At 41.4% G+C, this 72089-nt stretch overlaps 2 protein-coding genes across 3 annotated transcripts in view; both read left to right on the top strand.

The window, feature by feature from the left end:
• Positions 1-33425: 33425 nt before the first annotated feature.
• On the top strand, positions 33426-56769 carry IFNGR1 (interferon gamma receptor 1). Of its 2 annotated transcripts, XM_065931287.1 has the most exons (8): positions 33426-33600; positions 45296-45410; positions 46066-46229; positions 47651-47823; positions 49323-49509; positions 52958-53029; positions 53774-53901; positions 55695-56769. In XM_065931287.1, exons 1-8 carry the CDS (start codon positions 33516-33518, stop codon positions 56241-56243), a joined length of 1473 nt encoding a protein of 490 aa, XP_065787359.1. In that variant the 5' UTR covers positions 33426-33515; the 3' UTR covers positions 56244-56769. The 2 variants fall into 2 exon arrangements, with proteins under 2 accessions (XP_065787359.1, XP_065787360.1); XM_065931288.1 differs by lacking the exon at positions 52958-53029 and having other exon boundaries at positions 33434-33600.
• Positions 56770-65499: 8730 nt separating this feature from the next.
• IL22RA2 (interleukin 22 receptor subunit alpha 2) overlaps positions 65500-72089 on the top strand; it is a 15724-nt gene continuing 9134 nt past the window's right edge. The window contains exons 1-2 of the mRNA XM_065927767.1: positions 65500-65560; positions 69714-69849. Of these exons, the coding sequence (XP_065783839.1) occupies positions 65500-65560; positions 69714-69849 (197 nt within the window). The remainder of the gene's footprint in view (positions 65561-69713; positions 69850-72089) is intronic.

A 72089-nucleotide genomic window follows, 5' to 3' on the forward strand; every position in this document is an offset into this window, starting at 1 on the left:
ACCACCTGATGCGAAGAGTTGACTCATTGGAAAAGACCCTGATGCTGGGAAGGATTGGGGGCAGGAGCAGAAGGGGATGACAGAGGAAGAGATGACTGGATGGCATCACCGACTCGATGGGCATGAGTTTGAGTAAACTCCAGGAGTTGATGATGGACAGAGAGGCCTGGCGTGCTGCAATTCAGGGGGTCACAAAGAGTCGGACACGACTGAGTGACTAAAATGAACTGAACTGAACTGAACTGAACTGAAGGGAATCACATTAATCAGTACCACCCCCTATCAAAGAAGTGGAAAACGTAGGGTTGGAGGGTGAATCCTATTACATCCCCACTTAATTCACTTTTCTAGCTTGTTAAGGAGACACATTTCTTGAGAATGACTGTTAATTATCATAAATGTAATTGCAAATGGGACAAGTTCCATTAGGCTCGTTGCTGCTGTTGTTTTTACTAGTCCAGTCTCTTTCCTGAAGCAAATCAACCAACTCAATCTCAGCAAGTCATTGGGGGAAGGGACTGTCTGCCAGGATTTTCATATTAAGTGATCAATTTCATGAAAGACCAGAATAACTCAATAGGGATAGGACCAGTAAGGGCTCAGACCTTTCAGGAATGAAGATTTCAAAAACTTAACCAAGTAAAAAATATCCAGCATTGTAAAGGATTCCAACTAGCTAAGCTGTTGACTAGGGGCTTCCCTGGTGGCTCAGTGGTAAAGAATCCACTTGCAATGCAGGAGCTGCAGGAGACGTGGATTCCATCCCTGGGTTGGGAAGATCCCCTGGTGGAGGGCATGGCAACACACTCCAGTATTCTTGCCTGGAGAATCCCATAGACTGAAGAGCTTGGCGGGTCACAAAGAGTCAGACATAACTGAAGCTATTAGCACACATGCGTGCAAGCTGCTGGCTAAGGGGAAAGAGAACATGAATAGGTAAAAGATAAAGTGAAGCATAAATATGATAATTTACAGTAAGAAGTTCTAGACTAATCAGCTTGTACTAGTGACATAGTTGTATAACTCACATGTCATCTCCGAGCATCAGTTTTCTGATCTATTGCTCTATCCTGAGCTGAGGATCTATTATGCAATGTTTCAGTTCAGTACAGTTGCACAGTCGAGTCCAACTCTTTAGGATCCCATGGACTTCAGCATGCCAGGCTTCCCTGTCCATCAACAACACCCAGGGCTTACTCAAACTCATATCTATCAAGTCAGTGATGCAGCCAACCATCTCATCTGTCATCCCCTTCTCCTCCCACATTCAATCTTTCCCAGCATCAGGGTCTTTTCCAATGAGACAGTTCTTCACATCAGGTGGCCAAAGTATTGGAGTTTCAGCTTCAGCATCAGTCCTTCCAATGAATATTCAGGACTTTTTTCCTTTAGGATTGACTGGTTGGATCTCCTTGCAGTCCAAGGGACTCTCAAGAGTCGTTTCCAACACCACAGTTCAAAAGCATCAATTTTTTGGCACTCAACTTTCTTTATACTCCAGCTCTCACATCCATACATGACTACTGCTTAGACTGGATGGACCTTCATTGGCAAAGTAATGCCTCTGTTTTATTACACTGTCTAGTTTGATCATTCAATATCATGGTAATCCAAGTCTATGCCCTGACCAGTAATGCTGAAGAGGCTGAAGTTGAATGGTTCTATGAAGACCTACAGGACCATCTAGAACTAACACCCAAAAAAGATGTCCTTTTCGTAATAAAGGACTGGAATGCAAAAGCAGGAAGTCAAGAAACACCTGCAGTAACAGGCAAATTTGGCCTTGGAGTATGAAATGAAGCAGGGCAAGGGCTCATAGAGTTTTGCCAAGAGAACGCACTGGTCATAGCAAACACTCTCTTCCAACAACACAAGAGAAGACGACACATGGACATCACCAGATGGTCAATACTGAAATCAGATTGATTATATTCTTTGCAGCCAAAGATGGAGAAGCTCTAGACAGTCAGCAAATACAAGACCAGGAGCTGACTGTGGCTCAGATCATGAACTTATTGCCAAATTCAGACTTAAATTGGATACAGTAGGGAAAACCACTAGACCATTCAGGTATGACCTAAATCAAATCCCTAACAATTCTACAGTGGAAGTGAGAAAAAAATTGAAGGGACTAGATCTGATAGACAGAGAGCCTAATGAAAACAGAGGTTCATGACATTGTACAGGAGACGGGAGCAAGACCATTCCCAAGAAAAAGAAAAGCAAAAAGGTAAAATGGCTGTTTGAGGAGGCCTTACAAATAGCTCTGAAAAGAAGAGAAGCAAAAAACAAAAGAGAAAAGGAAAGATATACTCACTTGAAAGCAGAGTTCCAAAGAAGAGCAAGGAGAGATAAGAAAGCCTTCCTCAGTGATCAGTGCAAGAAATAGAGGAAAACAATAGAATGGTAAAGACTAGAGATCTCTTCAAGAAAATGAGAGATATCAAGGGAACATTTCATGCAAAGATGGGCTCAATAAAGGACAGAAATGGTATGGACCTAACAGAAGCAGAAGATATTAAGAAGAGGTGGTAAGAATACACAGAAGAACTGTACAAAAAAAGATCTTCACGACCCAGATAATCATGATGGTCATGATCTGACTCACCTAGAGCCAGACATCCTGGAATGTGAAGTCAAGTGGGCCTTAGGAAGCATCACTATGAGCAAAGCCAGTAGAGGTGATGGAATTCCAGTTGAACTATTTCAAATCCTAAAAGATGATGCTTTGAAAGTGCTGCACTCAGTATGCCAGCAAATTTGGAAAGCACAGCAGTGGCCACGGGACTGGAAAAGGGCAGTTTTCATTCCAATCCCAAAGAAAGGCAATGCCAAAGAATGCTCAGACTATCACACAGTTGCACTCATCTCACACGCTAGTAAAGTAATGCTCAAAATTCTCCAAGCCAGGTTTCGACAATACATGAACTGTGAACTTCCAGATGTTCAAGCTGGTTTTAGAAAAGGCAGAGGAACCAGAGATCAAATTGCCAACATCTGCTGGATCATTGAAAAGGCAAGAGAGTTCCAGAAAAATATCTATTTCTACTTTATTGACTATGCCAAAGCCTTTGACTGTGTGGATCACAATACTGTGGAATATTCTTCAAGAGATGGGAATATCAGACCACCTCACCTGCCACTTGAGAAATGCAGGTCAGGAAGCAACAGTTAGGTCTGGACATGGAACAACAGACTGGTTCCAAATAGGAAAAGGAGTATGTCAAAGCTGTATATTGTCACCCTGCTTATTTAACTTATATGCAGAGTACATTGTGAGAAACCCTGGGCTGGATGAAACACAAGCTGGAATCAAGATTTCTGGGAGAAATATCAATAACCTCAGATATGCAGATGACACCACTCTTATGGTAGAAAGCAAAGAAGAACTAAAGAGCCTCTTGATGAAAGTGAAAGAAGAGAGTGAAAAACTTGGCTTAAAACTCAACATTCAGAAAACTAAGATCATGCATCCAGTCCTATAGTACTTCATGGCAAATAGATGCAGAAACAGATGAAACAGTGGCTGACTTTATTTCTTTGGGCTCCAAAATCACTGCAGATGGTGACTGCAGCCATGAAATTAAAAGACGCTTACTCTTTGGAAGAAAAGTTATGACCCACCTAGACAGCATATTAAAAAGCAGAGACATTCCTTTGCCAACAAAGGTCCATCTAGTCAAGGCTATGGTTTTTCCAGTAGTCATGTATGTATGTGAGAGTTGGACTATACAGAGGGCTGAGCGCAGAAGAATTAATGCTTTTGAACTGTGGTGTTGGAGAAGACTTTTGAGAGTCCCTTGGACTGCAATGAGATCCAACCAGTCAATCCGAAAGGAAATCAGTCCTAAATATTCTTTAGAAGGATTGATGTTGAAGCTGAAACTCCAATACTTTGACCACCTGCTGTGAAGAGCTGACTCATTTGAAAAGACTTGATGCTGGGAAAGATTGAAGGTAGAAGGAGAAGGGGACGACAGAGGATGAGATGGTTGGATGGCATCACCGACTCAATGGGCATGATTTTGAGTAATCCCCGGGAGTTGGTGATGGACAGGGATGCCTGGGGTGCTGCAGTCCATGGGGTTGCAAAGAGTGGGACACAACTGAGCAACTAAACTGAAGTGACCTGAGGTTGATCATAGCTTTTCTTCCAAGAAGCCATTGTCTTTTAATTTTATGGCTGCAGTCACCATCTGCAGTGATTTTGGAGCCCAAGAAAATAAAGTCTGTCACTGTTTCCATTGTTTCCCCATCTATTTCCATGAAGTGATGGGACCAGATGCCATGATCTTAGTTTTCTGAATGTTGAGTTTTAAGCCAAGTTTTTCACTCTCCTCTTTCATTTTCATCAAGAGGCTCTTTAGTTCTTCTTTGCTTTCTACCATAAGGGTGGTGTTATCTGCATATCTGAGGTTATTGATATTTCTCCCAGAAATCTTGATTCCTGCTTGTGTTTCATCCAGCCTAGCATTTCTCACAATGTATTCTGCATAGAAGTTAAATAAGCAGGGTGACAATATACAGCCTTGACATACTCCTTTTCCTATTTGGGACCAGTCTGTTGTTCCATGTCCTGATCTAACTGTTGCTTCCTGACCTGCATACAGATTTCTCAGGAGGCCAGTCAGGTGGTCTGGTATCCCCTTGTCTTTAAGAATTTCAGGATTATAATCACTATCTAAGCATTTGACACTTAGCATGTGTTCAGGACATTATGTTCATTTTTCAGAGAGACAATAGGATCTAGTGTAAGGTGGATAAAAGCAGAGATTTGGGGATCAAAGTAGAGGTTGGTATCCCAAATGCTTATAGACCTTGGGCATAAGGGTTAAGTTCTCAAAAATCATAAAGTTCCTCTTCTGCAAAATGGACTTAGGTATACGTATTTAGTGGTCTTCTTTAGAAACATTCAATTAGGTAGATTATGACACTTGAAGGTACTAAAAATTAGTAGCAATCATTTCTATGAGATAGAGCCCAAATCTTAAATCTGGTGGGGAAACACAAAGAAGTGGACATGCTCAGTGTAGCATCACAGTGTGGAGAAACGTGTGTGCTTGATGAGCATGGAGCAGTGAAAACAACCCCGTGAGATCGTGGAGATATTTCATCCAGTATGGCAGGCACAGCAGAATGAAGTCCAGAAAAGTGAACTTGCTCACAGTCCCAGGCATAATTAAGGAGAGAATTGAGACCAGAATATAGAACTTCTAACCCTTGCACCAATTCCTTTTATGTGTCAAAATGTTACATTCGTATGAGATATCAAATAAATATACCTGGCTCAATTTTCCTATGCAGAATTCTCAAAAGATGTGTCTATCATATAACTATATGTTTTTATGACTTACAACCAAAATATCTGGGTCTCTTGTTTGAAACTTCTCACCTCTCATTCAAACCCCTCTTTTCAATATAATACAACATAGTAAGACCCTTAATATCTATAGGAACCACACAGGAATGAAAAGATACTAGCTTATATATGCAACAAATATTATTTTTTTATGTGCCAGGCACTATTCTAGGTGCTAAGGGTTCAGAAGTTAATCAAAACAGACAGAACAGAGAGGGAAGGGGGGAAGAGAGAGAAAACAATAAATACATAAGTTAAATATGTGTGTGTGCCATGGGACCTATGATAAAATAAGCCGGTGTATGGATATCACTTATATATGTTTTCAAAACTTGCTGTTTAAGAAGAACCATTCAAATACACTTTTTAAAGTTAGAACTTGTTAGAACTGTTTTTTGTAGCTCCAACATCTGAGAGGGATGACTGTGAAGAGACTCTTTAATATATACTAGAAAAAAATAGAGCCGGAGTTGAGGTTGAGAGAAGAGAGGAAGTTATTTCCTAATTAAACAGTAACTATAGGGCTCATCCAGTTGACCGTAAAGCCCATCATAGGAAAATGCAATCTCTCATCTTTCTTCCCTATGAAAGGAAGGAAAAAAAGAAATTCAGTGAAAGAAAATGAAAACCTCTGAGTATTACCTTGAGGAGAGATTGGAAAAATTGCCAAGAATTTTAGTACTCAGCAGTCAGGAAGGTGAAAGAAGAATGCTAGGTATTTTGACCCACATATAAGGTCAAACTCTCAAAGCTCTGAAGTTTGCATAACTTGAGAGAGTTTGTGGCATGAAGACTGAGGTTTGGAGAGAAACCAAAGAATTTTTTTTTCAATGAAGAATGAATGAAGAACCAGCATTTATGAAACAGAAAAGAGAATGTTAATTATATTTAAGCATCTATATTTCTTTGTTCTTTGTTCCAATTATATTTTTCCCAAAAAATCAGAAAAATAATCATGTGGGACTATCCTGGTGGTCCAGTGATTAGTGGGTCCACTCTCAAGGGCCCAGGTTCAAGCCCTTCGAAAAAGTTAATAAATAAAAAATAAGAAAGAAAGGAAAACAATGATGTTCAAGCTTTAAGCTTTATAATTACATAATAGGAAAAAATAAGGTTCATATCTGAATTTTAGCTCTAAACATGATGACCCCTCATTTGGACCGTGAACAAAGGCTCAGTTGATTCTGGCACATCCTCATTTTAATATATGTGTATTCCCAGCACTGATTCCAACTGGTACAATTCTTGCAAACACACAGTAATAGCAATTGTCACAGCCAGTCAAGACAATCCACAAGCAAAAAGAGCTTCTGAGAAAACAGCACAGCTTTATGGTTTGTTCCCTCAAATATTTGACTACCACAAATTAGATGCTGTAGGAGGGAACACAATGGAACATTGTTTCCAGCTAGATACATATCTCTTTCGCCACCAGTTAGCTTCCCTTCCGGGGCGTGTGTGTCTCACATCCTGGTCACCCTCTTCTAATAGAGGGTCAGTTTTCATAAGAAGAACTGAGAGAAAGTTGGGTTAGAGAACATTGTGTGTGTGTGTGTGTGTGTGTGTGTGTGTGTGTTGTTTGTTTTAAATCATAACCAGAAAAACAACCTATATCCAAGGGATAAGGAGTCAGTAATGAAGACTTTATTAGTGGCCAACAGAAAGTTTATAAGGGATATCTTTCCAAAATCTAAACCTCTCATCTTCTGGAATGAGAAGATTAAGAGAGTTTGAATAAGAGCGTGCATAGCTTCCCTTTCTCAGTAACTATGGTTAATTAAAAAAAAAAAAGTTAGTTGCTCAGTCACATACGACTCTTGGTGACTCCACAGCCTGTAGCCCACCAGGCTCCCCTATCCACGGGATTCTCCAGGCCAGAACACTGGAATGGGTAGCCATTCTCTCCTCCGGGGGATCTTCCCAACTCAGGGATTGACCCATGTCTTCCTGTGTTGAGGGCAGATTCTTTACCAACTGAACTACCAAAGTCTTCCCTAAATAAGTTTCTTTATTGAGTAATAGATAATAAAGCCATCTGCCAGTTTTTAATGAAGGAACATCTAGTGCAAGGGCTAGAAATCTGACTAGAGGCAAAATAAAGGAGACAAGAAATATCACCTGTCCCCTTGTCTACAATCAGAACAGGCTGCCCACCGAGAGCATTTCCTGTTCTTCTCTAAACAGAAGGAACAGCTGAGCAACAATTCAGAAACATGAGGACTCTTCTCAGTAACCCCCAAATTCCCATTTTTAAGCCATGCTTTAGGTTATTCAGAACTATGCAATTCCTTGTAACAACACAGAAACTTTTTTAAGTGGTCAGCATAAATAAGTGCATTGTGCAACTTCCCTCAACCAAACCACAAACTGTCACAGTGTAAATAGTCATATCCTTAAAAGAGAGCAACTGAAAATTGTTGATCCAAAGTGGGGGCCAGGGAAAAGAAATAATTTTTTTTTCGTATACCTTTATATGTTTTCTGATATGGAATACCTCTTTCTGTAAGTTATAGAAATAATGTGCATGCTAAGTCGTTTCAGTCATGTCCAACTCTTTGTGACCCTATGGACTATAGCCCGCCAGGCTCCTCCGTCCAAGAGATTCTCCAGGCAAGAACACTGGAGTGGGTTACCATGCCCTCCTCCAGAGGATCTTCCCAACCCAGGGATCAAAACTGCATCTTTTACATCTCTTGCATTGAGCAGGCCAATGCAAATTCTTTACCACTGGTGCCACCTGGGAAACCTCTATACAAATAATAAATAGCAATTATTTAGTGCTTACTGTATGTAAGATGCTGTCCTACTTTCCATGAGTTACCTCATTTATTCTTTGCACAGTTCTATAAAGAAGACATCGTTATTATTATTATTATAAAGGTGGGAAACATAGGCTCAAAGGGTAGGTGACTTGGCCCAGGAGGGTAGTAAGTAGAGGCTGACAGAAAAGGTCAGATGCTAGGCATGTTTTGAAAGTAAAGCCAAGAGCAAATGCTGATAGAAATGATGAAGGTGTGAGAGAAAGAGAAGTCAAGGCTGATCTCTAGGTTTGGGTCCTGAGTGCTTAGAAGAGAGGAAGCCAGGGACAGAGGTTTGGGATTGTGGAGACCAGGAGTTTGGCCACGGAGGTGTTACATTTGAGATGCCTGTTAGACACCATGGCAGTGGTGTTGGGTCAGTAGCTAGATATGCAAATTGAGTTCAAGAGAAATGTTCCGGCTAGAGATATAAAGATTCAGAGGAGGAGGAGAGTGGGAGGAATGAGAACAGGGAGAATGAGAAAGAGCAGGCAGTATTGCCAAAGGGGACCCAAGAGTAACACATCAAAGTTAGGAGAAAAAAGAGGTGTCTGATGTGTCAGGTAACCTACATCAACATGCTGATAAGTCAAGTAAAACACAACTGGAGGATTGCCTGACCACTGGATTTAGCAAGATGGGGCCTTTGTAAAAATGCTCTTTCTCTTTAATAGTGGAATCCTTCTTATTCTCTAAATGAGAAACTTCATGCAAATCAACACCTTATTATTTAGCTCTTCTTTGAGACCACATGGACTTAGCCCACCAGGCTCCTCTGTCCATGGGATTCTCCAGGAAGACTACTCAAGTGGGTAGCCATTCCCTTTCCCAGGGAACGTTCCCAACCCTGGGATTGAACCTGGGTCTCCTGAATTGCACGCCTGTTCTTTACCATCTGAGCTACCAGGGAAGCCCTCAGCTTCATAGCGTAGTAGCACTAATATAGATTATACTAATTATACTAATATAGATTATACTAATATAGACTATCCTATCCGTCCTCTTTTTTTCTAAAATCCCATCCAGCCTTTACTAACAGTGCAATCTAATCTAAGCCCCTGTGAGCTCAGGGCAAGACTGGGTTCCCGAGTCCGTTTCTACAGTGCCTCCTGAGCTCTAGTCTTCTCACTAGCATTCCATCTTGATTAGTCATCCAGGAACAAAGCTTTTCTCAGGGATTCCCCAGGCTCATCAGAAACAAGGGGCTTTGCTCACCCACTTTCCCACACTGGTGCTGGTGCCTGAACACGTCATCCAGATTTCAGCAGAGCCCAGTTAACCTGTGAAAGGCAAAGGTCTGACTCGACCCCGTGGAAAAGAAGCCACAGTTCAAACTTCCAGTAGAATGATTGGGCCTCTCTGTTTGCCACAATTTGATAAACTCTCTCAATCTACCGGGAAGTGTGAGAAATTGAAAAATATCTAGCACCAAATAAACTGGGCAAAGGACTGATGCTTTCCAACAACAACAATAATAATAATAAAAGCTCACACACCTAGTAGAATGGTTAAAGCAAAATTAAAGCAAAAACAAAGAAAACCTTATAGCACCACATATTGGCAGGGACAGAAAGTAGTTGGGATTTTCATTCATTTCCTGTGGGAATGCAAAACCGTATGGCCACTTTGGAAAATATTTTGGCAGCTGTGAAAAAAAAATATTTTATAAAGTTGAAATAGGACCCATCAGTCCCACTCCTAGGCAATTTCCCAAAAGAAACTAAAACACATATTCACACACACAGAGACACAAATCCATAAGTGAATATTTATACCAATTTTATTCATAATCACCCCCAAATGGGAAACAACCCAAATGACCTTAAATGTTGAACAGATAAATTGCTTTGCATTCATAAAATGAATCCAACTCAGGAGTAAAAAGAACAAAATCCTAATGCCTGCAACAACGTGGATGAATGCCAAAGGCATTTTGCTAAGTAGAAAAAGCCAGACACAAAGGGGAACACATGGAACGATTCCATTTGTATGACACTCAGGAAAAGGTTTAACTAAAGAGGTAGAAAACAGATCCGTGTTTGCCAGGGGCTGGTGGTGGTTGCAGGTCTGACTACAAAGGAGACTGTAGGGACCTTCCTTCAGGAAAGGAAAAATTGCTGTAACTTGATTGTGGTGCTAGTTACCTGAGAGAATAGATTTGTCAGAAATCATACAACTATAAAACAAACAGACATAAAACAAAAAAGAAAACTCACAATATAGTACATTTTGTAAATTGGTTAGGAGTCTAAAAGAACATACAACAAATTAACCTTTACATATAACTGTAGAATTTTCTATTCAAATTACTTAAATTAGGAGTCAAGATTAGTTATTCAAAGGTAGATTTCTCTACACAGTCTCATCAAGTAAACATTATTGAATTCTAGGAGCCCTAAATCAAATCCCTAATGATTATACAGTGGAAGGGAGAAATAGACTTAAGGGACTAGATCTGATGGACAGAGTGCCTGATGAACTATGGACGGAGGTTCATGACATTGTACAGGAGACAGGGATCAAGACCATCCCCATGGAAAATAAATGCAAAAAAGCAAAATGGCTGTCTGAGAAGGCCTTACAAATAGTTCTGAAAAGAAGAGAAGCAAAAAGCAAAGGAGAAAAGAAAAGATATACCCATTTGAATGCAGAGTTCCAAAGAATAGCAAGGAGAGAGAACGCCTTCTTCAGTGATCAGTGAAAGAAATAGAGGAAAATAATAGAATGGGGAAGACTAGAGATCTCGTCAAGAAAATGAGAGATACCAAGGGAACATTTCATGCAAAGGTGGGCTCAATAAAGGACAGAAACGGTATGGACCTAAGAGAAGCAGAAGATATTAAGAAGAGAATACACAGGCAAGAATACACAGAAGAACTGTACAGAAAAGATCTTCATGACCCAGATAAACACAATGGTGTGATCACTCACCTAGAGCCAGACATCCTGGAATGTGAAGTCAAGTGGGCCTTAGGAAGCATCACTACAAACAAAGCTAGCGGAGGTGATGGAATTCCTGTTGAGCTATTTTAAATCCTGAAAGATGATGCTGTGAAAGTGCTGCACTCAATATACCAGCAAATTTGGAAAACTCAGCAGTGGCCATGGGACTGAAAAAGGTCAGTTTTCATTTCAATCCCAAAGAAACGCAATCCCAAAGAATCCTCAAACTACTGCACAATTGCACTCATCTCACACATAGGCAAAGTTATGCACAAAATTCTCTAATCCAGGCTTCAATACATGAACTGTGCAATTCCAGACGTTCAAGCTGGTTTTAGAAAAGGCAGAGGAGCCAGAGATAAAATTGCCAATATCCGCTGGATCAAAGAAAAACAAGAGAGTTCCAGAAAAACATCTATTTCTGCTTTATTGACTATGCCAAATCCTTTGACTGTGTGGATCACAATAAATTGTGGAAAATTCTGAAAGAGATGGGAATACCAGACCACCTGACCTGCCCCTTGAAAAATCTGTATGCAGGAGGAAGTAACAGAACTGGACACGACTGGTTCCAAATAGGAAAAGGAGTACATCAAGGCTGTATATTGTCACCGTGCTTATTTAACTTATATGCAGAGTACATCATGAGAAACGCTGGGCTGGATGAAACACAAGTTGGAATCAAGACTGCCGGGAGAAATATCAATAACCTCAGATAGGCAGATGACACCACCCTTATGGCAGAAAGCGAAGAAGAGCTAAAGAACCTCTTGGTGAAAGTGAAAGACGAGAGTGAAAAGTTGGCTTAACGTGCAACATTCAGAAAACCAAGAACATGGCATCTGGTCCCATCACTTCATAGCAAATAGATGGAAAAACAGGAGAATCAGTGGCAGACTTCATTTTTCTGGACTCCAAAATCACTGCAGATGGTGACTGCAGCCATGAAATAAAAAGACACTTACTCCTTGGAAGGAAAGTTATGACCAACCTAGACAGCATATTAAAAAGCAGAGACATTACTTTGCCAACCAAGGTCCGTCTAGTCAAGGGTATGGTTTTTCCAGTAGTTGTGTATGGATGTGAGAGTTGGACTATAAAGAAATTTGAGCACCAAAGAATTGATGCTTTTGAACTGTGGTGTTGGAGAAGGCTCTTGAGAGTTCCTTGAACTGCAAGGAGATCCAATCAGTACATCCTAAAGGAAATCAGTCCTGAATGTTAATTGGAAGAACTGATGTTGAAGCTGAAACTCTTAATACTTTGAACACCTGATGTGAAGAGCTGACCCATTTGAAAAGACCCTGATGCTGGGAAAGATTGAAGGCGAGAGGAGAAGGGGACGACAGAGGATGAGATGGTTGGATGGCATCACCGACTCAATGGACATGAGTTTGGGTAAACCCCGGGAGTTGGTGATGGACAGGGAGGCCTGGTGTTCTATAGGGTTGCCAAGCATCAGACAGGACTGAGCGACTGAGCTGAACTGAGGAGCCAGAAGTGAAATCTTAAAGAGATTAAAAGATCTCAGATTTAAAAGAGATTAAATATCTTAAATCTTTTCATTAATCAGTGTCCTATGTGTCAAACTTCTGCTATATTAAGTGCAAAAGAAAAGTTCCTGTGGTCCCAAGGTATAGTGTATGGAGGATGCTTCAATTAGTAGCAAGCTTAAAGATTAACAGTAGCCAAGTCTTCACAAAACTATACCCAAACATAACAGTGTCCAATTCATATGTTTTCTCAGCAGAGACTTCATTCATCTCAGTATAGCAATTAACCAAGTAAGAAAATAACAGTTCAGAACTTAATGCTAACTAGTCCTGCAGATTCTCAGAGAAAATACTAAATACACAAAAGAGCATTTAAAGGCTGCTAAGAAAATGTTTAGGGAGCATACACAGGCAGAAAAGAATTACACTGTTAACATGACTCATCTGTGTGTTTCTACCAGCGAGAAAGCACATTGCTCTTCCTTCCTGGCAAGGAGTAGGTCACCTTTCACAACACTTTCTTGCAAGTGGGTAAAATGCTAGAGGAGAATGAAAACAGCCAAGCAGAAATGGAAGAAAAGAATGTTGAACCTCGGGTTTATTTACTTAAGGCCACACCCTAGCACAAACAGGAAAGGATTCTTGAAAAACTACCGTGTGAAGCATATGTTTCAGCACCTATACAGAGGGAATCAGTTAAGAACATGGCAGAGAAAGCAAACTACAATGCAGGGAAATAAAACTCATTTTTAAGCAATGAGCATTTTTCTTTAACAAAAAGTTGTTAAAATTAGATATGGGGCAAGTTGTTGTGACTCAGTCGCTAAGTCATGTCTGACTCTTTGTGACCCCATGGACTACAGCACACCAGGCTCACCTGTCCTTCAGTGACTCCTGGAGTTTGCTCAGATTCATGTTCATTGAGTCTGTGAAGCTATCTAGCCATCTCATCCTCTGGTCATCCGCTTCCCCTCCTGCCCTCAATCTTTCCCAGCATCACCTTTTTTTCCAACGAGTTCATTCTTCACATCAAATGGCCAAAGTATTGGAGCTTCAGCTTTAGCATCAATCCTTACAATGAATATTCAGGACTGATTTCCTTTAGGATTGACTGGTTTGATCTCCTCTCCTTGCTGCCCAAGGGACTCTCAAGCGTCTTCTCCAGCACCACAATTGAAAAGCATCAATTCTTTGGTGATCAGTCTTCTTTATGGTCCAACTCTCACATCCAAACATGACTACTGGAAAAATCATAGCTTTGACTAGACAGACCTTTGTCAGTAAAATGATGTCTCTGCTTTTTAGTAGGCTGTCTAGGTTTGTCATAATTTTTCTTCCAAGGAGCAAGCATCTTTTGATTTCATGGCTGTAGTCACTGTCTATAGTGATTTGGGAGCCCAAGAAAATAAAACTTGTCACTGTTTCCACTTTTTCCCCTACTATTTGTCATGAAGTGATGGGAACAGTTGCCATGATCTACTTTTTTTTTAATGCTGAGTTTTAAGCCAGCTTTTTAACTCTCCTCTTTCACCCTCATCAAGAGACTCTTTAGTTCCCCCTCTCTTCTGCCATTAGAGTGGTATCATCTGTATATTTCTCCTGCAATCTTGATTTCTGCTTGTGATTCATCCAGCTCAGCATTTCACATGATGTACTCCTCAGCTGAGTTAAATAAGCAGAGTGACAACACACAGCCTTGTTATACACCTTTCCCAGTTTTCAACCAGTCAGTTGTTCCACGTCCAGGTCTAACTGTTGCTTCTTGACCTACACACATGTTTCTGTTATGGCAAAGGGGCTTGCATAACTCAGGGAAACTATGAGCCATGCCATGCAGGGTCGCCTGAAATGGACAGGTAATAGTGAAGTGTTCTGACAAAATACGGTCTCCTGGAGGAGGGAATGGTAAACCACTCCAGTTTTCTTGCCACAAGAACTCCATGAACAGTGATGTGTGAAGTAGGAAATGCACTAGGAGAGGGTAGGACAAATTGAGAAAGAAACATTAACATATACACTATCATGTGTAAAGCAGATAGCTAGTGGGAAGCTGCTATACCACACAGGGAACCTAACTTGTCACTCTGAGACAAACTAGAGGGGTGGGATGGGAGGGGGAGGGACGCTAAAGAGAAAAGGTATATACAATTATGAGTGATTTGTGTTGTTGTACAACAGAAAGCAACATGTACATTTTAAAGCAGTTAGTCTTCAATTAAAAATTTTTTAAAGCTTAAAAGAAAAGAAATGTAATAGGGAGAGTGCTCATGAAAAGAGGGAAGGGAAAATAAAAACTCAGAAGCTGTTTTTCTCTTCTCTCTGCTTATTTGTTTTTAACATCAAGAAACTCTCATCATCCTCCTGAAAATTCCCAAGATACAAATCTCTACTTCCTTAGTCTTGGACCATGACTCATCTATTCAGCACAGCGCATGCTTTCTTCTTATAATCCAAATAATAGAAAGCAGACCAAGCTACTTGACGAACTTTAAAGATGAGCTTTCTTTCAGAGGTCAGGGCCAAAGGGGCTTCTTGAAGAAATTCAGCAGCAGGAAGTGTGCAAGAGTGGAAGGAGTCCTGGTTGGTAGTCAAGAGCCCAATCTGTGGGATGAAGCAGTGAGGCATCTGACTTGGGACCTTGCAAAGTCAGTTGGTTGATCTGCATCTCTGTGACCACGTCTACAAAATAACGATAAACAATATTGGTGCTACCTACAGTTGTGGGAATCTGATGACATAATGACTCTTTAAAAAGAATACAAGGTACGTTTCTTACACTGCAAAGCAAAGAGTGGTAAGTTCCTGTTACTATTGTTATATGAGTCCGTCAGTATTGAGAGATGCGCCATATATTCAGGCCAACTGCAGTGAGGAAGGTTTGAAGAAGTTTTAGCTAGAGTTACCAGACCATGGCTCCAAGGTAGACATCTCCACTTTAGAATCAGACAGGTGTCAGTTGACCAGTGACAGGTGCATTTTCTGCCTGTAGCTGAACCAGACTCATGGATAAACATCAGAAGCCATTAACCAGCCTCCGTAACCACCTTCAGAGGAGCAAAAAACCATTGAAACGACTCCCCCAAGTAGCCCACCTGGCTCTCATCCCTGCTTCTTTTCCCAAGGCTCAGTCTTTGGAGTCCTCTCTCCACTTCCACCGAGATGCCCCATCATCCTCCCCAAAAATTTTACTTGGGGAACTAAAATATTTGTTGCCCACTCCGAGATGCTCCAGTATCTTTTCCACAAATTCTATCTGGGGGACCAAAATGAGGTACAATTTCCTCAGAAGCCTCAGAGTGATGCCAAGGAAGTTCAGGCAGAAAGAAGACTCAGTCTTAAGCACAAGGATGACATGCTGACTGAGGAAGATTTTACCAGCAAGAAGGGGTGACGGAGTGAGGAGGAAGTGACATGGTGGCAGACGGCAGGCTGTTGTACTAACCAAGCAAGAGAGCCTGAGACCAAAATGGTAACCAGAGATATGTACAGAAAATGGCAGAAACAAAGCACAAAATTTTCAGTTCAGCTGATGTTCATGCAAGCCATATTTGTGATTTAAAATTCTCTAATAGCCACATTGGTGGTATTTAGTGGCTAAGTTGTGTCTGCCTCTTTTGCAAACCCATGGACTGTATAGCCTGCCAAGGTCCTCTGCCCATGGAATTTTCCAGGCAAGAATACTGGAATGGGTTAATATTTCCTTCTCCAGGGGATCTTCCCAACCCAGGGATCAAACCCTGGTCTCCTGCATTGCAGGCAGATTCTTTACCTCTGAACCCCAGTAGCCACATTAAATAGGCATAAGAAAGTATAAAGAAAGAGATGAAATTAGTTTTGATAATAAATTTATTTAACCCAATGCTTCTCCAATGGCTCAGCAGATAAAGAATCTACCTGCAATGCAGGAGACGCAGCCGATGTGGGTTTGGGCCCTGGGTTGGGAAAATCTCCTGGAGGAAGAAATGGCAACCCACTCCAATATTCTTACCCGAAAAATCCCATGGACAGAGAGGAGCCTGGTGGGCTACAGTCCAAAGGGTCGCAGAGTCAGCCACAACTGAGTGACTGAGCATAGCATATCACATTCAAAATATGTTCAACATATAATCAATATTAAAAGAATATTAATAATATGCCTTACTTTGTTTTAAGTCTCCCAAATCCAGTAAGCATTCTGTACATCTCTCTTGGAGGAGCCACATTAAAGAAGCTCTGCAGCCACATTAACTAGTGTCAAGTCTAGGCTCTTCAAACATCTTTAGATGTTTTTCTCATTTCCTAACCTCCAAACCACACTGGGTTTACAGGTTTTCAAATCCAAACCTTCACCTTTTACATTGTATGTCCAGTCTATTTTTTTGTTGTTGTTGTTCCAGAATCTTCCATGTAAAAAAGAAGTCTTCATTCACAGAAATTTCAACTAAAGCAATGTGAACAGTGAGTGGTCTAGTTAAAAACTACTGTTGTGGAGCTCAACCAAGTCCCCAGTTCTCTACTGCTGACACATTAACACATACATTTGCAACCACACAGATGAAAAACACAAATCTTTTGAAGTGATAATGAAGTAATGATTAGAATTTAACACCTTCTAAAAAGGAAACTTCACTAGAGCTACATAAACTTCTAGGCTCTAATTTTTTTTTTTCAACAGAGAAAATGACAAGTTTTTGCCATCAAATATGATTATTTCTCTAGTTTCAATTTTCTACTAAAAAAAATATAATGTAGTCATCATTACAATAATCATTTTATAAAGAAACTATTACATCGCTGAAATTTTTAAGAAACGAGGGTTTTATCTTCATCCCCACCCAGTCAGAAATGGGGCCCAGGTCCTACAAGGCAACATCAGTATACCATTCACCTCCCTAATTTTGCCTTCATCTCAGATTTCCAATTTTCCTGAGGGACTATGCCCAGCACATATGTGAAAGCTGTACTGGACACTAATTGTATTCTTTCTGAAGCAGATTCTACTAATTTGCCTTTTTCTGGATGCTTTACTTCTCAGGGGTAATTAGGTCCAAGATTAACTGTGTAGCTAGGAAGGTAAGCCTTTTCTTACTCTCCCAGGCCTGCTTCTGGGGATTTGGTGTTCTGCCAGTCCCTATTCCCTCCCTCAGCCCTCTCAGAGACAAGTACCCCCCAATCTGCAACAGGAATACCAAGTTCTGTCCACATCACAAACTAATACCTGAGCAAGTGGGAAAACCTAGAAGCCAGTGATCCTGAGAAAGTGCTCAGCGCCTAACTCTGCTTTGAGTCTCTATGGTTAATTTCATGTGTGAACTTCGTTGGGCCATGGCGCTGAGATAGTTAATCAAACATTATTTTGGATGTTTCTGAGAGAGTGCTTCTGGATGAGATTTACATTTAAGTTGGTGGACCCTGAGAAAGCCAATGGCCCTACATAACAGATGTGGGCCTAGAATGCAGAGTGAGGGCAACTCAACTCACAACCCATGATTGCTATGTAGCAGGGGCTGTTGGGCTGGGGATTGTAAGGGCAGCCCTAATGTTCAGAGCAGAGCCCCACAGTCTCTGAGACTTGAGCAGAAAGAGCTAGCAGCATAGTCTGTAAATAACCAGATCAACTTGTGAAATGCTAAGCACGATTGCCTAACTCAAGAGAGATTTATTTTAAGGAATTGGCTCATGTATTTATGGAGGCTGGCAAATCCACAATCTGCAAGGTGTAACTGCAAGGCTGGAGATTCAGGAGCTAAGGTTGCAGTTCAAGTCTGAAGGCTGTCTGCTGGCAGAATTCCTTCTTAGAGGAGGAGGTCAGTCACTGATTTATTAAGATGTTCATCTGATTAAATGAGGCCCTCACTAATGGAGGGCCCTGTGGCCTATCATGGGTCCCCCTGCCAGCCTTCTCTCTCATGATTTTCTCTCAGAGCCCTGCTCTCCACCTCGGTCCTTCATATCAGGGTCTATGTCCCTAAGTCCCAAATTCAGGCAGGGTTCAAGGTCATTGGAAGGAAAGCTATGACCAACCTAGACAGCATATCAAAAAGCAGAGACATTACTTTACCAACAAAGGTCTGTATAGTCAAAGCTATAGTTTTTCCAGTAGTCATGTATGGATGTTGAGAGTTGGACCATAAAGAAGGTTGAGCACCAAAGAATTGATGCTTTCAAACTGTGATACTGGAGAAGACTCCTGAGAGTTCCTTGGACAGCAAGAAGATCCAACCAGTCCATCCTAAAGGAAATCAGTCCTGAATATTCATTGGAAGGACTGATGCTGAAGCTAAAGCTCCAAAATTTTGGCCACCTGATGTGAAGAGCCAACTCAATAGAAAAAACCATGATGCTGGGAAAGATTGAAGGCAGGAGGAGAAGGGGACGACAGAGGATGAGATGGCTGGATAATATCACCAACTCAATGAACATGAGTTTGAGCAAGCTTCAGGAGATGGTAAAGGACAGGGAAGCCTGACATGCTGCAGTCCATGAGGTCACAGAGAGTTGGACATGACTGAGAAAGTGAACAACAAAAACAAGGTCATCTCAAGAGAGTCCCAGATGATGTGGCCTGTTGTTGTTATTGTTTAGTTGTTCAGTCATGTTCAGCTCTTTCGAGACCCAGTTGACTGTACTGGAGTCAGTTGCTATTTCCTTCTCCAGGGGATCTTCCTGACTCAAGGATCTAACCCAGGTCTCCTGTTTGGCAGGTGGATTCTTTACCACTGAGCCACCTGGGAAGTCTGGATGTGGCCTAGCAGCTGTTTCAGGCTCATGAACATTTCATGACAGTCGACAAGTCCTCGACAATCTGTGATAAACCTCAATTTGTTTGTTCCTACAGTCTGAGGAGTTGTAGCAGGGTTTCACCTGTTGATAGAAATAATAAACAACCTATAATAGGAATAGAAAAGAGTTTTATTTTAATCAAACTGAGGACTATCTAACCTGGGAGACGTGGATTCAGGAAGCACAGGGAGAGTCTTCTAAAGGCAAAACCTGCAAAATTATGTAAGTTGTTTGTCAAGAATTATCACTGGAGCTGGCAAGAAATAAGGGTGCTTGTTATGCAAGGATTGGCTGGGATTTGAACTGGATTCCTAGTTCCCTTGAGACCATAAGGCTGCAGCTGGCAACTGCTAGCAGATACTATATTGAGGATGACTGGTAATGTCCTTAAATCTGATACACTTCAAACAACTCAAGTTCTCAGGAATGTAAGAACATGACTGAAACCACAGCCACAATGGCCCACCCAGCTCCACTCAAGCTAAATCATGTATAAGCCAGAAGGACTTCCACATACATTAAAAATTTGACAATTTCTTCCATCACACCTAACACCACTAGCCAGGTTCAGCTTCAGCCCCACTAAATAACCAAAGTTAATATCAGAAATGTCAAAATGGACCGGATTTGTGTTACAGAGTGTGCTGGCATTTGGGGCTGGAGGAAAGATGATGAAACTGACCAGATGATGCTGAGAAAAGAGAAATACTGGCTATGATTTCTCAAGCACTTTCTGTGTGCCAGGCATTGCGCTAACACTCTTGCCCCCATTCACTGAAGTCTTACATCTGCCCTACGGAGGTGAGTATGACTCTTCTTCAACATTTCAGAGACGAGAAAGGAGAGGCCTACAGAGTATAATAATGTACTCAAGTTACAGAGTTATTAAGTAATGCAGCTGGGATCTGAGCCCAGATAGTCTGGTTTACCACACTCTTAATTAACCATAGTATTCTCTGGCAAAGGGACTACACGCATGCATAATCCGGAAATGACATCTCTTTTTTCCGACACTGCTGGTGACACATTCCATGATTTTACCTACCTGAACTCTTCATTTTTTTCTGTGTTTCCATCAAAACCATTCCTCCTCTTTTGATGCGGTTTTGAAAAATCATGCTAAATATCTTCACTTAGGTCAGGATTAAATTGTTCCTCCCGCTTTTGGCCTAAGAGATAGTGTTAACTTCATTATATTTTGATCTTAATAAGCAAGTTTCTTCATAGATAGAGAACAAACTGAAAGGTTGCCAGAAGTGGAAGGTGGAGGTGGGGGAAATAGCTAAAGAGTGTCAAAAGAGATAAATTTACAGTTATAAAATAAATAAGTCATGAATATGTAACATACAGCATGGTGACTCTAGCTAAAAATACCATATTGCGTATTTGAAACCTGCTAAGAGTTCAGTTCAGTTCAGTTCAGTTCAGTTCAGTTCAGTTCAATCGCTCAGTTGTGTCTGACTCTTTGCGACCCCGTGAACCGCAGCACGCCAGAACTCCCTGTCCATCACCAACTCCCGGAGTGCACCCAAACCCATGTCCATTGAGTTGGTGATGCCATCCAGCCATCTCATCCTCTGTCGTCCCCTTCTCCTCCCACCCTCAATCTTTCCCAGCATCAGGGTCTTATCAAATGAGTCAGCTCTTTGCATCAGGTGGCCAAAGTATTGGAGTTTCAGCTTCAACATCAGTCCTTCCAATGAATATTCAGAACTGTTTCCTTTAGGATTGATTGGTTGGATCTCCTTGCAGTCCAAGGGACTCTCAAGAGCCTTCTCCAACACCACAGTTCAAAAGCATCAATTCTTCTGTCCTCAACTTTCTTTATAGTCCAACTCTCACATCCATACATGACTACTGGAAAAACCAGAGCCTTGACTATATGGACCTTTAATGGCAAAGTAATGTCTCTGCTTTTTAATATGCTGTCTAGGTTGGTCATAATTTTTCTTCCAAGGAGTAAGCGTCTTTTAATTTCATGGTTGCAGTCACCATCTACAGTGACTTTGGAGCCCCCCAAAATGAATTCTGTCACTGTTTCCACTGTTTCCCCATCTATTTGCCATGAAGTGATGGGACCAGATGCCATGGTCTTAGTTTTCTGAATGTTGAGTTTTAAGCCAACTTTTTCACTCTCCTCTTTCGCTTTCATCAAAAGGCTTTTCAGTTCTTATCCTCTTTCTGCCATAAGGGTGGTGTCATCTGCATATCTGAGGTTATTGATATTTCTCCCAGCAATCTTGTTTCCAGCTAGTGCTTCATCCAGTCCAGCTTTTCTCATGATGTACTCTGCATATAAGTTAAATAAGCAGGGTGACAATATACAGCCTTGACATACTCCTTTTCCTATTTGGAACCAGTCTGTTGTTCCATGTCCAGTTCTAACTGTTGCTTCTTGACCTACATACAGATTTTTCAAGAGGCAGGTCGAGTGTTTCCATCTCTTTCAGAATTTTCCATAGTTTATTGTGATCCACACAGTCAAAGGCTTTGGCATAATCAATAAAGCAGATATAGATGTTTTTCTGGAACTCTCTTGCTTTTTTGATGATCCAACAGATGCTGGCAATTAGATTTCTGGTTCCTCTGCGTTTTCTACATCCAGCTTGAACATTTGGAAGTTCACAGGTCTCGTACTATTGAAGCTTGTCTTGGAGAATTTTGAGCATTACTTTGCTATCGTGTGAGATGAGTGCAATTGTGTGATAGTTTGAGCATTCTTTGGCATTGCCTTTCTTTGGAAATAGCTCTTAAAAGTTCTGATCACAAGAAAAAATGTTGTAATTATATATGGTGATAGATATAACTAGATTTATCGTGGTGATCATTTCACAATGTATAAAATACCAAATCATGTTTTACATCTGAAACTAATAAAATTTTATATGTCACTTATACCTCAATAAGACAAAAAGACCAAGTTCTTATAGTCTTCTACCAGACTGCCAGTGTTCTTGAATCTGACATGAATGACTAAAGAATTGGGCATGGTAGAAGTATAGAGTCTGTGGGTCTGTAAGTTCAGGAGCTATAAAAGGCAAAAACAGGGGAAATGCAAGCAGAGAGTACTTGTATCATTGAAATCTATAGCAGTAAGTTTTTTTGTTTTTTTTGTTTTTGTCAAAGATAGTCATTTCTTAGTAGTCTACAGGAAAATACGTACTATTAAAAAATTTCTGTTTTATTTTCTCCACCAGTATTTGGTGGTTGCTAAGAGACCAAGAATGTAGAAAAAACTTGGTTTCAAGATTTGGTTCAAAGATCCCTGCATCTTGTAAAGAACTTCCTGATTATTTTTTCCACCACTTTGAATAAAACTGGCCACTCCCTGCTGTGTTCTCACTAGAATTGGCATAAACTTTTATTACAAGACAAATAAAGCTGTAATGTCCTTTTTAGTTGATAACTCCTCCCCCTCTCTTTCTCTCATAAAATAAGTTCCTTCAGAAAAGAAATGACAGTTTATTCTTATTTATATCACTGTAGTGAGGATATTGAGCAAATAATAACACACAGCTAATGTTTATCTACTTCCTTGTCAGGCCTGGGGCTAGGCCACAGGCACAACTATCTCGTTTAACCTTCACGGTGACCCTATGTGGTATTCATTATTCTATCTCCATTTACAGGTAATGAAACCAAGGAACAGAGAAGTTAAGTTATTCAGTGATGATGAACCCAGGCAGACCAACTTCAGAGGCTTCATGCTTAATCAGTGCACTGTACTGATGAAATGTCTGATGGTGGACTGACTGATTGACGAAAAGACTGTCTTGCTCACTCCCAAGCAGCAGCCAGGATTCTCTAACAAAATTAACACACTTCATATGACAAATTTCCATGCAAATAGAATTGTTTGCTGCATACTTTGGAGTCATATCTTAGCCTGTTCAGGCTGCTGTAGAACAATATCTTAGACTGAGTGACTTATAAGCAACAAAAATTTATTTCTTACAGTTTTGGAGGCTGGGATGTCCAAGACCAAAGTCCAAGGCCAATTCACCAAAGCAGAATTGGTGAAGACCCTATTCCTAGCTCACAGCCAGTCATCTTCTTGTTGGGTTCTCACATGAGGGAAGGGGCAAGTTCTCTGGGGTTTCTTTTTTTGTTTGTTTGTAAATTAATTTATTTATTTTAATTGGAGGCTAATTTCTTACAATATTGTAGTGGTTTTTGACATACATTGACATGAATCTGCCATGGGTGTACTGTGTCCCCCATCCTGACCCCACCTCCCACCTCCCTCCCCATCCCATCCCTCAAGGTCGTCCCAGTGCACCAGCCCTGAGCACTTGTCTCCTGCATCGACCTGGACTGGCAATCTGTTTCACACATGGTAATATACATGTTTCAATGCTATTCTCTTATAAGCCCAGTAATGCCACTCACGGGGGCTCTACCTGGTGACCTAATCACCCCCACAAAAGGCCCACCTCCCAACACATCACACTAGGAGTTAGGATTTAACATATGAATTGTGGGGTGGGAGAGACACAGACATTCCGTCTTTAGCAAATAGTAAGAGATTTTCTTCTCATTTTGGTTTTATTTCTAGTCCAAAAAATCATATTATAAATTCTTCTTTCACATAAAGTATTTCAATTCTCCTTTTAGAGGTCCAGATGGTAGCACATATACATGCTTTGATCAAAGTACTGACTGTGATAGCTTGGTGAAAAAGTTACATTAAAGGTTAATTTAAACCAAAGAATGAGGGATTTCCCTGGTGGTCTAGTGGCTAAGACCCTGCACTCCCAATGTAGGGGGCCCCGGTCATATTCCCAGTCAAGGAACTAGATCCCACATGCTGCAACTAAGAGTTTGTATGCTGCAACTAAAGATCCCAGCACAGCCAACTAAATGTTTTTTAAAATAAATTAATTAAAAGATGATATGAAATGGAGGTCCCAAACTCAAATTCCTGCAAGAACTCAGAAGGTAGAATAAATCAAGCAATGTGTGAAGTGATTTGAGACAGTGAGACTGTGGTTCAACTGGGATGGTAAACAGTAGAGAAAGTTTTCATGTTTAATATTTTTATGTTATGATTTTCTGAGCAAATTTTAAGGACCTTTGTAATCTGAGCTAAAAGAACAAGACTCGACGTGAATTTATGAGTGATTACTTATTGTGAATTCCAGAGAGATTTATTTAGAGCTGTTTTTTTTATTTTAATGTCAAAGAGCGATGCAATACCCTCCCCCCATCCCCATCATCCTCACCCCCATTCAGGACCACGCAGACATCTTCTGTGATGTGAAGATGGAATCTCTAGTCTTATCTTCTGTGTCAATAAATTTATTTACATCCCAAAGGGTAAAAATCCAGGATCCTGCTCCTTTGTTCCTCAAGGAGAATTTGTTTACAATATGAAGCAAAAGATTTTACTTTGCCTCTCAGAATGGGAGAGATAAATAAATGTATATGCTGATTCTGGGGAGTGAGTTGCTCACCTATAGTAGACACTATTATGAGTAGGATGACATCTGGTTCTCACTGCATGGCCCAGGGATAAGAATTGGGACAGAGAGAAGATGGGATGATCATTTGCTGTAAGTAAATAATATTCTGCTTTACTCTAGAAACCCAGTATTGGTGTACAGGGTAATATTAATAAATGTAGATATTAAAAACTTTAAAGGAATCTATACTCTACCTGGGCTTCCCCAATAGCAGGTAAAGAATCCACCTGCAATGCAGGAGTCAGAGGAGATGTGGGTTTGATTCCTGGGTTGGGAAGATCCCCTCTAGGAGGGTGTGGCAACCACTCCAGTATTCTTGCCTGGAGACTCTCAAGGACAGAGGAGCCTGGTAGGTCACAGTGCATAAGATCCCAAAGAGTCAGACACGATTAAAGTGACTTAGCACACATGCACGCATACTACTGCCAGCCCTGCTGACCAAACAAAACACGTCTATCGGCTGACTTTAGTTCATGAGCTGTGAGCTTACAGTAACTAGTATTAGGCGTGCCCTGTCTTTTGGAAAGTGGGTTGTCATAGCATAACTTTAAAGGTACCTAAACGATCCTTCTTTCAGAGCAAAGTATCTTACACTTCTTGTCAAGACTTTCAACATGACTGTTGTTACACTGTCACTGTAAATCCATTGTTTTGCTACTTAGAAACTGCATATAATGCTAAAATATCTAGCAGTGTTAACCCAAAAATGGCTATCAAAATGCTGATATCTATAAACTAATCTGTTTACCCATCTTTACTCACTGCCAGCAAAGAACATCTGCCTGCAGATTAAAGAACCACTTACTGTACCTAAACGTTTATCAAGATTAAGGTGGAGAGAAACCTTAAGCTGAAACCTTGTGAACCAAGGCAGTTCCAGTTTTTCTCAAAGCAGAAGGACTCTTGTCTGAAAAGCAGTGAGCGGGTACCGGGCATTGGTAAGACACAGGAAAGCACTTCAAGAGGAAGAAACTCTGAAAGAGGAAGTTCAAGGCACCCAAGACAAATTGCAAGCTTCTTTACATTGCTTGATTCTTGCTCTGCAACAGTTTACCCAGCCCAGTGTTCTGTGTGATACTGAGAAATGTTTTCTAAAGAACATGGTAGCTCTTCTTTATAGAACTGAGCACACACTGGCCAGAAATTATGATAGGTGGGCTGTTTTAGTTGCAAGAGACAGACTCTGATTACCTTAAGTGATAAGGAATTTTGGTGCAAATGTATGGGAAAGTCAAAAGAGGAAACAGTCACCATTGAGGGGGTCCTTAGAGACCATAGTGAGGGAGTACTGTCCAGGTACATAGCTACAAGGCCTTGGGCTACCGCTGCAGCTCCAAGGCTTGGGCCTCTTGTCTCCCTTCCACAAAGGTTCTTCTTTGCTTACTGTTCTAGTGGTCTATTTTCTGTCCCTGAGTTTCTTACATCTTCTTGTTTTCTTTTTCCCTCTTTCCCACCCCCTCTGTCCAGCCATCTTTCCTTCCACTATGGTTTACATCTCAGCTCTCTGAAAGAGCATTTATTTAGCTTGGTCTGACACTGAGTGAGAAAAAATAACAGAAAACTTAATTAACTTGATTAAAGCTTAATTAACAAAAAAACCCAACTGGCAGTGACTTAAATCCATAGGGTTTTATTTGTCCTCCTATAATAAGAACCCAGAGGTAGGTGGTACCAGATACTGGTTCATCTGCTCAATGCTAACACCCATATCTCAGTCTTTCTAATTTTTCTAGCCTTCCATTTTTAGCTGTTGGTTTTTCATCCTTAACTGTGAAAAACCAGCCTTATGATAGCTGCTGCAGATCCAGTCACCACGTGCCAACATTTAAGGCAAAAAGATTAGAGAAGGGTCAGAGCCAGCAAGCTCTCTGTTTGCATCTGTCTCACACACACACACAAGCATGCACATACACATGCTCAGAGACTTCTGCTTATGTCTCGTGAACCAGAACTATGTCATATGACTATGATGCTTCCATGAAGGTTCTGAAAGTGACTTCTGAGATTTTATAGCCTCTATAGTGGGAAGGAAACAAGAAGAAAGGTTATTAGCAATCAGTCGATGAACAATGCTTGCCACGGTCAGCATCTAGCATATGGCGTTGATCTTAGGCAGTGCTCTGAAACAAGCCATCTCCCAGAAGACTATAGGCTATGGATAGCTGCCTTGGAGTCAGGGATTGATCTAATACGATCAGACATCAGCATAAGAGCTTTCCTCAAAATGAGGCTGTGTGCAGGGCAAGAATGAATAGTACTTGGTGTGGTATGATATCCACACGTGTCTAAATTTCCATCAATGATCCAATTATAGCTGATCAACTGTAAGTTTAACTCTACCTGCTACATTCCCACAAGCTTGCCTTGTCTATTCATATATTTGTCCACTCATAATATTCAGTATTAATGGAATAATAGGCACTTGCCTAGGTGCAGGAACTACAACAGTGAAGAAAACACTGAGCTTATTTTCTAGTGGAAGACAGAGAAAACTTAGGCTCCAATAATCTTGTTCTTCTCTTTGTAATGATCACCATAATTTCAGTGCTTACATGTCTGTGGACATATAGTGACAAAAACACAGTTAAGTAAGGAGCAGTGTGGAGGGCATACTGGCTTTAATTTATAGATCAGAATTCAGAACTAAATGTTTTAGCCACAAGCTTTTCAGTCTGTCTCCTTTACAGAGAAACAGACAGACATTTTTGTGCTAGAGAAACAAGGAAGGAAATGCACACTGCCAGGAGCCAAAAGTGTAGTTTTTGCTGTACACCCTGTCCCCGTTCCCATTAGAACATAGTTTTAACTTCTAAAAGTATTTTATTTGGCCTTTATTTAACTTCCTCTAGGATATGTTGAATGTGGTCTACAAAATGTAGCTTTACTCCTGAGCAGCACTTCTCTATGCACTTGACCTTAGATTTAACTATCCCTCATAGTATGGATATGGATATGGAGGACACTGGGCAATACAAAGCAGTTGAATATGGATTTGTAACAAGTATATATGTTCTTCAAACTTAGATTTAATATTTTTAAAGCCAAGGTCATAATATCACATATTAATTCAGTGAAGGCATTTCAGAGGAATATGTCAGATACAATACTATCTAGTTATATTACTTTTCACTTTTATGTATTGGAGAAGGACATGGCAACCCACTCCAGTGTCCTTGCCTGGAGAATCCCAGGGATGGGGTCGCACAGAATCGGACACAACCGAAGTGACTTAGCAGCAGTAGCAGTAGCACCCCACATTAGTTTTCTTGGTTTTAAAAACTCACTAGAGGATATAACGGGGACCAACATATACTTGGATATTCTCTGGCCATTAGGCATTAGATGTTTACCAGGAAACTGGCACTGCTCATGTGACTTCTTTGTGACTATTTAAGATATTGAATTTTTAAATTATTCTACTGATCTTCCTCTTACCTCTCTTAACTAGCCTGTGATTCCCCCATCACCCAGCTTTATTCAGGCTAATACCCTTTTATCCTTCAGGTCCTAACATAGTTGTAACGACCTAAAGAAAGAGTCCTTAAAACTTAGACTAAGTTTCTGTTCATGCTCCTGTAAACCCATCACTCCCCTTGATAACACTTACAATTTCCGTACTTGTAATAGCTTTATTAGGCTTCCCAGGTGGCTCGGTGGTAAAGAATCCACCTGGCAATGCATGAGATATGGGTTTGGTCCCCGGGTCAGAAAGATCCCCTGCAGGAAGAACTGGCAGCCCGCTCCAGTATTCTTGTCTGGGAAATCCCATGGACAGAGGAGCCTGGTGGTCTACAGTCCATGGGGTCGCAAAAGAGTCGAGACTCACTAAGTGACTAAACGACAATAGCTAGATTAATACCTGCTCAAGCTCTCCCTAGACTGTAAGCTCCATGAGGACAGAGGCCACCTCTGTCTTGCTTAAGTCTACATCTCATTGTGTAGCAGTGTTGGATATACACAGTGGCACTCAATAACATTTAATGAATTAACAAGTAACTTTAGTCTCCAAGTGACTAGCATAATGCTGCCAAAAAAATAGATACTGCAGCAGATGCTGACTGCGGAGCTCTGCCCAGGAATAGGAAATTTAGTACCATTCTCGCCCTGCTGCTGGGAGTGCTACTGGCAGACACCCTCAGCTGCCAGCTCTCTTTGGAGAATGCCTCACTTTTTAATTTATTTTTAATTGGAGGATAATTACTTTACAATGTCACGTTGGTTTCTGTTGTACAATAAAGTGAGTGTACACATATATCCCCACCCTCCTGAACCTCACTCCCACCCCACCCCCACCCCTCCCCTCTAGGTCATGTCTAAGCACCAAGCTGAGCTCCCTGGCAGCTCCCACTAGCTGCCTATTTTACACATGGTAGTGTATATATGTCAATGTTACTCTCTCAATTCATCCCAAACTATTTCTCTCCTGCTGTGTCCACAAGTCCATTCTCTATGTCTGCCTCTCTATCCTTGCCCTGCAAATACGTTCATCTGTACCATTTTTCTAGATTCCATATATATGTGTTAATATATAACATTTGCTTTTCTCTTTCTGACGTACTTCACGTTGTATAATACCCTCTAGGTTTATGCACCTCACTATAACTGACTCAAATTCGTTTTATTTTATGATTAATATTCCGTTCTATATATGTACCATAATTTTTTTATCCATTCATCTGTTGATGGGCACCATTGAAAAAGCAAGAGAGTTCCAGAAAAACATCTACTTCTGCTTTATTGACTATGCCAAAGACTTTGACTGTGTGGATCACACTAAACTGTGGAAAATTCTGAAAGAGATGGGAATACCAGACCACCTGACCTGCCTCTTAAGAAACCTGTATGCAGGTCAGGAAGCAACAGTTAGAACTGGACATGGAACAACAGACTGGTTCCAAATAGGAAAAGGAGTACGTCAAGGCTGTATATTGTCACCCTGCTTATTTAACTTATATGCACAGTACATCATGAGAAACACTGGGCTGGATGAAACACAAGCTGGAATCAAGATTTCCAGGAGAAATATCAATAACCTCAGATATGCAGACGACACCCCCCTTTTGGCAGAAAGTAAAGAAGAACTAAAGAGCCTCTTGATGAAAGTGAAAGAGGAGAGTGAAAAAGTTGGCTTAAAGCTCAACATTCAGAAAACTAAGATCATGGCATCCAGTCCCGTCACTTTATGGGAAATAGATGGGGAAACAGCGGAAACAGTGGCTGACTTTATTTTTATGGGCTCCAAAATCACTGCAGAGAGTGATTGCAGCCATGAAATTAAAAGACGCTTACTCCTTGGAAGGAAAGTTATGACCAACCTAGGCAGCATATTAAAAAGCAGAGACATTACTTTGTCAACAAAGGTCCGTCTAGTCAAGGCTATGGTTTTTTCCAGTAGTCATATATGCTTGTGAAAGTTGGACTATAAAGAAAGTTGAGGGCAGAAGAATTGATGCTTTGGAACTGTGGTGTTGGAGAAGACTCTTGAGAGTCCCTTGGACTGCAAGAAGGTCCAACCAGTCCATCCTAAAGGAGATCAGTCCTGGGTGTTCACTGGAAGGACTGATGTTGAAGCTGAAACTCCAATACTCTGGCCACCTGATGTGAAGAGGTGACTCATTTGAAAAGACCCTGATGTTGGGAAAGATCGAGGGCAGGAGGAGAAGGGAATGATAGAGGATGAGATGGTTGGATGGCATCACTGACTCAATGGACATGAGTTTGGGTAAATTCCAGGAGTTGGTGATGGACAGGGAGGCCTGGCATGCTGCGGTTCATGGGGTCACAAAGAGTCAGACACGACTGAGTGACTGAATTGAACTGAGGTTGCTTCTATGTTCTGGTTATTGTAAATAGTGCTGCAATGAACATTGGGGGTATATGTATCTTTTTGAAGAGAATGCCTCACTGAAAGAAACAGGCAACCCCAAACATGTTCCTTTTCTGCGTGGTTGTTATTCAGTGACTAATCAGTCTTGGGGTTGAAGACCCAGCCACTCATGCCAACTCAAAGATACCTCTAAAAGGCCTGGAAGGGATCAGCTGAAGTCTTTGTAAGGATGGCATCATAGCTCATCATCCCCTGCTCACTCCTGTTTTTTCCTCCTCCTTTTCACAGGAGTTAATCCCAAAAGCACACAAGAGCATGTCTGTACACCTATCTCCCCTGAGAGTCTACTCCATGGGTAACTCAACCTTTGATGGCTACTACAAAAATATCTACCGAACTGAATTGAATATTATGTTCAATTGAATTGAACGTTATGCTCCATAAACTCCTATACAGCAAAGTGAAGTGAAGTGAAGTCGCTCAGTGGTGTCTAACTCTGCAACCCCATGGACTGTAGGCTATAAGGCTCCTCTGCCCATGGAATTTTCCAGGCAAGAGTACTGGAGTGGGTTGCTATTTCCTTCTCCAGGGGATCTTCCCAGCCCAGGGGTTGAACCTGGGTCTCCCTCATTGCAGGCAGACGCTTTACTGTCTGAGCCACCAGGGGACTTCTTACTTATCCTTGTATCCTTGCACTGATTAGAAGGTGACTTTTATAAAGGGACGGCTATGGTCTGACTGTTTATATACCACCAAAATTCACATGTTGAAATTCTATCCCTCAAAGGTGATGATATTAGGTGGCCTTTGGGAGGTGCTGGAGTCATGAGGGTGGAGCCCTCAGGAATGGAATTAACACGTTATAAAAGAGAGATCCCTCCTCTTCTGTCAAGTGAGTAAAGTTAGAAGCCTGCCATTCCAGAGAGTATTGCAGCCCTAACCTGACCATGCTGGCATTCTGATCTTGAACTTGCAGCCTCCAGACTAGGAGAAATATAATCCTGTGGTTTATAAACTACTGAGTTTGTGGTATCCTGTTATAACCACCCAAGCAGACTAAGATAGAGAACATCATAAACTCAACAAATAAAATATTCCCCCAAACAGTCTACTTGAGTTAAACCCTTCCTATTCAAAGTATGATCTTAGAGCTATGGCCATTGGCTTCCTTGTGTATTTTGTTTCAAATGCAGACTCTCAAGGCCCAACCTGAATCTGACCAACTGAATCCAAATCTGCATTTTCACAAGATCCCAGATTGTTCATACTGATTTTCAGAAATACTGAGCTAAGGGATTTATTATTATAAACGAAGTGATCTTGCTAACATTTTCTCTCTACTTTGTACAACATCTTCATAATGTTTTTCTTAAAAATTTTTCAATTTTAGTGTGATCATGCCTTCTTTCATCCAACAAATACTAAACGAGTCCCAAAGATTTCAGCCCTACAGTGCTTACATTCTACAAAGACAAGAAAATAAACATCAATATACATATTGTAGAGTGGAATATTACCTGAGGGAAGGTGATAAATGCCCTCACACACACACACACACAAAACAAAAAACCAGTAGGGCAGGGTAAAGAGGATGGGAAGATGGGTTGCAATTTCAAAATTTTGCAGAAAGACATGATAACCAGACACTTAAGTCAAGCTAGGTAGTTAGCCATTTGCACATTTAAGCATGATCCTGGAATGTTCTAAGAAGGGTAGAGGCCAATGTGGCTGAAGTAGAATAGGTGACACGATGCAGAGTAATAGGAGATGTGTTCAAGGAGATAAGAGGGCAGATCTTATGATAGGAGGATGCTATTTAATAGCTGAAAAGGTAATACAAGTTCTTTTTCCTCCAAGAATAAAGTAGCTCTTGCCCAAGCCAATTTGATTTGGGCTGTGACAGTTTGCACAAACCATTTCACCGGCAAAGCTTCTGGTTCCTCAACTACAAATGCAGGGATTACAGAAGCCATGTAAGGGCTCTTTCTGCTGGAAACTCTCAAATTCCCAGAGGCATTGATGCCAAAGGCTAATACGTGGTAAAGGAAGAATTATGGCTAGGTTGTGGCTTAGAACAAAGTTCTGCAATCCTCAGTTCAGTTCAGTCGCTCAGTCGCGTCCCACTCTTTGCGACCCCATGGACTGCAGCATGCCAGGCCTCCCCGTCCATCACCAACTCCCGGAGTTAACTCAAACTCATGTCCATTGAGTCGGTGATGCCATCCAACCAGCTCATCCTCTGTCGTCCCCTTCTTCTCCCGCCTTCAATCTTTCCCAGCATCAGGGTCTTTTCAAATGAGTCAGTTCTTCGCATCAGATGGCCAAAGTACTGGAGTTTCAACTTCAGCATCGGTCCTTCCAATGAACACCCAGCACTGATACTAGCAATCCTAGAACACTGCAAAAAGGGGGAAGATGAATTACGTTAAGTAGTGCCAAGCTTAAAGAACAGAACGTTTGGACCCAAGGTGCTCACAAACGGGTGAGCCAAGATCGCCACCACAGACTTCCGTGCCCCAACGCCGACCTTCCACAGAGGTAGCCTCTCTGAGTTCCCGCTGTATTCCAGCTCGCCTACCTCATTCAACCTCCTAGGCCACCTCCGCCTCCCCTCACGAGCCCTCATTACCCACGCAGGCCGCCCTCCCCGCCCAGGCCCCGCCTCCCGGCCCCGGCCCCGCCTCCCAGCCCGCTGGCCGCCCAGTCCTGGGCTCGGCCTCGCTGTCCGCGCCCCACTTTCCCGTCCACGCCCCGCCTCCCGCTGGAGGGATGGTCCGCGGCGGAGGAAGTGACGTAAGACCTCAGTCCGAGGTCCGCGCGGGTGTATACCCGCGGTGGTGCTGGGCAGCGCCCGCGTTAGTCCGGAGCAGCATGGCTCTCCTCTCTTTCCTCGTCCCGGTCTTGCTGGCCAGAAACTGGGCTGAGATGAGCGCCGCGAATCCGGAGCTGTCCTCGGGTACTGTCGCTCGCGGCAGGGCCGCAGGCGGGTGGGGACGGGGAAGGAGGGAGCCCCACCGGCCAGGAAGCCCCGCCCGGGGTGGGGGCCGCGCCCACGTCGGTCCTCGACGCCCGGCGGCTTCGGGTCCTAAGGGGGCGGCCGCCGGGAAGGTGACGCCGAGTCCCCGCGGTTTGGAGCCTTCAGTTCCCTTTTTCTGGCCTCTTCCGCGGTTGCCGAAACAAAACGCGTTCTCTTAATTCGATTTTAAATAAGGGAGTTGCCTGGTGAGCAGCGGCACACCGTGGCCCCGAATCCTTAGACCTTCTTTCGCCCGCTGAGAATTATTAAAAGGCAGTTAAGCGGCCGTCTTACGTGCGAGTCTGCAAGTGGTTCGGGGCACGTACTCTCGAGTCCGTCTGTCAGGCAGTAGGTCTCTTGGCAGACCTCAGTTCCTTCTTTATCTCCGCCTGCTTAAAGAGATTTCCCAGGAAACGTTTTTCTAAAGCTCAGTGTAGTGATAATTAGGAGCTCCGGTGAAATCAGTGAACTCTTTCTGCAAAAGGGGCAAATCTAGATTATCGGAAAGCGGGGCATTCTAGAGAGTTTCCTCTGTGTGCGCGGTTAGCAGCTGCCTGGAAGGGGTCAAGGCGACCCCGCCTCCTTTACCCTTGGCGAACTCTGGGTCTGCACCTGTGTATGACTTCCTCTGTGACACTTGTTAGATGCGGAGCCTTCATATCCCGCCCTCCTTTGGCTTGCTCTTTAGAAGGCAAGCAAACAAATAGTTGAGTCATTCCTTGGAAGAGACTTTGCGCCATTTGTGTTGGAAATGCAAAAATAACTTCAGTTTTTGCCATCAAGAATCCTGATGGTATAGCTAACAGCTATTGGGCACTGTTGTAAGTTCTTATCACCTCATTTCCCAGACGTCCTGTAAAGTAGATGCTATTCTATCTCTCATTTATGGATGAGAAATTGAGGCATGGAATCTACTAAATTGCTACTATTAACTGGGAAGCTTGGCAGTTGGGTTCCAGAGTCCGAAGTACTTAGCTCTGTCCTCTGCCATTACTAGGGCAAATTGGTCACCCATACGGGCAGTTACAGTCCGTTATGATAAGAGCTAGAACTTACATATAGTTTACTGGAAAGCCAGACACGGGTGCCTGACTCAGCAGGGGAATCAGGAAAGATTTCACTGAGAAGGTGATCTCAGAGTTGGAGCTGGAGGTGCAAAGAGACTTGTGTGTGCAGAGGAAGGGTTCTGATACAGCAGGTTGAATTTGTGGAATAATTTAAGCATTTTGGGGTTCGATCCCTGGGTCAAGAAGGGAATGGCAACCCAGTCCAGTATTCTTGCCTGGAGAATTCCATGGACAGAGGAGCCTGGCAGGCTACAGTCTGTGGGGTCTCAAAAGAGTTAGATACTACTGAGCAACTAAACAACAACAGCAAAATTGTTGTTTAGGAACCAGTTGGTTGGTCGGAACCAATGAATGCCTTGTCGTGTGTAACAGCAAAGGACAGAAACACAGCTTCGGCTCACTTCGACAAAAAGAGGAGTCCAAACCAGAGTTAAAACAGAAATGTAGAGGTGTTGGCTGAACCAGAAACTCAAAGTGCCAAGACCCTCCATTTTTTATCACTGACTTTGGCTGTTGGCAGCCTTCTCTACTTGGCGGGAATCATGGATGTTGTCATCATGTTGACAGGCTTTTGGATCTTGACATCTTGCAGCTTCCTCCACCCTGGCAAAACCCCAGAAGAATGCTCCGATTTGCCCAGCTTGGGTCAGGTGCCAGCTATGGGAAGGATACCGTTGCAGGTGGTAACAGTAGGAGAATCCCAGGAGGCAGAGCCATAATGTTGCTGAAAGAAGTACAGATGCTGAGTCAACGAAATAATAGGCTTACTCTTGCTCAAATCAGTGAGCAGCCATGGGATTATTTTCAGGAGATCGGTGATTTTATGCAGGATCAGATACGCCGTTTAGAAAGACCATTCAACTTAGAGGATAGTTTTTAGATAGATTCAAAGGAGGGAGGCCACATAGGAGGCTGCTACTTAAGTCTGGGAGAAGACAGTGGTAAGTTTAAATGGAAAAGAAGAAATTAGAATACAGAGTCAGCATAACTTGGGGATGACTGGATGTGGGAAGAGAGGAAGACAGTGACTGAGGTTCCTGGCTAGGGCAGAACAAGAAGCCCTTCCTTCTGAGCCTGGAGCCCTCCTGGCCATGGGCCTCTTGTGACTACACAGTCCCTGTATCCTTGATGCCAGCCCTGGGAGGAAGATTGCCTACCTTTCTCCATAGGAAGGTCTGTGGCCGTCTGTACTTTAGCATTGTATAACCACAGGTGTCAGTTACCTTTTTCCAGTTTGTTCTTCCACTCTGGGTATTATCTGAAGAGCAGACGGCTTTAAAACAGGAGTGGGGCTCTTAACTCACCTTCTCCACTTGATTATTAGCTGTTCATTCTCTGACTTTAAGTAATGCTCTGCGTGTGTTGAGAGTTTTCATTACTTTAGATTCTATATGTATTTCAGAGATGCAGAATACTTAAATTAGTGCATTTCAATTATATTTATTGGAGAGGGTATTAATTGTTTTCATTTTATTCTGATTCATGATTTATATGGGTTTTTGAAAGATCCACATTTTGGTTCTATACAAAAGAAAACCTAAAGAACTCAAGAGAAATAACCCCTTTAAAGACTGAGCTAAATGGATAATTAATGACTCCATTTTAATTGGACAAAGAATCAAAATGAAAGATGAGCCAGAATTAAATGAGTTCCTGAGAAAAAGGAATCAGTTACTTGTAATTTTCTTATTAAGGGAGTGTCTTTGTTTTAGATTATCCCAATACTAGATATCCATTTCAATCATATCCATTCTAAATAAATAATGTAGTATATTGTTCAGATTTTTGGTGACTGTCTTATAATTATGATAATATAATAAATTAGGCAAAATTACTTGAAGCAAATGATTATGAAGTCATCAGAAAACAATTATCTCCAGTTTCTATTTTTTCCCCACTTTTAGTAAACTATCACAAGAATGCTTACACAGCTTTTATTAATTAAAACCAGCAAAACTTTGCACACTGTCAAGTCTTTGAGTACCTTCTCTAAGCTTTTTTTTTTTTGCCCCCCCCCCCCCCGCTCTTTTCGGTAAAAAGATGTAAATACTGCCTCCCTTCTAGGATGGTTGTGGTGTTTAACTGAGATAATGCATAACAAAGTTGAGCTCATAGCTTGTCCAGTAAATGTTTCATATATGTTGGTGGCTCATTCAATTATGTGCGTCATTTTCACAAATATATTTTTAAAATATTGCATTATTTTAGTTGTGAATGAGAAATTGTGTGAGCTTTAAAAACAAGCTCATCCAGATCAGTATGAGAAATTTAAGCTGTGACTAACACCTTCCAACTTTTTCCCAGTCTTCCTAAGACTGAAAAGTCCTGTTTAATTTTTTCTGTTCCTAAACTGTTTCTCAACTTAGAGTGAATCAGCCCAAAAGAGAATTAGTCTTGAGAAATGAGTTCTCTCAGGGACTAGGTGGACCCGGTTCAAATAGAATTTTATTGGCATGCCAAGCAAACCCAACTAGACGAGATTGAAGAAACAGGAACAATAATACAGCCCTGCATTTCAGGTCAGAAAAGTGGCTGGGAAGAAGTTTATTGGATAAGCCTTAATTTGGTTGTGGTTTCTGCGAAAGACCTGGGGGGTTTTAGCTCATTAAAAATTTAGTGTAAGCCACGATTTGATGGAATCATCTCTTCAGAAAAGTATTTCATTCACAGCAGTTACATTACTTCTGGGCCCTACATTTTAAGGAAGAGAGAGTGAGTGATAAAACCTGCAGACAGGAAGAAGAGAAGACTGCAGGGACACTAGAGGTCTTGACACAGCTAAGGAACTCTGGAAGGTGAAACAGACCTGAAATATTTTAATGAACTCGCTTGAACCCTTAGTTCTAACACCCTTTTTACGAAGGTACAAGGAAATAATAGAAGGAATTTTAAATAGGATAATTTTTCCTTTCGTTTCACAAAGTGATAGATAGGATTCCTTTCAAAGCCCCCCAATATTTAAATGTTTCAGTTTTAAAACTTTTATGAACGCTTGAAACACCATGTGCAAGAATTCTTAAATGTCTTTATTCGGCTTAAATTTAAAGGATGGTGCTATCAATATTTGCTAAGAGAAAAAGTTGGAAAGCACTAAGAAAAAGCTATTTTATCAGCATCGTAAAACCATTCAGTAGATAGATCATAAACATAAATATATTCTGAAAAGAATGCAGAAGTCTTAATGTTTTTCCCTTTTTCTGCCTGGATTTCTCATGCCATTTCTTGTTTTGCTGTGTAAGAAGAAGCCTTTGTGAAAATGTCCATAACCCCACATCTTTAACATGAGAAAGTTGTTAGATATTTTGAGAGTTGCTCACGCAGAAGAGAGTCTGGATGCTTTAAGTTAGAGAGTTTGTTTTTGAGTTGCAGTGTCAGATGACTGAATCCTCCAAAACAATTTACTCACTGGCCACTGTCTCCTTGACCTCTTTATGCTTCTCAGCTTGTCCTTCCCCGAGAGAGGTTGTGAGCAGACAGTCGAACGGTGTCTGTGGAGGGCAGAGCTGTGTTTTACATTTAGATGTACACAGCTTTTGGGGCTTTCCAGATGGCTCAGTGGTAAAGAATGCGCCTGCAGTGCAGGAGATGCCGATTTGATCCCTGGGTTGGAAAGATCCCCTGAAGGAGGAAATGGCAACCACTCCCGCATTCTTGCCTAGAATATCCTATGAACAGAGGAGCGTGGTGGGCCACAGTCCACGTCAGATACGATTGACCATGCTCACACGCGCTCACACAGTTTTTTTTGTCTTTGAATGCTATTGTGTAAAAATCGGTGAACTGCTGTGACTGTCCATCTTTCGGTCGAGGCACAGATGCTTTCAGAGGCTTCGGAATGGAGCATAGGAGGCTGCCCGCATCCCTGTAACTGTCCCTGCAGAGGAAATCTGGAGGTGTCTGTAATGGTTTGCTTCCCCCTCTGCTGCCTTTCCCAGTGATGATCATAGAGCTGTCCTAGCTGCTGGTTTAGGGGCTTCAGTGACACCTCTGTTGCCCCATCTAGCGGCAGGGCTTCAGCACGTGCTGAACTTCATTTTCTATCCTTTCCCTTGCTGTTTTTTCGTATCCTTGCTCTTTTTTTCATATCTTATCACCAGGAAACAGTCCATTGTAACCAGATCTCTCCTTTTTATCTGCGTTGTAATTAGAATGTTATGAAAAGTGATTCTTCTTTTGTTTGTTTGGTTTTGTTTAATCTTCAACTGCTAGTTATAGAGGAGTTTGGAGAAGCAGATCTTAAAAAAGAGCTGATCTTGACTGTGGGTCATATGCAGATAATAATGCCACAAGTAACTCTGAACCCATTTCCAAAAACAACATGTGTCACAGAAAGCTTCTGGGCATTTTTAAGAGATGGAGAAATCTGTAAGATGATCTTATTTCATGAGATACTCCTTTATCTCCATATCCTTGCTATTTCTACACATATTTTTATTAACATAGAGTGCATTTATTATGAATAGAAATTAGCTGTAAGCCTCAATTATTTTAAGCTGATTATGTAGTCATTTAAACTTTAGGTTACAAAATTCTGAAACTTAAGGAGAAAACTACTCATGTCTACTTTATCATGTGATTTTGGCAAAGATGACAAAAGCAGATGTCTGATCACCACATGGTTTCTCTTCTGGTAGCATTAAAACCACAGGTTACATCCTTTGATGTAAATATTCAAAAGTCTCTTCTATAATCTAGTAGTAATTTCTGTGTTTTAGAATCCATTGAAACCTGTTTTCCTACTATCTGTCTTGATTGCTTTGAAGGCTGTGATTTAAGTCTTTGTCCTAGTCTAATCATGCCAAGCTTTTACTTAAATTTTGGGAAATATTTGATTTACTCTAAAGACAAATGCAGCAGAAGTCTACTGCTGTTTGTATTTCATAATGTATGATTCAGTAACCTCTTCTTAAATATAAATGCACTGTTTTATATTCTAGTATATAGGCTTATTTCTATATGCCTTTTCCTCAAATGCAGAAACTAATTTCAGATTGGGTACATACATATTCCTACTGGGAATAATTTTTTAACAGGGACCTAAAAGGAAGTGAAGGACTTGTCTTTACTGGAAACTGTGAGAGGATCCTTGTTACATAGTGGCAGGAAACTTACCACCACCATCACCTTTAATAGCAGGGAAAGCGGGAAGTGTGCCTGGTGAGCCCAGTGACCTAGCAGAGGAAGTTTCCAGGCAGATTGAAGGTGCCGTGTCTTGTCTTTTTATTTCTTACTGTAAAGTACAAGATTAGAGAGAGTAATCAAGAGGAGGACTGTTAAAAGAAACCAGTACCTGATGGTTTGTAAATTCTCAGCTACTAACTGCAGTCACGAAATTAAAAGACACTTGCTCTTTAGAAGAAAAGCTATGACAAACCTAAACAGTGTATTAAAAAGCAGAGACATCACTTTGCCGACAAAGGTCAATATAGTCAAGGCTATGGTTTTTCCAGCAGTCATGTATGGATGCGAGAGTTGGACCATAAAGAAGGCTGAGCACCAAAGAATTGATGCTTTTGAAGTGTGATGTTGGAGAAGACTCTTGAGAGTCCCTTGGACTGAAAGGAGATCAAACCAGTCAATCCTAAAGGAAATCAACCCTGAATTTTTATTGGAAGGGCTGATGCTGAAGCTCCAGTACTTTGGCCACCTGATGCAAGGAGCTGACTCATTGGAAAAGACCCTGACGCTGGGAAAGATTGAAGGCAGAGGAGAAGGGGGGTGACAGGATGAGATGGTTGGATGGCATCACGAACAGTGGACCTGAGTTTGAGCAAACTCAGGGAGATAGTGAAGGACAGGAAAGCCTGAAGTGCTGTAGTCCATGGAGTCGCAAAAAGTTGGATACAACTTTGAGACTGAACAAGAGCAGCAAAAGATGTTAAAATTAAGAAATGGCATGTGAGGGATGTTCTGATTTATTATGAGTTTTCTTAGCGTTAGGTTTCTTATGTAGTTGCAAAATTATATGTGTTATTGATATTTGATATTAATGTTGAATTGACCTTAGAGGGGGATGCCTTTATTTTTTATTTATTTATTTTTTTTGAGGGGGATGCCTTTAATTTCCTTCTCAACTATAGAGCATCAGCTGTTTGAGACAGGCTGCTTCATGAAGTTGAGGTGTGAACACACCATAGAAGGAGCCCAGCTAAGGAGGGCTCAGGCCACCCTGCTGTGTATGGCCACAGGAACTTGACTAACACCAGGGCTAAATCTGGCAAGTCCAGTGCTTTCTGACTACCTGCAAGAAAACTGCTTAGAGAACCAGTGATGATAGGTACCAAGAGCCATCACCATTATTCCAGAAAGGAAAAGTAGAAAAATGCTGTCTGATCACTGGCTACAGGTCAAAGGGCATATTGAATATTTGAACATGAGACATCCTTCCAACTTCATAATCTCAACCTTTAGTTACAAATCGTTCTACTACTTTGGTGAATAATATGGAAGTTAGAGATTTCGACAGGCACCAAGGCTATTTGCTGAGCAGGAAGTATAAAACGTATTAGTTTTTCAAAAGAAATTGTTTGCCTTTTATTTTTTATTGAAGTATAGTTCATTTTCAGTATTAGTTTCAGGTGTATAACAGTGATTCAGTATTTTTAAATTACACTCCATTTAAAGTTATTAATATCAACTATATTCCTTGTGCTGTACAGTGTATTCTTGTCGCTTATTTATTTTAGACATAGTGGTTTGTGCCTCTTGGTCCCCTACTCCTCTATTACTCCTACCACACCACTGGTAACCACTGGTTTGTTCTCTGTATTTGTGACCCTGTTTCTTTTTTTTTTTTTTTCCTGTTTCTTTTTTGATAGTCACCCATTTGTTTTTAGATTGCACATATAAGTGATAATATACAGTGTTTGTCTTTCTATGACTTTTTTCACTAACCATAATACAGTTTAAGTCCAAACATGTTGCTGCAAATGGCAAAATCTCATGCATTTTTTGTGACTGAGTAATATTCCACTCTGTATGTGTGTGTATGTGTGTGTGTGTGTGTGTATTATAGATACACAAACACCGTATCTTCTTTACCCATTCATCCATTGATGGGCACTTGAGTTGCTTCCTTATATTGGCTTTCGTAAATAATGATGCTGTGAACATTGGAGTACATGTATCTTTTCGAGTTAGTGTTTTTGTTTTCTTCAGATATATGTACATATCCAGGAGTGCAATTGTTGGACCATACGGTAGTTCTGTCTTTAGTTTTTGAGGAACTTTCATACAGTTCTCCATAGTGGCTGCGCTGATTTCCATTCCCACCAACAGTGTGTACTAGAGTTTCCTTTTCGCCACATGCTTGCCAACATTTGTTATTTATAGACTTCGGTGATAGCCATTCTGATAGGTGTGGAGTGGTTTCGTATTGCATTCTCTCTTTAAATTAATTTTCCTCCTAAATAAAAATGATTCCTAAAATTATGATAAGGCAGGGTTTCTCAGTGTTTAGCACTGAGGGCGTTTTGGACTGCCAAAATGTGGAGGGCTGTCTTGTGTATTACAGGATATCAGCAGCATCCCCAGCTTTTGTCTCTTAGATGCGATTAGAACCCCACCACCATGCCGTTAGGAGAACCGAACTGTCTCTAGACAGTGCCATATATCCCTAGGGGACATACCACCTCTTGTGGAAAACCACTGATATAAAGGGAAAAATAATGAAAAAGGGGGTGGGGGGGTATGGCAATAGAATCACACTGTCCTTGAATGCTTCCTAGGTGGCTGAGCAGTACAGAATCTGCCTGCCAGTACAGGAGACATGGGTTTGACCCCTGGGTCGGGAAGATCCCCTGGAGGAGGAAATGACAGCCGACTCCAGGATTCTTGCGTGGAGAATCCCATGGACAGAGGAGCCTGACAGGCTACAGCCCATGTGGTTGCAAAAAGTCAGACATGACTTAGTGACTAAGCATGCAGGCACACACTGTATTTTTTTACCTAAATAACTCTTGATCTGTGTTCTGCTCTGAAACAATAATGCAGGTGCTAAATAATTGTAAATCAAGACAGTGTACCAGTTTGGCTTCAAATATTGGAATTTTTGTTTTGGGAAAAATATAGTAGGTGTTTTCTTCAACAGTAAGCAAATATCCTATGTATGTAAAATTAACACCTCGCTTGACAGGTGAGGGATTCTGAAACAACTCTTCAGTAATATAGCAAGAAAAGAACCCAGATTTCTTAAGGTCCAACCCAGGGAATATATTTCTTATTAGAACAGTCTACCAGGTATAAGGCTCCCGGGTATAGGGCTTCCCTACTGGCTCAGTGGTGACGAATCCTCCGGCAGTGCAGAAGATGCAGGTTTGATCCCTGGGTCAGGAAGATCCCCTGGAGGAGGAACTGGCAACCCACTCCAGTACTGCCTGAAAAATCCCATGGACAGAGGAGCCTAGCAGACTGCGGTCTATGGTGTCACAAAAAGTCAGACACGACTTAGCAAATAAACAATCTGGTATAAATCTAAGTGATTATCATTATTATCTGGAATACATTTTTAAAAAGTATAAACTTTTGGCTCTCTTTGAGGTTTTTAGGGTGACAAGTTATGTTTGGAAGCCACTGCACCTGACCACATTGCTATTCATTTATTTATTTTAGCTGTACAAGCAAATCATGTTTGGTGGAGTTTTCTAGATAGGTAGGATTGAATGCTGTTACATTTCAGGTCATATTGCTAACACTGTACCTTCATGTTTGTTCACAAAGACGGGCAAGAAAGGAGGGGGAGAGAGAGAGAAAAGGAGGAAGGGAGGTGTGTGTTCAGTTTGCTGTGGGGTGGTGGACAATAACCATTTACACCCAGCAGGGGAAAAAATGGCAGCTTTTAGTAACTAGATAATGGTTGTGGTAGAGTTTGGTTATAAGATGTTAAAGTAACTTCTGCCTGTTTTCTTGTGTGACACTTTCACATCTTACCAACAGACACTTTCTAAAATGGTTTAAAAGAGCAAAGGCAGGAGGAAACATAGGGTATGTTTTGGAAAAAGTCCTGTACCCCTCAGAGAGCAAAATGCTGATGAAACTGGAACGCTCGATGGCCCTGTCAGGCAGTTGTTGGATATCTATCGCCGTGCTGGAGATAAGGCAGTGAAGGTGTATAGCAGTGCTGAGTGGAGGGCTGAGAGCCCAGGGAGCACTTCAGAGTGAAAGTGACCCTCCCACTTGTGGCCAGTTCTTCTCTAGACATTGAATACAATCTTTGGTACCAGATATAGAAAATTCTAGTGATTAAACGAATTGAGGATTAGTATTGCAGTGCAATTACTGATAAAAACTCCTAAAGCATTCTAGGAATGTGTTGCTCATACTAATTATTACTGTTTTTTTTTTAAGTCAATTGTGTTTTATTTTTACTGTCGTAAAATATGTATAATGTAACATTTGCCATTTTACTTATTATAAGCGTGCTGTCCAGTAGCATTAAGTACATTAACATTGTTGTACAGCCAGCACTCCATCTCTAGAACTTTTCATGATCCCATATTGAAACTGTGTACCCATTAAACATTAACTCCCCATCGTCTCTTACCCTCCCCCCTGCCCACCCCTGATAACCACGATTCTAGTCTCTGTCTCAATGTATTTGATTATTTTGTATGCTTCATATTAGTGGAATCATACAGTATTTGTCCTTTTGTATTTGACTTATTTTGATTAGCATAATGTCTTGAAGGATCACCCATGTTGAAACAGGTATCAGAATCGTTGTATCCATTTGTAAGGCTGAGTAACATTCCATTATATGTATATGCCACATTTTTTATTGTGGTACTAACACTTAACATGAGATCTACACTCATAACAAAATTTTAAATACAGCAATTGTTGTTGTTGTTCAGTCACTAAGTCATGTACAACTCTTTTCAACCCCATGGACTGCATGCAGCACGCCAAGCTTAGCTGTCCTTCACTACCTTCTGGAGCTTGCTCAAACTCATGTCTACTGAGTCGGTGATGCCATCCAACCATCTCATCCTCTGCCACTCCCTTCTCCTGCCTTCAGTCTTTCCCAGCATCAGAGTTTTTTCCAGTGAATCAGCTCTTCACATCAGATGGCTGAAGTATTGGAGCTTCAGCTTCAGCATCAGTCCTTTCAATGAATATTCAGGACTGATTTCCTGTAGGCTTGACTGGTTTAGTCTTCCTGCTGTCCAAGGGACTCTCAAGAGTCTTCCTATAAGTAAACAATACAGTTTTGTTAATTATAGGCACAAGGGTATACAGCAGATATCTAGAACTTTAATCTCGAATGCCTACTTTTATAACCATTGGACACCAGTTCCACGTTTCCCCTTCCCTCCACCCCCTGGTAACCACCGTTGTTCATACTATATTTGTGTGTCCCTTATATCACAATGTTGTTTCAGTAATTTAAAATGAATTAGAATGCTTCGGTACATTCTTCAATAAAATTAATTTTTAGAAATACTTAATTTAAATAAATTTACTATGCTGGTAAAATCTTCAAGTGCATATTTGGCTTCTTACATTAAGGGTTTGTAATGTCAGTGTTTGTTGCTCACTATGATCTTTCTTACTTTCTGCATCTCTTGTAGTACCACCACCAACCAATGTTACAATACAAGCCTACAACTTGAACACTGTTATATTTTGGGGCTACCCTATTACGCTACAGAGTCCTATGTTTACCGTACAAGTGATGAACTATGGGTGAGTGTCACTTTTATCTTTTTATCCTGTGTTTGCCTAGGTCCTTGCACATCTCATAACTGATTCTTCCATCATCATTCCTTCCCATGTGGCAGAACTTCCTGAACTGCTTAACGACTTCCAGATGTAGTAAGGATGCAAATTAGTTCTTTTCAGAATATTTCCTGCCTCTTAGTTGTTCTTCCTGTCAGATTTAAGGTAGAGGAGTAGGACTAACTTCTGACATGTTAAGGCATGACGAATGAAGCTTACAGTTCTGTTAAAAACAGCCAAGTCATCTTACTTCCTATAGTGTATGTATGAAGTAGAAAGAAAAATTTCAACAAAATTTTTGACAAGTGTCAGGAGTTATTATAATATGTTGGATTCTATAAGTTATGACTGTTAAATCTGCATTTGTTTAAAGAACAGATTTTTTAAAATTACATGTGGAATGTGGTTTATACAGGTCTTATTATGAATTGAGCCTCTTTATTGTAAATGATTTTATAGATCTTCTAATCAAAGAGTAAATATTTCCCACTTTATCTCGCTTCTTCCTCCTGTCCTTACTCATCTCTGTCTGCCAGCTCCATGCCGTGAATGAACAGCAAGGCACAGACAGAGATGGTTTATGTGTTAACAGTAAAAGTTACCTTTGTGTTCTTTATTTTAGGGACGGGAAATGGATTGATGCCTGCAATACTTCCAATCATTCTTGTAATATCTTTTCTATAATTAATGATCCATCAAGTTCTCTCTGGGCTAGAGTTAAGGCCAGGGTTGGACAAGAAGAATCTGTCTATGCACAGTCCAAAGAATTTATTTTATGCAAAGAAGGTGAGTAGAATGTATACATGTCTGAATTTTAATTTCATTTGTGTCTTCTGTATTTATTTGCTTTTACAAGCAGTTGCTAAAAATTACCACAATGCCCTCAGGAACATTTGGAGGAATTTAGGGAGTTCCTGTCTCCTCTTCGCCCAAGCCCCACAGAATAGGGCTGAGAGGTGCCCGTCACTTTGCCCTTCTCAACCGTTACACTCCCACCCCACGCAGGGATGGATCCGTGCTGTCCATTTGATCGCCGCACCGCTTCCGCTCTGTCTTCTGTCATTTCCTCCCCAAGTTCTGTTCGCTGAGGACTTTGAGAACTGCTCCCAGTCTTCTCCTCAAGGCCTCTGGCAATGCAACACATTAAATTTAACGTTTTTAATTTAACACATTAAAAGTGTTACAGCTCTATAATCTCTTCAATCACAGTGATTTTTCAGTTCTTCATGCTTCCGACATCCCATTCCCATGATCTGCCTGATCTTCGTTGTCACCTCAAGCTCCAGACTCTTCAGTGCCCATTCTTCTTTTCTGGCTCACATCCTACCCTGTAGCTCTCATATCGCCGCCGATGGGTAAGAGAAGTCTGTAGTCAGCTGGTTCCTTTCCAGTCTTGTAGCTCTTTAATGCCTTGCCTTCTAGCTTCTCTTTCATCCTTGTTCAGCTTCCATGCTTCATGACTTCAACCACTGCCTGAGTTCTGCTCCTTCCTTTTGGTTTGTGCTTACTTCATCTCTTCTAGAAGCCCTGCCTCTACCTGTCCTTGAAGTAGTTTCATTACCCAGAGTCCACGCTTCTCCTGATAATTATACTATTTGTTATGTCAGAATTTTCCCACACAGATTTATCAAGGTCATACTATGTGCCAGAAAGTATGCTAGGCCCTAAAAACAGACATAGTAGGTATGCAGTAAATATGTGAAGAATAGATAAATGGTTCACCTACAAAGTTCCAGACATCAAAGACATAATAATAAACATTATGGAATCCGTGAATAGCTAGTTCTGATTTTCATAGTAAAAATTAAATGTATTTTGCAAACTTCTATGGAGTCCTCGTGCCACGTGTCCATAGGCACTGGAAATACAAAAAGTTTTGATGAGGATTCAAAGATAATTACAATGCCTCTTCTGAAATGTGTTTTAATAAGCATGTTCTGTTTTCTGTTTAATAATTTTTAATCTACAGAATCAAAGATAAAGGAAAGATAACCTCATAGAGCTTCTTTTATGTCAAGATTCATTAAGGACAGTTAGAATACATTCTAGGTGTTTGTGGAATGATTTAAATGTAGTCCTGCCTTAGATCAATTGCAACAAAAAGAGTAGGTTGGTGGATTGAGTTTAGTACTGTTAGGTAATATGCTGTGGATCACAGTTCCAAGGCTGATAGAAATTGTGCTTCTTTTTTGTTCTCCACCCCCCAGGGAAAGTTGGACCACCTAAACTGGGCATCAGAAAGAAAGAAAACCAAATCATTGTTGATATATTTCACCCTTTGATTACTGTAAATGGAAAAGAGCCAGAAGCTATGTATGATGATGAAAATGCTTGTTACACATTCACATACACTGTGTTTGTGAGCGTCAATAGAAGTGAGGTATGTGTTTCTATCGCGTCTTTTTCTACATTGAAATTTTCCTGTTGTTTGCGTAAGTTGTTTCACATGTGGTAAAATGAAAGTAGAATGTTTATGGATATTCAGTCACGACTCTTACTTAACCGAGTTTGTCGAGCGCTGCCTCTGCCTTTTAGGCCCTCGGAGCGGCAGGGAGGCGGCCGGGCGGCGGGGCGGGGCAGCAGTGATTTCCAGCGGGTGGCCGGGCCTCCCTGGGAAGCCTTCCTGGAGCCGGGCCTCGGGGAGGTGAGGCGGTAAGCTCCTGGGTGTCCGCGGGGAGAGTGTTTCAGGCAGGGCCTGGCAGAGGCGCCCAGGCCCGTGACGGGGCGGCACTGCTGGGCAGGGCGCTGGGGCCGCCGGCCTTGGAGGGCTCACTGGGGGCCGCTCCTCTTGAGGCGGTGGGGAGATCTGACTCTTCTTACTGAGTCGTCGTGCCTCGTGGAGAGATGTTAGGAGAAGGACATCTGGTTTAGGTCGTGAGGCATCACTGTGGTTGCCCGCTGAGTTGTCTTTCTGAAGTGTACATCTGACGACATTTACTTCACTGCAAGTCCCACTAGGTAGAAAGTCATGTCTGAGTCCTCTTCCGTGGCACGGCCCCCTTGCCTTCATGACGTGGCCTCTTGCGTCCTTTCCGCTGCGTGTCCCCCGCCTTCAGCTTCGTTTCCGTGTGTGCTCTGCGGACCTGCTTGCTGTTCTTGGTCTCCTGCGGGTACCTTGCTCTCTGGCAGAACGCCCTTCTCCACCTTGGAGAATTTCTGTTTGTTCTTCAGCGTTCAGCTGGCAAACCAGCTCCACTTCGAAGTCTTTTCTGACCCCATGGACTCTTTCCCCTTCTGTGGTCTGGTTATTCCTCATTTCCTAGAGTGGGGCTCTCTCTTACAGTCCTCATCACTCACTTGCATTTCTTTCTTGCATTTCTTTCTTACACTCTATCACAAGTTAGTGGAAGTCAGGCACCACTTCTTACCTTTGTGTCCTCAGGCCGTAGCACAGTGATCCGCGCACTGTGGCTGGTTGAATGAATAATAAGCTCCCAGAGATTGCTTCAGTCCCGTCCATGTATTACTGCTGAGAGATGCTCCGGCAGGATGCCTGGGTTATTCTTCCTATGAGATGCTCATCTCTCTCACCAGCTAAGTTTCAGGCACTATGGAAATAGGACCAGTGAGCATTTGTTGGTTTGACAGCTAACACTGAACATTCCTGCTATTTGAGCTTTTATATTCATAATCTATATTTTAACTTTTAAATTTATGATCTCTCTAAAGAACATTTTAACGGATTTATGGCATCATACATCATGCTGTGTTGAAGTAACAGATTGACTTACTATTTGAATATCAACACTGTTTTCAGACATGTCAACACTCATCATGTCTATGTTTTTCTTCAAATGTTCGACCAGGATAAGTATGGTGATTTTTTTTTCCCAAATTAAAAGGTGCCATGCATTTTCTTTGTTTTCTTCTTCTGTCCAGACCACAGATAAAATGTACACAAAGGAAGAGGATTGTAACGAGACTCAATGCTTCTTAAACATTCCTGTGTCCTCGCTGAATTCTCAGTACTGTGTTTCAGCAGAAGGAGTCTCAGAATCATGGGATGTTACAACTGAGAAGTCTGAGGAACTTTGTATTACCTTTTCTGATGATAGCAACACAGAAGGTAAGTTGTTACCATTTTTTCCTAAATGTAGGGTTTAGATTTAGTCACTAAGTACTGTTTGATTCCTTTGGGACCCTGTGGACCGAAGCCCAGCAGGCTCCTCTGTCCATGGGATTTCCCAGGCAAGAACACTGAAGTGGACATTCTCCAGGGGATACTCCTGACCCTGGGATCTAACACACATCTCCTGCATTGGCAGGTGCATTCTTTACCACTGAGTCACCAGGGAAACCCAGTATAAGGAGTGATCACTAAAATGGTAATGTGAAAAAAGTTGATTTTTAATTTCAGTACATCTCTGCTCTTTTCAAAAAATATTTAGTAGTTCCATTCCTCAGAAGTTTAAAATTAAAAATAAGGCCATTTTTCAGTCTTAAAAGATACGGAACAACCAATTTATAAAGCCGTGTGATGACCTTTGACCCAGGAAAGAAAAAATGTAGCACATAAAGCTGTGTGCATAGATTTCTGCATTTCAGGATTATGAGTAAGGACATACATCAGTTTGTTACTCTAATATAGCAGGATGTTACATATCCATTAAAATATTCTTCCTGGGGACAGTAAGTTTATAAACTAAAAAGCAGGAATGTGCACTGACTAAAATTGTGTTACCTGTGAACTGGACAAGCACTGGAAATTAACATCTAAAAATAAAGATTGGTTTAAATCATAGATTATGGGTCATTTTTATAACACATTTTTAAAATAAATGTTTTCATTTTATTATTATTTTCTCTAACAGGCATTCTCATTTGGCAGGTACCTTAACAAAACTTGGGGCTTATTTTTGATGTTACAAAATTTAAATGTTCATTATAGATAATCTTTAAAGTGTAAAAAGCCAGAAGGAAAGAAAAGCTGTAGTTCTGCCATCCAAATGAATACTGTTACTCACCGTTTGGTGGAGTTTTTTCCATCCTATTTTTTCTTTTTCTTTGTAGCCATGATCATACTATAGTACAAATATATCATAGTATATGAGGCTTCTCAGGTGACTCAGTGGTAAAGAATCTGCCTGCTAGTACAGAAGACACAGGAGACGTGGGTTTGGTCCTGGGTCAGGAAGATCTTCTGGAGTAGGAAATGGCAACCCACTCCAGTATTCTTGGCTGGAAAATCCCATGGACAGAGGAGCTTGGCGGACTATATATAGTCCATGGGGTCACAGAGTTGGACACAACAGATGCACACACACTAAGCATATGCTATAAATATTTTCTCATTTTATTTTACATACTTTATTAATAGTATTTTTAATATCTTTAAAACATTTTATTATGAAGATCATATTTGAAGTGAAGTGAAGTGAAAGTCGCTCAGTCATATCCAACTCTTTGCGAACCCATGGACTATACAGTCTGTGGAATTCTCCAGGCCAGAATACTGGAGTGGGTAGCCTTTCCCTTCTGCAGGGGATCTTCCCAACCCAGGTATCGGACCCAGGTCTCCCACATTGCAGGCATATTGTTTACCAGCTGAGCCACAAGGGAAGCCCAAAGATCATATTTAATGTTTCTCAATTTTTGGATTACCTTGTCAGTTTGTCATTATAAATCATACTTTGATGACTGTCTTTGGGTGTGTGGGGGTGGGTGGGTGGGTGTGTGTATTTTACGTTGTTAAAGTGTTTTTAGAATATATTTCCTAGGTTAAAAATGTACAAAAAATGTTGCAAATTTCTTTTCGAAGAATGAAAATATAGCCTGAAGAATCAGACTAAAGAATCAGACTAAACACTTAAAATGAATACTGAAAACTTTTAGGCCATCATGTGAGGATTTCAAATAGATAACTTAAAATGATGCAGTGCATTTAATATCTGTTTGTGTTATGCTGTTTTGAGTAAGAAAATGCATAAAGTTTGGAGTAATGCAAATACCCCAGATTTATTTTAAAAAAGAGAAATCCTGAGTCACACACTGGACTGACAGGTGGCTGCCCAGTGGCACCTCCGTGGCTCATATGCAGGCAGCCTTCTCTGCCTGTCCGCGCCAGTGCTTCTGAGCAGGGAGCTGTGTTGCTTATGTGGTTATTTTATCTTTTCCTATTGTAAAAAATGTTTTCGTGTCCTCTAACGGGTGTGATAGAGGCATTTATTTTAGTAGCTTCCAGAGTTACTCTTTTTTAGTTTCTTGTTGGAGTATGACCGCTGTTAGTTTCTGCGGTACAACATGGAATGAGCCACGTGCGTGCATATATCCCCGCCCCCCCCGCCCCCGTCCCGGCCAGGCAGGTCATCACAGGGCATCAGGCTGAGCTTCCTGTGCCGCGTAGCAGGTCCCCACCGGCTGTCTGTTTCACACATGGCGGCCTGTGTATGCCAGTCCGACCCTCCCAGTCTGTCCCACCCGCTCCCCTCCACATCCGCATGTCTGTTCTTCACGTCTTCATCTCTCTTCCTACTGTGGAAATAGGTTCATCTGTACCATTTTTCTAGATTCCACATACATGCGTTAACGTACAATCCTTGTTGTTCTGACTGCACTCTACAGGACACATTCTAGTTCCATCCACATCTCTACAAATTACCCAAGTTCATTCCTTTTTTTTGGCTGAGTAATATTCCATTGTAACTGCTTACCACATCTTCTTTATCCGTTCCTCTGTTTGATGGACATAGAGATTGTTCCCGTGTCCTGGCTGTTGTAAATAGTGCTGCAGTCAACATTGGGGTACACATGTCCTTTTTTTAATATTTTCATTTTTTTAATTGAAGGATAATTGCTATATAGAATTTTGTTGTTTTCCCCCCAACCTCAGCATGAATCAGCCACAGGTATACCTAAGTCCCCTCCCTCCCATCTTCCTCCCCATCACACCTGGCTGGGTTGATACGGAGCCCCTGTTTGAGTTCCCTGAGACATACAGCAAATACCCCTGGTTGTCTGTTTTACATTTTGAATTATGGTCTTTCAGGGTATGAGCCCAGTAGTGGAATTGCTGGGTTGTATGGTAGTTCTGTTTTTAAGGAACCTCCATACTGTTTGCCACAGTAACTGTATCAGTTAACATTCCCACCAGCAGTGCAAGAGGGTTCCCTTTTCTCCATGTGCTCCCCAACATTTATTGTTTGAGAATTTTTGATGATGGCCATTCTCACTGGTGCGAGGTGATAACCTCATTGTAGTTTTGATTTACATTTCTCTTATAATTAGTGATGTTGAGCATCTTTTCTTGTGCTCTTGACCATCTGTATGTCTTTGGAGAAATGTCTGTTTAGGTCTTTCACCCATTTTTTGATTGAGCTGTTTTGGTTTTTTTTTTAGATTTTGAGTTCCATGAGCTGTTTATATATTTTAGAGATTAATCCTTTTTCCTTTGCTTTGCAAATATTTCGTGATTTTCTGTCTTTCTGTCTTGTTTATGGTTTCCTTTGCCATACAAAAGCTTTTAAGTTTCATTAGGTCCCATGTGTTTATTTTTGTTTCTATTTTCATTACTCTAGGAGATGGGTCAAAAAAGATCTTGCTGTCAGAGTTATTATTTCAAAGAAGTAACTTTGGAATAGAAATTAAAGGTAATAAAATGCTGTGAAGGATGGCAAACACCACCACAGCATGTAGAGCACTGTTAATTTGAAGAGAGGACCGGAAAAAAAAAATTGAAGATTGTGCTGTGAAAATAAAAAACAGCATTAGAGAAAAATATACAGTCATGATTATAGATGTTTGTACTCAGAAACAAACCTTCCCTGTTTTATATTATTATTTATATCTGGTTTGCATTCATAGGGACTATTCATGTACAGCTTGCCTGTATCTGTATGTGTTTGTGTACATCTGTGTATTTTATTAAGTTTTTGTCATCTTTAACTAAATAATAAAATGTAACAATTCAAAAGAGTGAGACTAAAAGACATTCAGATTGTTTTAAGAGTTATAGACATTGCCAGAGTTTATTTCTAAAGAGATATATTTAAATTTTTTTTTTCTTTTTGCCTTTTCAACTGAGAGAAACACCCTGTATTGGGGGCTGTAAGGAAATTGTTATGAAAAAGTCATTTTAGCCACACTGTATCACAGTATAGTTGCAGAAAGTTTAGAATCTGAAAGCTGGGAAGAATCCCATGTTGATACCTTGGACAGGTACTTAATTTTTTACTCATGTCTTCTGACTTCTGTGTCAGTGTTCTTTAAAACTCTGACCGTATTAATTACCGGATATGTAAATCCATTGAAGAGTAGCACTGAGACTCTCTATTTGATGGATCTAGCACTGTTTGATTGCAATTCTAATTTGTTATTTTTTCCCCTTTTCGTAGATCCTGTTTGGATTCCTATTGTTGCTGCTTTAGTTCTCTTTCTTGTATTTGCTCTGGTAGTTGCGTGTTGTATCATTAAGAAGCTGAATCCAATTAAGCCAGAAGGCACCAAGTTACCCAAATCCTTGGTAATATATTTAGATATTTTTTCCTTTATTTATTTATAGTTGGCTCTTGAACAACATGGATTTGCACTGCACAGGGCCACTTCAGTATTTTTTTTAGTGAATATATTGGAAATTTTTTTGGAGATTTGTGACAGTTTGAAAAAAAACTCACCATATAGCCTAGAAGTATTGAAAAAATTAAGTGAAAAAATGTATAAAATGCATGTAAATATAATATACAGGGTATGTGTTAATTGACTATGTTATTGGTGGGTTCTGGTCAATAGCAGACTCTTAATAGTTAAGTTTTTAGAGTCAATAAAAGTCATATGTAGATTTTTTTATTGCAAGAGAGGCTCTTTGCACCTAATCCTTGTACTGCTCAAGGGTGAACTGGACACTAAAATGTTAATTTAAACCTTTTTGATAATTCTTCGAATTTGTTTTTTAAAGTAGAATGATGCTCAGCCGCTCACCTATCATAAATCACTCAATCTCCCACATACCCAAAACCACTTATTTTTTTAACTATGCACTGGGTGCTTTTTTATGTGAGGGACAGAGGCATAGTTAGGCCTAAGTGTTCAGGAGCTTAAAGTCAAATGGGAAAAAGATAAGGACTCAGTGGTTGTCCAGTGCGATCTGAGGTTCGAAGATCGAGGTTTATGTACATGCCAGTGAGGACTTGGTCCATCTTTGCGGGGTTGGGTTAGTCATGGCTTCTCCAGGGGCAGTGATAGCTAAACAGTCTTGAGAGGCAGAGAGGAGTTCATCCAGGTACCGAGGGACAGTATGTACTAAGGCCCACTGTCAATAAGGTGTGGCTTTCGAAAACCTGTGAATACAGAAATGCTTCATGGTAATTGAAGTGTAGAAGGAAAGATGACCAACAGTGAGTCTAAACTAGAAGGTTGACATTTTAATGCCTAACATTTAAAAGTATGATGAAAAGAACATTTAAAGGTGTCAGAATGATAACTATTTAAGTCAAATATGACAGAAATCATACCTGTGATATATAAAGGGCACATTTAAATTTGTTATGGAAACACTGTCTTTAAGTAGAGGGGATAAGAACTATCAACAGTTAGCAGACAATTCACATATGAATTATTAACTACTAGTGGTTAAGCACAAATGAAGCTAGCAGTATGCTATTTTACACCTACTAGAGAAGAAAAAATAAACCTGAATATCCATTAGTCCCTTGTAATAAAAGTAGTGTATGCTGGCAAAAAAAGAAATTTTAGCCCTGAGGAGTTGATAAGTATGCAGTGGGTGTACAAAGTAGCAGCATCCTAAGCATGCCACACTCTAAAAAATTAATCCTTAAAAAGATAGTTTCGTAAATAAAAAGATGTATAAAAATATTAACTTCAGCGTGTTCTATAAATAGTAAAAATTCAAACACCTTAACACTTAGTATTAGATAAATGATTTCATCATCAGTATAAAATTATTGACCCTATGAAAATTAAGACCATAATGACAAATGGTGAAACATTACATAGAATAAGTAACTGTACTCTTATTACAAATGTAATGTGCGTGCTTGTCTAAGGTAGCACGCAAAAAGCAACATATGTTGGTGAGATAGTGACTTTCTAAAAACTTGTTTTTAATCTTAATGGTGTTTCCATTAAAAAGAAAGAAAAGGCAATTATCAGACTCTATTCCACTGTTATCCTAAATATGCCAATGAGTGATACATTTAGTTACCCTCTACCCCTTTTAGACCCTTTTTTTTTTTTTTGAGGATAAGCACTTAACTTTAATAATTTATTATTTTTAATCACTGATTTCTCTTCCCTTAGCTGTCTGTGGTGAAAAATGCCTCTTCAGAGGCAAGATTGGATTCAAAAGTTATATCACCCATCACCTACCAGCCAATTACCGTAGAAAATGAGCAGCTGTCCCCAGGGACCATTTCAAGCGTGCACACTGAGGACGATCCCGGAAAAGTGGGACACGGAGACCTTCCTAGTGAGATGGAAGTGGTGACCATTGAGGAAGATATTTCTGACTTGGTCCCGTGTAGTCCTCTGCCCCCAGAGAGAGAGGATTCTATCCACGCAAACAGCAGCCAATCTGAGCCCTGCAGCATCACTCTGAATGCATATCACTCCAGAAGTGGCTCTGATAGTGGCCTGGTGGTGTCGGACAACTGCTCCAGCTCAGAATTTCCCCCAAGTAATAAAACTGAAGTAAAGACTGAAGGACAAGACTTCCTAACGCTGAGAAACACCACCACCTCCTTTGGTTATGATAAACCACATGTGTTAGTGGACCTGCTTGTGGATGAAGGTGGTAAAGAGTCCTTGATTGGTTATAGACTTACAGCAGACTCCAGAGAGTTTTCATGAGATCAACCAAGGTCACAGACTGGGAAGGATCTGCTTTTCCTGAAGAACTTTTCCACTTAATATTCCGTGAACAGATCCATGATTTCAGAAATTATGTCATCTTGATATAAATCAGGTGGAGTGTCATGGTTTAGATAAAAGTGTAAAGAGCCTGTTTGAACTTGTCACTTTGGGTCTGAAAACCGCAGTCTCTTTAAAAAAGGAAAAGCCATTGTCACATGTGAGCCTTTGCATCTACATGTTAATAGTAAACATAACCCTGCTTCCTATAGGTATTAACTCCAGGGTCCTTTCTAACCACTTTAGGAGATAAGAATTGTTTTTCTTTTCGTGCCTCAGCATGGTATTTGTTTTTGGAAGTCTATGTATATACTTTCAGGAGAAAAATGCACTTAAAATTGCATTGAAATCAATAGTATTAAATGGAATGTATAAGTAAAAACATGTATGTATATTTTTATGAAATGTTTAGAGATTTTTTAATAACTTTTTAAATAACTTTAAAATTCATTTTTGTTTTCATTTATTCTGGGATGTGTTTTATTCATTCGCTTGTTTCTATCCATTAATATTATAGAATCATTTTCTAATTATTCATATCTTTAAAACCATCCTAAAAATAGCCTAATCTTTAAAAATGGTCCTTTTGTATCTATATCTTAATATTTAGCAAGCAGTGTGCAGAACACGCACAAGGAAAACTAAAAGTTTATATTACACAGAAGTTTGGGGAATTACTAAGAGGATAGGAATTTTAAGACTCAAATTAATTAACTCACCCCCAAAAATGTTAACTGCAAATTACATGAGTAAGTTAACAAGCCATGGAAAAAGCATATTTCTTCTCACCTGAAAGTGCAGATTTGGTTGTGGAGGGCTCCCTGCCTCACCCAGCTCAGGCCTCTGCTCACGAGTCACCTGCCCAGGCAGGCGCTCCCCACCTCCACTGGCAGCCTCATCTTGCTGCCAAGCTCTCACCCTGCCCCCTGCTGATCCTTGCCAGAGAAAGCACGTCGTGTGTCTGCCTCCACATGTAGATGCTAGGATGTCAGCTCTCTTGAGAGGAAGAATTTTCTAATCCCCTGTCATATTTCCAGAATTTAGTGTTGTAGCCACGCGTTCTGGGAAACCAACTCACTCAGAAGGACAATGCAGATAGTGGAGTGCAGTTTATTACACTGGCGGGCCCAAGGCAGAGTCTCCTCTTAGCCAAGGACCCCGACCAGCATTTGTGAAAACCTTTTATACCCCATGTGTACATGTCCGAACCCACCACCCCAAATTCCTTGAGAGTTACTTAAACTAAGGAAGGGTAAATACAATCCCAATCACCCCATCACTCATGTGCCATGTGCTCAGACAGTTAAACAATTAGCCAATAATCAATAAGCCCGAGGTTACACTCCAATAGGTACAGAAAAATTTATGGCCTGTCTGGAGGAAGGGGTGATTAGTATCTGTGTTCTCTTAGGGAGGAGTAACCTGGATACGATCTTCAAGATTCCCCTGTCCGGAGGGAGACTTACCCTTCTATTGTCGTTTCCATAGACACTAAACCCAGAGTTCAGAGTCCACTGGAGAGGTGGCCGAGCACGATCAGCATGGACAGGCCTGAGATGGAGTCCAGGCCCTATGAATTCCTTCTTCATTAGGACAGTGCCTGCAAGTGTTACTGAACACAGCAAGTGTTCAGTAAATACTTGATGAAATGAGTTGTCTACACAATCACTTCTATTTGGCTTATGATTATGTCCATGTCAGTTTTACTCCTTTTGCAGCAAAAGTGTGTGTGTGTGTGTTGTGTGTGTGTATATAGAGAGAAGTGGTCTGCTTTTGTGATTCCAGAAAAATCTGAAAACTTGCAAAATCACAAATTCTTGCAAGCAAGAACTGAGTCAAAGTCTGGAATAAACGTGTGGGATTCAAGTCATGATAAGCTAGACACGTTACAAAACAACTTCTTTTTTCATATAATTTTATTTATTTTTGGCTGTGCTGCATCTTTGCTGCTGTACTCGGGCTTTATCTGATTGAGGTGAGCAGGGGCTACTCTTTATTGCAGTGCTTCTCGTTGCTGTGGCTTCTCTTGTGGAGCCTGGGCTCTAGGCATGCAGGCCTCAGTATTTGTGGCATATAGGCACAGTAGTTGCAGCACTCGAGCTCTAGAGCTTGGGCTCAATGGTTGTGGTGTATCAACTTTGTTGCTGCATAGCAAGTGGGATCTTCCCAGACCAGGGATCGAACCCGTGTACCCTGCATTAGCAGTCGGATTCTTGTCCACTGCGCCACCAGGGAAGTCTCATATTTTTTAAGAGAACCAATTTCCATGTTTCATAACAGGGAACCAAACTTGGTGAACTGATTTTACCTCAACAATTCCACCTGTGTTGTGCCGTCTATAGAACTGTTCCTTTCCATCATTCCCAGTGTCTTGCAGGGCTACATGGAACAAGATATGACTCCCTCTCTAGATCCGTAGGGATCCTTTGTTTCACACAGCCGGAATCCCCCTTGACTCCTGCCTGAATGTTTGGAAAACTGCAACAGCTATCTCGACTCCCCCAGCCTGCAGGAAGGGCTGACATTTACCAAGTCTCTGCTCTAAGCAGATGTCTGGCAAATTTCTTACTGATCCCCAAGTGACCTGATGAGGAAAGTATTCTACGTTTCTTCCAAGTAAAGAAACTGGGGCACAGGGAAGTTGCTAAAAGTTGCTAGGTAAACTAGAAATCACGGAGGTGTATCTTGGGAACACAGCACAGTAGGCACTCATAAGCCAACAAAACCTGGAGGACAGCAGGACTGGGACCTATGCAGCTGGGAGTGCGGGTGGGCTGCAGCTCGGAGGTGAAGGAGTCAGCCAAGTCCTGGAATGTGAAAGCCAGGAGCCCAGCGTGACCCTGGGCAGGAACCTCTGCGGGAGCCTCTTGAGCTGAGGAAAGGACAAGTTGTCGGGGAAAGGCAGGTCACCTCTGCAGTATGAGAAGGGACCCCGACTTTGGGGAATATAGGATGCTTAAAACAGTCCAGAGACCCCAGAAATCAAAAATTAGTGCTCTGGGTTTTTCTGGGCATTTGGTGGAAGGGGATAAAAAATAGCATCCTCCAAGCCTTTGAGCAGCTGGTTGGGGAATACTCTGGTGAATGAAGCTCAGAGAAACTCATTTTGAGAGATTCAAGTGTCACTTGTCTCCAAAGTTCAGGATTTTTCTGTTGTGGTCTGATGTCTCTAGCTTCCTATTATTAAAAAACAAAGGGGTGGGGGGGACACTAAACCTTCCACTTGTCTTTGAATATGTGTTATTCTTTGACTACTGGCACCTACCCCCAGAAACAGCCTTTGATGAAGCTGGAAATATACTGGCATAAGTTACTTACGGTGGTTACTCACAGTGCTGTCATAAAGTAGTACATGAAGTCATTATTTTAAATGGGAGAGGCCCTTTGCTTACTCTGAGGTTCATGAGGATTTTAAAATTTTGTTAAGAAACTCAATGTCCTTCTTGTTGGATTGTCTGGCCATGTTTTATCTTTGTTCATGAATGATAAATTAAGACTGATCTGTTTCTCTGCTCTTCAACTCCTCCCGGAAAGCAAAGCAATAAGAAAGGGGGTTTCCAAGTTGCAAATGGTTGCCAAAATCAGCATCTCTTTCTTCCCTGGGAATCTTGAAAAAGCAACAATGAGAATTCAAAAAGTTTTCCCACTTGGGAAGTTTATTTTTAATTCTCTTTAAAAACTCTTGGATCAGAAAAAGTAATCCAAGTTACAGAATTGTTAAAAATAAAGTGGGGGAAAATCACATTTCAGAAGCAAAGGGAGCGCCTGCGGGATACATCCCAGAATAAATTCCTAGTGTAAATATCTGTATTGCTGTCAAAGAACAAAGCAAACGAAATAAACATCTGACACAGAATTTTTCTTAAAAATACAACAAATTATATAGAAAAAAAAGAAAAGAACTTTGAAATGTAAAAGGGGAGATATGAAAGAGATGAAATTTTTAAAAAGCTGAATATATATAACGAATCACAAAGTCTGGTTCCTTGAAAAGTGGTAAAGATAAATAAATAACCAGCTTACTTAACTAAAAATAAGAAAACAAGGGAGAAAATTTCACTACTCAGAATAGGAAATTATAAAAGGGAAACTGCAGAAACAGGGGAAATTGTTTGCATCATAAGGGAATAATTGGCTCAACTCTCCGAAAATACATTTAAAAGCATGAATGAAGTAGAGACTGACTGTTCTAAAGAAATACAATTTGTAGAAACTAAACAGGAGACATAGGAGACATAGAGAGACATAGAAAGACATAGGAGACATAGAAAATCTAAACAGACTAATGATCATGCAAGAATTATAATAAGAAAATTGCCAAAGAAATGCTACCCCCAAGATCCCCCACGTCCCATCCAGGAAAGCACCCAGATGATTTCTCAGGGAAATCTCTCCAACCCTCAAGAAGCAAATAGTTCTCAGATCACATAGATTAATCTGTCCAGCTGCATAGCCACATAACACGGTGAAGGTCATTGTCTCCTCTGTGTGTCTGACTGAACCACAGTGACCCCAGGCATCAGAGAATCTCAGCCCTCTCCCACCAGGACTCCAACTCTCAGACCATAAAAAGCAAAGAGTCGCTCAGTTGTGTCCGACTCTTTGCAACCCCATCAGGCTTCTCTGTCCGTGGGATTTCTTCAGGCAAGAATACTGGAGTGGGTTGCCATTCCCTTCTCCAGGGGACCTTCCCCACCCAGGGATCGAATCCAGGTCTCCTGCATTGCAAGTAGATTCTTTATTGTTTGAGCCATCAGGAAAGCCCCCCAAAACAAAGAAACATCTTCTTGTTCCTTTAACTTCAATCTTGCAAATTCATGAAAACTGCTATATCACTTCCTTTCACTGATTCACTACATATGTATTCTGTGTTTACTCTATGCCAGGCATCCTTCCCAAGGGAAGCAGCAAATAAAACATACAATTTTCCTGACCTTATGGAGTTTATAGTCTAGTGGAGGAGACAGACAGCAAGAATACGATAACACAGCCCATTAAATGAAAGTGTGATGGAGAAAAATGAAGCAGATGAGGTGCTGCCATGGTGAGTGGTCACAGAGGGATTCACTGATAAGGTAATATCCAAGTTAAGAGATGAAGGAGGTGAGGGAGTGAGCCTGGACATCTCAGGAAGAGCACTCAGGCAGAAGGGACAGCTAGTAAAAATAAGCACTAGTGGAGGATGTGCCTGATGTATTTGACAAATAGCGAAAAAGGCCACCAGGGCCAGAGCGCTTGGGGTTAGGAGGAGAGTTATAGCAGATGAATTCAGAATCTAGCAGGGCCAGATTACACAGAGCTTCAGAGGTGACCATCAAATTTTTGATTTTTACTCTGAGAGGCATGGGAAGACATGGGAGGATTCTGAGCAATGGCTCTGATCTGACATTTCAGAGAAACAATCTGCCTGATGCAGAGGACTGTGACAGAGGCAGGGAGAATGGCAAGGAGACAGTCAGCCTCAACCTGGGCAGGAGATGATGGCGGCAGAGACCTATGTGGTTGCGATCAAGGGGGTGATCTGGCTATGCCAAAAATCCTTTCTGATTTGCAACAAGATATAGGCATATGCTAGTGCTTGAGTATCATGATTGATGACACACAGTAGAGTTTTTGAGGTCAGTGAAAGAACTTGGTCAAGAGCAATCAAAGCAAAATCAGTAGCATCTTTTATCCAAACAATATAAGTGAAGAACAGAAAAAGTTATCTTAATGAAGCCCTAAGTCCTATGAATGGAGACTGAGAATAATGTGTTAGTGTACAAAGTCCAAAAATAAAATTAAACTTGATCAAATTGGTCATTGTGCTTTTTGCCTGTATTTGAACAATACAGTTCCTTTTTTACTGAATTCAAGTCCATTAACTATCTTAAAATGCATGCCAGCTATTTCCAGAATGCGGAAGTACTTAAAGGTCATGGTTATTACTCAGCGGAGTTATCGAGGGCCCAGTGGATAAGAAAGAACAAATAGTTTCCCAGTTAAGGGTACTAAAGGCATGTGGTTCTCTGTAGGCTGAGAAGAGTGGTGTTCGAGATGTAATTCATGATAGACGTTTAAAAGATGTCCTGCTGCTTACCAAGTCATAGAATGAGAGAAAGGACATGAAGCAGAAACCCAATCCATCCGACCCCCTTGGATAAACCCACTGAAATAGTGCAGAATGTCAGTTTTTAAACCCCTTTCTGAAGATATTAAGAAACATATAGCCCTTCATTACCAGGAAGCACTGGAGATGATGACCCTGACTCCCTGTGGACTGACTCTGCTGGCTTGTTCAGTAGCGCATGGCTAGTCGGGTGCCTGGCACACAACACATACTCAGTAAAGATTTGTTTGAGTGAATAAACAAAGGAATAAATGGCTGAATCTTTTTTGACATCATTCAATCCCTTTATGGAATCAACATTACAAGAAAAAAGCAACTTCCAATTTTTATAAGCCTCAGACCCTGAGGGTAGGCAGACCTGGCTTCACTGCTCACGTGATACTGCATGCTATCGAGCCTGGTCAGCTTCTCTTGCCTCTCAGAATCTGTTTCCTCATCTGCAAAATCAGGATAATAATGCCAAATTCCTGGGCTTATTGTGAGGATTAACTAAAGTAATGTTCAAAAAGGATCCAACATACTGCCTCAGAGTTGTTAGATACTATTATCATCACTAAAATGGCATTAAGATTACTAGCAGAAATTTTACAGAGATGACGTCTTGTAGATAAGCTTAAAATTTTTTTCTTTTGTTACAAATTATTTCAAACATATATGAAAGTACAGAGCATAATGAACCGCCTTGTACCCAGTAGCCAGTTTCAATAGTTATTAGCTCATCGCTGGTCATCCCCCTTCCCCAACCGCTTGGATTATTTTGAAGCAAATCCCAGACATTATGTCATGTCATCTGTGATACTTCAATATGTTTCTAAAATAATAACTAAAATGCCACATCACTCTTAAAAATAATGGATAAAGATTCCTTGATTTGATGCATTGATGGTCGGCTGGAAGCCACAGGTGAAAAGAGAATCAGGTCTGTCCAAGGCAGGGCTTTAGGCAAGTTCTCTCCAGATCCAACACGGTAGAGGCATCTACTGTCACTGTCAAGGTGGTCTCTTCCTGCTAAGGGGCTGGTGGCTGGGAGTTGAGGATTAGGGAGGGGAGGGAATAAGTTTGAAGCCAGCATTTCATGCCTGAAGCCAAGTAAAGCAGGGGTCTCCCATAGTCTGTAAGTTTCTTACTTCCCAAAGCAAATCTCATTTGATTTTAAATAATTCTGTACAAACTCCTCTGCTTTCAAACTGGTGGAATTTTATTGTATCTTTTCATTAACTTGAGGCATGGTTGGCAGTGTCGGCTTTTATGCAGACTGTGATTTCAGACAATCAGACAGCTCATCTAAGGGTGACAAGATGAGCTCCGTTTCTGAAATTTAATGTAGCACAGACACTCACACATATTTGAGAGAATTTGAGAGAATTTAGTATATTCTCTGCTCTCTTCCGACCTTCTCCCCCCCATTTTCCCCTTATTTGTTCCTACAAAAAGTCACTCCAATGGAAACCCCAATTTCCTTCTCTACTTCTCTACTTGTTAAACTTTGAATTAGTTTCTTTTTTTGTCTTAACTGAAAGTTGGAGCAATTTGGTTGCTCTAAAACATGAGTTATCAGCATTAAAGATATTGAACATCAATGGTTCAAACCTAAATAACTATTCCCCACTTGAAACCAAAGTGAATAAGAAGTCTAGCGTTCAGTGGTGAATCATGAGCAAGGAAATGAAGGATGATGCTGGAAACACTAAAGGACAAAGATCCCTGAGAAAGTATTCATACAAAGGGCACCTGAGGTAGGCTGCTCTTTCTTCTTTGAAAGCCTAAGTCAACTTAGAAGCAGTGGAAACTTCACCTGGAGGAGATAAGGAGTTTGGATTCAGAAATCTGACCCCCCGCCCCGAAAGTGCTGGAAAACTCGGCATTGTCTCCACAAAGCCCCCCATCCTGCTTAGGGAATATGCATACTTCCCCCATTAAAACTCATCTTTGGGTAAGTAGGGACAATGTCTGTGTTATTTGCTGCTGCATCCTTGATGCTGAGAACAATGCCTATCTCATGGTAGGGCAGAAACTATGTTATTGAGTCAAGTATTTACTTACTACTTAAATAATTATTAATTAATGGATACTGCTCAGCAGCCATCACTATTCCCTACTAAAGGGGTTATTCTACCAAGAGCTTGAAAGTTCAACTACCCAAGAGGAAAAAGAAACCAGCATGTATTTCTTCTTTTACCCCACTTTTACTCTTTTAAAAAATCTTTGAGTTTCTTGTGCTTTAATGTAAATCTTCTTGTTGCTAAAAACATGTGGTAAAAAAAAAAAAGTTTGATAAGAAAACTGATGTAGTGAATCATGGGCAAAGATGACTTAGTTTGATTAGATTTCCAAGAAGATATGGTGAAGATTTAACATAGTTCAATATGATTGTCCTTGTCTTCATCCTTTTAAGGATTTACTTGGTTTGTTGGGCTCAACATCTTTATCAGCTAGATTGCTGGAAACGGAGAGTGCAGATGGAAAAGAGGGAGGCAGGAACTGCTTGGGGGCCAGGGTGCCATGGACTGGGACGGCCGCAGAGGGTGGGAGGGAGCCCTGCAGAGAGGCCAAGCGGGCAGAGGGTATGAGGTCTACACCCGGGAGGCTACTCGAGGAGTTCCCATGAAGGGAGGAAAAGGGAAAATTAGCCAGAGATCCCACCTGCTTGAACCACCGCCAGGGGCCCTGATCACTGCAACTGCCAAGCCCGTTACTCAGAATCACTGGCAGCCCCTCTGCCCCCTCTGCCAGATGCCATTCAGGCCTCCTCCACTCACCTGCGAGAACCTTGCATAATTCCTCACCCTGCCTGTCCTCCGGCCCACCAACCTTCACTGTTCTGCCTTTTCTCAGCTAGCAAAGCTCCCAGGAAAAACAAGCTTCCACATTAAAGTGACTTAACTGACAATGTTTTTGAAATGATTCTTAATACTTATTCCTCTCAAATTATAATACACGAACAGGATGGATTCGTATTTACTTCAAGAAGCATGGTTAAAACCAAAAGGGGATCTTCGAGCGAGAGGATTCTGGTTTCCTCTCTTGTCCAGAGCTGTCGTCTCATTGAGGTGAACGCTGGCCACCCGGCCAGTCACACTCGCAACCATGACGCCGAAACGTTGCTTTCTAGGCTTCCTCCTCAGTGTCCTCCTGCCTGGAGTGGTAGGTAAGTGCTTCCTTTCGTCCTAATTTCTCACAGCCTTGTCATCAGAGTCTGCTCCAGGGGGCTGTTAGACATGGCAGGGGCGCCTTTCTGGGCTCTGTAAAAATTTCAGCTCTCTCCCGTCACAAATCGGCCAGAACAGACACGGGGTCAGTTTCCCAGTGTGTGAGGTCGCTTCAGTCGTGTCTGACTCTTTGTGACCCATGGACGGTAGCCCCACAGACTCCTCTGTCCATGGGGATTCTCCAGGCAGGAATGTTGGAGTGGCTTGCCACGCCCTCCTCCAGGGGATCTTCCCAACCCAGGGAGCAAACCCATGTCTCTGGCATCTCCTGTGTTGGCAGGCAGGTTCTTTGCTACTAGCACCCCCTGGGAAGCCCACAGTTTCCCTCTATAGCCTGAATAAATACATGCAGACTTCATGAATAGCTACTAAAGAGGAGGCACTCTAGTGGGTTCAAAAAACCCCACACAGGACAAATACACACCCTTCTCTGTCTCCTTAGCATTTCTTTCAACTTCAAGGGACAAGCAGCACTCCTAAACCAGACTGCCTGAATCTGGATTTCAACTCTGTCTCTTTATTATCTAGAAAAACTGGGCTGATTGGCTTAAGCCTCCTCTGCCTCGATTATTCCATCTGTAGAATGGGGATTGTAGGTCACTGTAAGGATTAAATGAGTTAAAAATATATGCAAGTGTTTAAGTACAGGGCCTAGCATAGGATAGATCATAAACAACATGTGAGAATTTGCTGTTGGCATTCACGGAGAATTCTTCAAGAGCAGAGAGCATCTTGTCACCCCAGCTTACCTCTGAGCAAAGCCAAGAGGGCCCCTGGTTAACAGATGTGTACCTTTCAGTATAAGTGGCTCAACTAACTTTCCCAGCATTCTACAGTTGCCCAGTGACTGATAATTTAAACACAACTCAAGCCTCCATTTCCCAGAAATGTGTGGATTTGAGTAGACTATGCCTTTGGTCTTTGGTCATACCAAGGATTCAATTAAAAGAATATGACAGGAATTCAAGTGCCACCAAAATGACCTTGGTGCTACATCTTACCGACCTTAAGCAAATCACACAACTTCTTTAGACGTCAGTTTTCCCATCTGTAAAATATACTAATAAAAGCACCTATCTTATTGGGTGGTTGTAAGAATGAAAAAAGAGATAAAGCTTTGCGCACGGTGCCTGATAGATGTTTAATGTTCAAAATATGTTTAAATATGAATGCCAGCCAGGAAGAGGAGGAAGAGGGCAAAAAGGAGTAATATCTTTGACTTCTCACTGCTCTGCTTCCTCCATTAAACCCTGTCCCCCCAGGCTTTGCTCTTGGTTTGCTGTAGCCGCTGAGAGGCAGGCTCTGGAGCCAGACAGCCTGGGAATAAAATCAGCCTCACTGTCTGCCACTTTGTCAGCTCTTTTAGTCCCCAAGGCTTGGATTTTGGTCTGTAAGAGAAAGACCATAATATTATCCTTTTCATAGGTGAACTGGGTGGATTCAATGAGTTCTTGCAGGTAAAAGACCTGCGGTGTTTTGCACAGAGGGCTTGTTATTTTCTTTGATGGTACTTACCAACGGTGCTACAAAATAAGAGAAGTCTGAAGACAGACGAGATTAAGGACACTGGACCATTTGTCCTCAGGATAGCAGATCAACTCTAGGCAGGATCTTTAGGAAACTGTGCCTATCACTTCCTATCAACTCCTGAAAACTGTCCAAGTTTCTATGTGCTAAATATGATCGATCCGATAGTGACTTGCGTGATCGAAACCAATCATGGCATTTGACTCTTTCCAAGTGATGTGTTCTTGTACTTTGGACGAAAGGAAGTCCAAAAAAGTAAAAAATAAGCAAAAACCAAATAAAAGCATTGACACTATGTGGTTGGTAAAAGTAAATACCTAAAGAAACAGCCTCATTCCTTAGAGAATAACACGTGTTTTATGTATTTGTTTACTTTTGGCTGTGCTGGGTCTTCCTCGCTGCTGGCAGGCTCTCTCTAGTTGCGGTGAGCAGGGGCGGCTGTCTAGGTGCAGCACGTGGGCCTCTCATTGTGACGGCTCCTTTGGCGAGGGGCAGGGGTCCTAGGGTATGCGGGCTGAGCAGCTGTGTACACGGGCTTCGTTGCCTCACAGCATGTGGGATCTTCCCAGGCCGGGGATCAAACCTGTGTCCCCTGCATTGGCTGGGGGATTCTTAGCCACTGGACCGCCAGGGAAGCCCCAAGAATAACAAATTTTGAAAGTTCAGAGCAGAGATCATAGGCGTCGGAATATTCACTTCCCTCTGAATGATATTTCAGCAAAGACTTGAAGGGGGTGAAGAAATGAGGCTTGTGGAAATCCAGAGAAGAGCATTCGAGGAAAAGGAGAGGGCCAACACGGAGACCTCAGATGGGGCCACGCCTGGCATGGTGGAGCAGGAGAAAGGAGGACGCTCTGAAGAAGTCAGGGGGCAAGTGATAGAAGATGAGGAAAAGACAGATGGGGGAGAGACATGCTTCCTGACTCCTGCTTCTGCCTGTCTCCTAGCCTTCAGCAGAAACGTTGGGGCTGTCAGGAAAGCAAACTTTAATTCTGCCTCTTTTAGGTTTTCAGCTGGGACTCCCTTCTATTTTTTTTTTTTTTTTTTTTTTTTTTGCTTACACAATGTTACATGACACATTTATTCAGTCAAAAAGTCAGCTTGGACTCCAGCCAAAAGATTAATAAAAGAAAAACAGTTTATTGATGCATATATATAGCACATCACTAGTGGGGAACTTAAATGAAGAGGAACTCAAAATGGCGTCTTAAAATCCCGGCTTCTGCAGCATCTTCAACAAAGAATGATATACCTGTGGAAACAGGACAGGACAAAGGAGAGCAGTTCCAGGCTTCCAAAGGTGGCAATCTGTGGGGAAGTAAATGCACGGGAGGAAACTAATGGAGTAAGTTTCATTTGCAGACTCTTCTAGTGTTTTCTTTCGGCTGGTAAGAGTCCGTCTCCAGTAAAAGTAAAAGAAGAATTTATATGCCAGCTTCCTTGGTGGCTCAGAGGGTAAAGAATCCGCCTGTAATGCAGGAGACCTGGGTTCAATCCTGGATTGGGGAGATCCTCTGGAGGAGGACACGGCAACCCATTCCAGTATTCTCGCCTGGAGAATTCCACGGACAAAAGGATCCTGGCGGGCTACAGTCAGGGGTCACAAAGAGTTGGACATGACTGAGCAACAGCATAGCCTAGCATTTAGGCAGAAAAGGGGGGATCAGGAGAGCTTTTACTGCATTTGCTGCTTCTCAGTTTTCTTCAGCTCAAAATAGTTTTCATGTCAAAGAGACATTTCTGGGGGTGATATATTCTGGTTTCCTTCAGACTCCAGAAAAAAAAAAAATTGTCAAAGATCTTTTATCTCCAGCAGACTAAAGACTGGTAGACTGAGCTCTCACGTCCCATGAATTGAGCAAGAAAGCGCAAACTGTGCCAGTATGAAATTATGCGCATTCCTGTCATGACCCCTGATGGGACTCCCCCCGGGGAATTTCCTGGCACGGGCAGTCTCCCTCCTTAGCCTGGACCAGTCACCTGAGCAATTGTGCTCGGGCACTTGGAGCCAGGATTCAGGCAGCTAAGAGGATCTACTCAGGAGTAGAACCAACCTACATGGAATAAAGCCAGGTCAACCAGAGAGGCAGAGGACAATGCGGCAGGACCTGGAGATGGAGGAAGAACCAGAGAAAGGAGGAATGAGTGCTAGGGTGAGGTCCTGGAGGCAGAACTGATCCCAGGCGAAAGCTTGAGGAGTGGCAATACAAGGCCTCTTAGGAAGATGGGCATCTCTGTCATTATATTTCATCACCACAAGGGACAGATCAAAACACAGTACCTTCTCACTGCTGTTACTTCCTCTCCAGTTTAGGAGTGATGTGGGAAATTATCACATATGTTTTTACAGTCTGGATCACAACTGTTTTGAGACTTTAGCACGCATCAAAATCCATCACATCAAAGATCCAAAATGTGGATTTCTGGGCTCCACTTTCTACCACCTGCTCTTATAGCAACTATTCCAAAGAATCCCAATGGAGATATTACTACACTGAAAGTTATGGCTAATGACAATGGTGCTTCTATCAATGCTCAGTTTTGTCTCTCTTCTTATTATTTTAGAAACTCAGCCAGCCAACGAGTCTCTGAAACCTCAACGAGTCCATTTTCAATCCCGAAATTTTCACAACATTTTGCACTGGCAGCCTGGGCGGGCCTGTCTTGGGAACAACAGTGTCTATTTTGTGCAATATAAAATGTAAGTAACCTGAGTCTCCTCCAGCGAGCAGATGGCTGCTGAGAGTTCATGTCCTAGAATGCAATGACGTGTCAGGGTCTGAGCTTTTGTCGGTTTCAGAAGGGTTGAGAAGAAGCAGAGATGGGGGCAGGAAAGTGTCTGCCCTGAAGGGGACACAAAATGCCTGATGATGTGCAGTCTGTGGAGGGAGGTACTTCATCCCTGGGAGACCCCACTGAGGCCTCACGGGCTCAGCCTTCAGCTTCACAATAGACTCTTACTGCACATTTGTCCACTAAGTGCTGGAAGAGATTTGTTTCGTATATAATAAGTACTCAATCTCAATTAAACTGATGCTATTGATAGTTGAAAAAGACCTTGTGGGACACATGCAAGTGGGTGTGTAAAGTATATTTTCAATTAAAAGTCTTTTTAAATTTAGAGTGAGTTTGCTATTTAGAAAAGTCCTTTTAAAACTGAATGCCTCCTGTAAGCATGGACACAAATTGGAACACACCACGACCTGTTCCTCCTGCATGATCTTCAGGCTAATTCTGATGGATCAATGCAAAAACTCAGATGTAATCGACTCCTTTCCAGGATTGAGGCCTGGGAACAGAAGTTTCTGATTTGAAGATGGCAGATTTTCCCCTTCGCACATCTTGCTCTGGGTGGGGTGGGGCGTTGGGGTACAAGGTGGGAGTTGAGGTTCTTCCTTCTCTTTCACAGATTGAGATGCTAGTTGAACATGAGGCAGGCAATATTACTGTTAAGCTTTTATGGTTTTCTATTAGTAATTCAGAAGATCAGATGCAGCTATGGACCAAAACGGCAGTTTTTGTGCCCTAAATTCATTCCTGTCTCTCTAGCATGGGATAGATTCAGGTCAAATTTTTCCATTAATCAATCTCTCAAACTTCAGAAGGACTATCTCCAAAAGTCTCTCAGGCTTGGTGGCTTTTTTCAGCATGTTTTGTGGAGCAGTTATAAACTTTATGAATCTTTATGATAAAAATTTCTCCACTTCTAAAATGGACTTGTGCATCTATTTTGGAAATGCTCCTTGCATATAGGAAGTGGGGATCGATGATCTTTTTATTCTTCCCCTTTAGGCAGTGTAAACATGTTCAAAATGAGCCTATTTGTGGTTCAATATGAACAGTGGATTAGAAGTTGTTTTACCATGAAATTAATGAAGATTAGACTTTAGGGCCCAATGGAAGAATTTCATAGTTCTAATTCCTTTTCTTAAATAGAGCTCCCAGACTTGTATAAAATTCAGAATATCTGGATCCCTTCCTACCCATGTGGTATTTTCAGTAGCACGGTGCAGATTTATATTTTTGAAATTTTTTGCTTTGGGTCTATCCAGTTCTCATGGATATACTGTTAGTATCTATCCCCTTTGGAATAGGACAAAAAATAAGGTATTGCACCAAAAAAAGAAGCCAGTCATTACAGCTAAATTTAGCTAGCAAAGACAATGTCTCATCAATAAATAAGAGTTAGAAAATATTAAACTGTGTTCAATATATGTTATTGGTTCTGCCCATATGGTATCTTTTGATATAATGAAACTATTCTCAACATATGGTTTGCAGAGTACAAATACCATCAATGTTCCTCTTTATATGACTATAGAATTATACTTCAAGTCCTTCAACAAATACTTTGGGGGCTTTTCTCCCCAGCATCTAATCCCTCCTCTGTTCCCACCATCACCTTATTGCATTTTCTCTGATCTGTGACTGGTAATCTTCCCTTTTGCTGTTACACCATCCCAGAGTGTTAGGCTGAATCACTGTATCTGGCTCTTTGACTCATTATCTTATCTTCTGGAGTTCTCCTCCCTCCCTCCCAGCCTCTAATTGCAAAACTCCTTAGCTAACCCTCACTACCACCCCTGCTCAGTTGTCAAAAAAGAGATTGACCGTAGGTGTTGGGTAAACATCACCTGAGATGAAAAGTGGTAGCAACTTCTCAGAACCAGCCACGTTACTCAACAGCAGGCTGATGAGAAGTGAGGAAAACCACAAAGCGCTGAAACCTCAGGAGCCTGAAGGACGTAGTCAAAAATGGAAGTTGGTTAGACACCAGCAGAAAAGCTTCCCTAGGTACTAAAAATCCAAAAACCCTTATGCTAGGGGTACAGAAGGTTATCAGGCTTGAATTGATCTTTCAACAAGATAGCACTTTGATTAACGAAAAGAAAAAAATTTTTAAAGAGACTTAAGAGCAACTGTCAACCTTCACAGGGGTGC

This window comes from Muntiacus reevesi, chromosome 3 (genome assembly GCF_963930625.1).
Source record: "Muntiacus reevesi chromosome 3, mMunRee1.1, whole genome shotgun sequence".
In the NCBI taxonomy this organism is placed as follows: Eukaryota; Metazoa; Chordata; class Mammalia; order Artiodactyla; family Cervidae; genus Muntiacus; species Muntiacus reevesi.

Coding starts and splice junctions, on each gene's coding strand:
- IFNGR1 (XM_065931287.1), top strand. CDS start 33,516: ATGGCTCTCCTCTCTTTCCTCGTCCCGGTCTTGCTGGCCAGAAACTGG. Junction 33,601..45,295: donor GAATCCGGAGCTGTCCTCGG/GTACTGTCGCTC, acceptor CATCTCTTGTAG/TACCACCACCAACCAATGTT. Junction 47,824..49,322: donor TGAGCGTCAATAGAAGTGAG/GTATGTGTTTCT, acceptor TCTTCTGTCCAG/ACCACAGATAAAATGTACAC.